This window comes from Macaca nemestrina, chromosome 3, assembly GCF_043159975.1.
Source record: "Macaca nemestrina isolate mMacNem1 chromosome 3, mMacNem.hap1, whole genome shotgun sequence".
Lineage (NCBI taxonomy): Eukaryota > Metazoa > Chordata > Mammalia > Primates > Cercopithecidae > Macaca > Macaca nemestrina.
In genome coordinates this window covers 2,219,513-2,291,601 of record NC_092127.1, presented here as the reverse complement: position 1 = coordinate 2,291,601, position 72,089 = coordinate 2,219,513, and the positions used below count along the sequence as shown (strand labels likewise).

General features: G+C 39.7%; 1 long non-coding RNA gene across 1 annotated transcript; it reads right to left on the bottom strand.

Moving 5' to 3' along the window:
- Positions 1-16,234: 16,234 nt before the first annotated feature.
- Positions 16,235-67,368, bottom strand: LOC105466536 (uncharacterized). Its single transcript, XR_978244.2, has 5 exons — positions 67,227-67,368; positions 30,110-30,209; positions 28,191-28,257; positions 24,461-24,519; positions 16,235-16,345 (listed from the first exon to the last, which is right to left on the bottom strand). It is a non-coding gene; the product is annotated as an uncharacterized lncRNA (long non-coding RNA).
- Between the last annotated feature and the right edge of the window lie 4,721 nt (positions 67,369-72,089).

Here is a 72,089-nt window from a genome sequence, read left to right as displayed (position 1 = left end):
GAGTGCAGTGGTGCAATCTCGGCTCACTGCAACCTCCGTCTCCTAAATTCAAGAGGTTCTGCTGCCTCAGCCTCCCGAGTAACTGGGATTACAGGCGCTTGCCACCATGCCCAGGTAATTTTTTGTATCTTTAGTAGAGACAGGGTTTCACCATGTTGGTCAGGCTGGTCTCAAACTCCTGACCTCGTGATCCGCCTGCCTAGGCATCCCAAAGTGCTGGGATTACAGGTGTGAGCCACCACATCTGGCCCACATTATTTTTTAAGTTGTCCCAGCTTAGTATCATTCTTTGGTTAACATTTTAGCTCTTGTGAAAGGGGTTATTGTATGTTACTATTCAACATTGACTAAAGTCTCTGTTCAAAGTAATGAAACAAGAAAACAATTAGAAAGGAAATACAGAATAGTGAGTTTTCTCTGCAGGAAGCAATTGGTATTAACTGTGAAGAGAGAAGAAGGAAACAAACTTCTGTAGTCTTGGAAACATTATTTGAATATGTGTTGAGGCTACATGGATATATAGAGTACACACACACACACACACACACACAGACACAAACACACATAAAATCATTGAGTTGCATGCTTAAGACTTGAGTATTTTGTTGCACATTTGCTCTTCTATAATTAAAAATAATAATAATAATAATGCCAGATTTCTTCCTAAACCTGCATCGTATGAGCCACTCAGGACCATATTTTATTGTGGAATCATAAACCATATTGAAATATTTATATCCCTATTTATTTTATTTTATTTTATTTGTTTTATTTTTTGAGACCACATCTTGCTCTGCCACCCAGGCTGGAGTGCAATGGAACGATCTCAGCTCACTGCAACCTCCTCCTTCTGGGTCCATGGGATTCTCGTGCTTCATCCTCCCAAGTAGGTGGTATTACAGGTGCACCCTCATGCCCGGCTAATTTTTGTGTTTTTATCAAAGACGGTGTTTTGCCATATTGGCCAGGCTGATCTCGAACTCCTGACATCAGTTGATCCACCTGCCTTGGCCTCCCAAAGTGCTGAGATTACAGGCATGAGCCACCGCACCAAGCCTATATCCCTATTGCTATCCATTTCATCTCCTGATGGGAAATCAGCCAAGAAGAGTATGAAAGTGTTGATCACTTTTATTGGCATTACTGACCTTTACCTCTCTGAGGAGGAGTCAGCTATGGATCAAACTGTCTTATCTCAGTGCATATTCTAAATAAAGAGCTCATGCAACATACATACTTTTATTACAACTGCAAGAACCTGAAGAAGTAGGAACAGGCAATTTAAATGTGGAATAATAAGCTTAATGCAAATTATGATTTTTAACCTACCTTTTAAAAAACATCTGAATTTTTTAAATTTTTTAATTTTTAATTTTTGTGGATACATAGTATATATTTACGGGGTAGATGAAATGTTTTGATAACAGGCATGGAATGTGAAATAATCACATCGTAGAGAATGGGGTGTCCATCCTCTCAAGCATCTATCCTTTGTTCTACAAAGAATCCAATTTTATTCTTGTAGTATTTACTTAATTTATTTATTTATTTTTTATTTTTTGAGATGGAGTTTCACTGTGTTACCCAGGCTGAAGCCCAATGGCACAATCTCGGCTCACTGCAACCTCCACCTCCTGGGCTCAAACAATTCTCCTGCCTCAGCCTCCCGAGTAGCTGTGATTACAGGCGCCCGCCACCATGCTCAACTAATTTTTTGTATCTTTAGTAGAGACAGTTTCACCATGTTGGCCGGCCTAGTCTCAAACTCCTGACCTCAGGTGATCCACCCGCCTCGGCCTCCAAAGTGCTGGGATGACAGACGTGAGCCACTGCACCCAGCCACTCTTGTAGTTACTTTTAAATGTACAATTAAATTATTGTTGACTATAGTTACCCTGTTGTGCTATCAAATAGTAGGTATTATTCATTCTATTATTTTTGTACCCATTACCCATCCCCACCTCCACCCTAGGAATTTATTTTATATGTGTTAAGTGATCAGTAGGATTAGTAAATATTACAATATTAGAGATATACATTCAATTTATTAGCAATAAAAAGAAAATTAAATTGTTTAACAATATAATTTACAGTCAATAATGAAAATATTATGACCAAAATCAAAATAAAAACATTTTTTCTAAGGCAAATAATTTTTAAAAACACAATTTATGAAAGAATACAAACTAGAAATAAATTTAACAAATTGTATGTACAACCTTCTAGGGGAGGTAATACCTTTTCTTCTGATCTTATGGCTGAAACCCCTATACCAAAAAACAGATTAACAAGAGAAAAGCTTGCAAATGTATTTAATGTAAGTTTTACATAACACAGATGCCTTCAGAAATGAAAGCCCAAAGAAACAGGGAAAACTGTTTTATGTGAGGCTGGATGAAAAAGTAGATCGTTGTGAAGAAGTACAATTGGCCGAAAGGGGTATGATCTAATGCTAATAAACTGAGGGGAATTTAGCAGGGTCTGTTTGTTCAGATTGTTCTCTGTGTCCTTGTGTCTTTAGAGATAAAGAAGTTCTTTCCTCCAGGTATAGAGAAGGTAGCAGGCTAAGCTTACGCTGTTCAAAACGTGGCCTGTGACCAGCCCCAGCAGCAGCAGCATCTGAGAGCGTGCTGGATTGTGACCTGGAGAACATCAGGACCCACCCAAGCCTACAAAACTAGAACCTATAATCTTAGCAAGACTGCAAGTGATTGACATACATTAATTTTATGAGAAGGGGAGGGGAGCAGAAGGAAGGGAAGAAAGAAGGGGAATGAGGGAAGGAAAAGGGGAGGGAGAAAAGGAGAGAGGAAGAAAGAAAAAGAGAAAGAAAAAGAAAATCATAAATATAATCCAGGCTGGACACAGTGACTCATGCCTGTAATCCCAGCACTTTGGGAAGTGAAGGCGGGAAGATCACTTGAGGCCAGGAGTTCGAAACCAGCCTGGGCAAAAGGAGAGAGACCTCATCTCTATAAAATTTGTTTAAAAATTTAGACGGGCGGCACAGTGGCTCATGCCTGTAATCCCAGCACTTTGGGAGGCAGAGGTGGGTGGATCATGAGGTCAAGAGATCGAGACCATCCTGGCTAACATGGTGAAACTCCATCTCTACTAAAAATACAAAAAATTAGCCAGGCGTGGTGGTGGGTGCCTGTAGTCCAAGCTACTCAGGAGGCTGAGGCAGGAGAATGGAGTGAACCTGGGAGGTGGAGGTTGCAGTGAGCCGAGATTGTACCACTCACTCCAGCCTGGGAGACAGAGTGAGACTCCGTCTCAAAAAAAAAAAAAAAAAAAAAAAAAAAAAAAAAAAAAAAAAATTTTAGATGGGCATGCCTGTACTCCCAGCTAATTGGAAAGCTAAGGCATCACTTGAGCCCGGGAGTTTGAGGCTGCAGTGAGCCAAGACTGCGCCACTGCACTCCAGCCTGGGCCACAGAGTGAGACTGTCTCTTTAAAAAAGTAAAAATAAAAATAGAAATAAATAAAAATAAAATCCGAAACTGCTTACTCTCCAAGGCCACAAGAGTCAGGAGAGAACTCTCTTGACTAGACCCCATGGAAATATCTGTATGGGCAAGCCTTCCTTACAATCTGAACTGTAGCTATAACCCATTCAGTACAGGAGGTAGGAGGGGGCTCCAGGCTTACTTCCATTGCCCTGAATCTGATAATCCAGGACAGGTACTCATTCACCAGGTTACCATCTATATAGTTTTGGTTAATGGAAATACATTGTGTATTTGGAATTACTAGGCTAACCAGCATTCCTGGTTATTTTTCAGATCACTGGAGAATCATTTCTAGGATGCTTCCATACTATAACTCCTTGGTGCACTGTTTGCATTTTATCAATGCAAATAAAATATCAGCCAATAACTGTATCCTTTGTATGCCTCGTCCCTTTCTGAGTGAAGAGACCCCTTGTACATGATGAGTGATGTGCCCTTATAAGCACCAAATCCTGTCCTGGGACTTCTTACTCACTTTACAGCAGATCTATTTCTTGAATACATTATCTGCTAAATTGAATGTATGAAATAAAAATTATGACATCAGAAAAAAATTTTACTGGAAAAGAGACTGTAAGATAAGAATTTACAAACACCTACTATCAAGAGAAAAATGTTAAGGTAGAATATTAATAAATTGATGACAGTTTATTTGTAAATTTTGTACTTCATTTTTACAAATAGATCTGGTAATAACCATTAGTATTTAATGTTTAGAGAAAATTAGTTCTCCACACTTGAAGATTTATGAAGTACAACTTTTTGTAAACGTGGAAAATTTTAAAATGTCATTGAAATTAACCTGTAGAATAATATGAATTAAATAAATGCTATTGCTGTACCTCAGACTTTAAAAAATCAAAAGCACTTTCTAGATTAATCTGAGTAATCACAGGCCACTTAAAGTAACCATGAATATAAAGTGGAACAACCAACCTCAGTTCCCTGCATCCGAAGGTTTAGACCTATTTTAGTTCATGTGCTGCTACAACGAAATTCCACAGACTAGGTAATTTATAATCAGCAGAAACTTATTTGGCTCAAAGTTTGGAGTCTGGAAAGTCCACAACTGAGAAAATGCATCTGCATCTGGTGAGGGACTTCTGTTGTGTCGTAACCTGGCAGAAAGCATCATGTGGGAGAGAGAAAAGGAGGCCACGCTCATCCTTTTACATGGAACTAACTCCAGAAACAGTGGCATCCATCCATTCATGAGAGGGAAGCCCTCATGACCTAAGCATCTCGTAGTGGTCCCACTTTTCCACACTAACGCACTGAAGATGTTTCTAACCCATGAACCTTGGATGACGAACTTAAACCCTAGCAACACCCTAGCTGATTCACAGATATTTATGCTAAAGCCTAGTTGATACAGTTTGATATTTGTTCCCTCAAAATCCCACGTTGCAATGTGATCCCCAGTGTTGGAGGTGGGGTCTAGTGGGAGGTATTTGGTTCGTGGGAGTGGATTCCTCAGAATGGCGTGATGCCTCCCTGTGGTAATGAGTTTACACAAGAGCTGGTTGCTCAAAACATCCTGACATCTCTCTTGCTTCCTCCCTCACCATGTGACACATCTGCTCCTCCTTCGCCTTCCACCATGAGCGGAAGCTTCCTGAAGCCTCACCAGAAGCTGAGCAGATGCTGGAGTCATGCTTGTACAGCCCACAGAACTGTGAGCCAAATAAACTTCCTTTCTTTAAAAATGACCCAGCCTCAGGTATTCCCGTGTAGGAATGCAAATGGACTAACACACTAGTTATTTTCAGATATTTGTAAGTATTATCATCCTTCATCCAAATACAATTTTTAAAATATTTTAAATGAAAATAATTTAAGAACTATGGAGCTGGATAGTAAAAGAGAAAAAATATTATCTTAATATAATTTTAGTGGGTTTATACATCAAACATTAAGTGGGCAAAGTCTTAAAGCACTTGCACAAAGCTGAAAACCAAGGAAAAAGGTTACCCAGTAGATCTCTAACAGACACGCAGAACTGATCTGTGCAGCAGTTAGTACAAAGTCAATCATACATGGAAAATCAGATAATACGATTTTGAAAGCTTTGGGACATTTCCAATTTGGAGTAACAGAATGTTAGCCAGCATGTGCCAATACAGCCTTGCCAGTTACTTATTGCTGACATTCGTTCTGATTAACCCATGATTAGCCTGAGCTGAACTGATTAGTATAGTTTACATCTCCCTGGGTTAACTACAGTCCATCCTCATTATTTGCAGATTCCAGATTTATGAATTTGCCTGCTCATTAAAATGTATTTGTAACCCTCAAAACAATACTCCCAAGTGCTTTCCCGGTCATTTATGGACATGCACAGAGAGGGCAATTTGTTTAATTATTTATTTATTTATTTCAGTAGGTTTTGGGGGAACAGCTGGTGTTTGGTTACACGAATAAGTTCTTTAATGATGATTTCTGAGATTTTGGTGCACCCATCAAGTGAGCAGTGTATACTGTACCCAACGTGTAATCTTTTATCCCTCACCCCTCTCCCACCGTTTCCCCAAGTCCCCAGAGTTCACTGTATCATTCTTATGTTTTTGCATCCTCATAGTTTAGCTGCCACTTATGAATGAGAACATACAATGTTTTGTTTTCCATTCCTCAGTTATTCACTTAGAATAATGGTCTCCAATTCCATGCAGATTCCTACGAATGCCATTATTTTGTTCCTTTCTATGGCTGAATAGTGTTCCATGGTATATATTTATACCACAATTTCTTTATCCACTTGTTAATTGATGGGCATTTGGGCTGGTTCCATATTTTTGCAATTGCGAATTGTGCTGCTATAAACATGCATGTGCAAGTATCTTTTTTCCTATAATGACTTATTTTCCTCTAGGTAGATACCCAGTAGTGGGACTGCTGGATCAAATGGTATTTCTACTTTTAGAAATCAGTTCTTTAAGGAATCTCCACACTGTTTTCCATAGTGGTTGTACTAGTTTACATTCCCACCAGCAGTGTAAAAGTGTTCCATTTTCACCACATCCATACCAACATCTGTTTGTTTTTTAATTTTTTGATTGTGGCCATTCTTGCCAGAGTGATTTTGATTTATATTGTGGTTTTGATTTGTATTTCCCTGATAATTAGTGATGTTGAACATTTTTTCATACGTTTGTTGGCCATTTGTGTATCGTCTTTTGAGAATTGTCTATTCATGTCCTTAGCCCACTTTTTCTTGCTGATTTGTTTGAGTTCCTTGTAGGTTCTGACTATTTGTGCTTTGTTGAACATATAAATGGCAAAGATTTTCTCCCACTCTGTGGGTTGTCTGTTTACTCTTTTGATTTTTTTTTTTTCCTCTGCAGAAGCTTTTTAGTTTAATTAGGTCCCATCTATTTATCTTTGTTTTTGTTGCGTTTGTTTTTGAGTTCTTGGTCATGAAATCTTTGCCTAAGTCAATATCTTGAAGGGTTTTTCTGATATTATCTCCTAGAATTTTTATAGTTTCAGGTCTTAGAGTTAAGTCTCTGATCCATCTTGAAATGATTTTTGTATAAGGTGAGAGATGAGGATCTAGTTTTACTCTTCTACATGTGGTTTGCCAATTATCCAAGCATCATTTGTTGAATAGGGGTCTTTTCCCCACTTTATGGTTTTGTTTGCTCTGTCAAAAATCAGCTGGCTGTGAGTATTTGGGATTACTTCTGGGTTCTCTATTCTGTTCCATTGGTCTATGTGCCTATTTTTATGTCAGTATCATGCTGTTTTGGTGACTATGGCTTTATAGTATGGTTTAGAAGTAGGGTAATGTGATGCTTCCAGATTTGTTCTTTCTGCATAGTCTTGCTTTGGCTATGCGGGCTATTTCTTTTGTTCTGTATGAATTTTAGGATTGTTTTTTCTTGTTGTGTGGAGAATAATGGTGGTATTTTGATGGGAATTGCATTGAATTTGTAGATTGCTTTTGGAAGTATGTTAATTTTCACAATACTGATTCTACCCATCCATGTGCATGGAATGTGTTTCCATTTGTTTGTGTTGTCTATGGTTTCTTTCAGCAGTATTTTGTAGTTTTCCTTGTAGAAGTCTTTCACCACCTTTTTAAAGTATGTTCCTAAGTATTTTATTTATTCTATTTTTTGCAGCTGTTGTAAAAGGGAATCAGCTCTTGATTTGATGTTCAACTTGTCACTGTTGGTGTATAGTAGAGCTACTGATTTGTGTACATTAATTGAGAGAGGAAAATTTTGAGTCCCCTTATGCACAGGTCCCCAGCCAAGGTCAACAGTCGGCCTGTGCTTTCTTGTTTTAGTTTCATTCGGAGCTGACCAGAGGATGGAGCTGGGTGGGGCAGTGCAGCCTAGTGCGAGAAGCTCCAGCCCTGTGCCTGTCTGACACGGGTCAGTGGAACTGCCTCAGGCAAATCACACTTCTGAACCTTGTTTTCTCTTTTCTAAAACAGAATTTTAGAAATTCTCGAAAATATGAAAAGAAAATAGAATCTAGTCATCTTTAGGATTTATGATCATGTCATCTGTGTCAAGATATGTGGATATGTGGATATATCTCTATCTGCATCTGTATCTATCAGCATTTCCCCGAGGAGCAATGACACCACGTTTGCTAATTCAGTATTGGCAGTAACTTTATAGAACATAACTACAGTAAATGACAAGAATCAACTGTATATAAATATATTTATTATATGTCCTCTCAATTTAATTTTGTAGTGTAATTACTTATATATTACATAGATTTATCTTACTTGATTTTAAATTTTTTCATATAAGCTACAGTCAAACTTCACTTAAGGATGGAGATTCATTCTAAGAAATGCATCATTAGGCAACTTCACAATTGTGCAAACATCATAGAGCATACTATGCAAACCTAGATGGAATAGCATACTACACACCTGGGCTATCTAGTACAAGCTATTGCTTCTAGGCTACAAACCTGTACAGCATGTGACTGTACTGAATACTGTAGACAATTGTAACGTAGTGGTATTTGTGTATCTAAACATATGTCAACATAGAAAAGGTGCAGTAAAAATATGGTATAAAAGATCAAAAATGGTCCACCTGCATAGGGCACTTACCATGAATGAAGCTTGTAAGACTGAAAGATGCTCTTGGTGAGTTGGTGACCAGTAAATGAATGTGAAGGCCTAAGATGTTATTGTGCACTACTGTAGACTTTATAAGCACTGTACACTTAGACTACACTAAATTTATTGTTAAAATTTCTTCCTTCAAAAATAGATTCACTTTAGTTTACTGTATCTTTTTTATTTATAAACTTGTTTTTTTTTTTGACTCTTCTGTAATAACACTTAGCTTAAAACACAAACATATTGTTCAGCTGTACAAAAATATTTTCTATCTTTATATCATTATTCTATAAGCTTTTGTCTGTGTTCAAACTTTTTTTTTACTTTTATAATTAAAAAAGAAAACTAAGACATATGCACACACATTAGCCTAGGCCTACATGAGGTCAGGATCATCAACATCACTGTCTTCCACATCCACATCTTGTCCCACTGGAAGGTCTTCAGGGGAAGTAACATGCATGAAGCTGTCATCTCCTATGGTAACAATGCCTTCTTCTGCATACCTCCTGAAGGACCTGCCTGAGGCTGTTTTACAGTTCACTCTTTTTAATATAAGTAGAAAGAGTACATTCTGAAATGACAATAAAAAGTTTAACACAGTAAAATACACAAACCAGTAACTTAGTCTTTTGTACATGTTTGTACATGCTAGTCTTTTATATGACTGGGAGCACAGTAGCTTTGTTTACATCACATCACTACAAACACAGGACTAATGCATCATGCTAAGCTTATGATGCCTGCGATGTCACTAGGCAACAGAAATTTTTCAGTGCCATTATAATCTTACAGAACCACCATTATATATGTGGTCCATTGATGATCAAAACACGTTACTGGCACATGGCTGTGCGTATAAGTACAAACTGGATAAAATATATGTAACTTTATTCTATCTAAAATTATTTCCTCAAATAATGCTAAGTATTTTAAAAATAATGCTCTTTCACATTAAAAGTCAATGAATTTTTTTGGTTTTTGTTTTTTGCTAATAATAATTTTTTTACATTTCTAACTTTTAAGTTCAGAGGTACACGTGCAGGATGGGCAGGTTTGTTACATAGGTAAACATGTGTCATTGTGGATTGTTGTAGAGATTATTTCCTCACCCAGATATTAAGCCTAGTACTCATTAGTTATTTTCCCTGATCCGCTCCCTCCTCCCACCATCTGCCCTCCAATAGGCCTCAGTGTGTGTTGGTCCCTCTTATGTATACATGTGTTCTAATCATTCAACTCCCACTTATAAGTGAGAACATGCAGTGTTTGGTTTTCTGTTCCTGTATTAATTTGCTAAGGATAATGGCCTCTAGCTCCATCCATGTCCCTGCAAATGACATGATCGCCTTCCTTTTTATGGCTGCATAATATTCCATGGTGTATATGTACATTTTTTTTATTCAGTATATCATTGATGGGCATTTAGGTTGATTCCATGTCTTTGCTATTGTGAATAGTGCTGCAATGAACATACACATGCATGTGTCTTTACAATAGAATGGTTTATATTCCTTTGGGTGTATATCCAGTAATGGGATTGCTTGGTCAAATAGTATTTCTCTCTCTAGGTCTTTGAGGAATCACCACAGGGTCTTCCACAATGGTTGAACTAATTTACACTCCCACCAACAGTGTAAAAGCGCTCCTTTTTCTCCACAACCTTGCCAGCATCTGTTGTTTTTTGACTTTTTAATAAAAGTCATTCTTACTGGCAAGAGAGGGTATCTCATTGTGGTTTTGATTTGCATTGCTCTAATGATCAGTGAATGCTGAGCTTTTTCTCATATGTCTGCTGGCCACATGTATGTCTTCTTTTGAGAGTTGTCTGTTCATCTCCTTTGCCCACTTTTTAATGGAGGGTTTTTTTCCTTATAAATTTGTTTAAGTTCCTTATAGATGCTGGATATTAGACCTTTGTCAGATGCGTAGATTGTGAAAAATTCCCCCCATTTTGTAGGTTGTCTGCTTACTCTGTTGATAGTTTCTTTTGCTGTGCAGAAGTTCTTTAGTTTAATTAGATTCCATTTGTCAATTTTTGCTTTTGTTGTAATTGCTTTTGGTGTCTTCATCATAAAATCTTTTCCCGTGCCTATGTCCTGTATGGTATTGCCTAGATTTTCTTCTAGGGTTTTTATTGTTTGGGGTTTTACATTTAAATCTTTAATCCATCTTGAGTTGACTTTTGTATATGGTGCCCAATTTCAATTTTCTGCATATGGCTAGCCAGTTCTCCCAACACCATTTATTAAACAGAGAATCCTTTCCCCATTGCTTGTTTTTGTCAGGCTTGTCAAAGACCAGATGGTTGTAGGTGTGACATCTTATTTCTGGGCTCTCTATACTGTTCCATTGGTCTATGTGTCTGTTTTTGCACCAGTGCCATGCCATTTGGGTTACTGTAGCACTGTAGTATAGTCAGGTAGCGTGATGCCTCCAGCTTTATTCTTTTTCCTTAGGATTGCCTTGGTTATTCAAGCTCTTCTTTGGTTCTATATTAATTTTAAAATACATTTTTCTAATTGTGTGAAGAATGTCAATGGTAGTTTAATAGAAATAGCATTGGAATTAGAAATAAAAATCTATAAATTGCTTTGGGTAGTTTGGCCATTTTCACAATATTGATTTTTTCCTATCCAAGCATGAAATGTTTTTCCATTTGTTTGTGTCCTCTCTTTTTTAGCAGGGGTTTGTCTCTTCTTTAGCAGGGGTTTGTAGTTCTCCTTGAAGAGGTTCTTCACTTCCCTTGTTAGCTGCATTCCTAGGTATTTTATTCTCTTTGTAGCAACTGTAAATGGAAGTTCATTCTTGATTTGGCTGTCTGCATGCCTGACATTGGTGTATAGCAATGCTAGTGATTTTTGCATATTGATTTTGTATCCTGAGACTTTGCCGAAGTTGCTTATCAGTTTAAGAAGCTTTGGGACTGAGACAATGGGGTTTTGTAGATACAGAATCATGTCATCTGCAAACAAAGATAATTTGACTTCCTCTCTTCCTATTTGAATACTCTTTATTTCTTTCTCTTGTCTGATTGTCCTGGCCAGAACTTCTAATACTATATCGAATAGGAGGGGTGAGAGCAGGCATCCTTGTCTTGTGCTGGTTTTCAAGGGGGATGCTTTCAGTTTTTGCCCCTCTGGTATGATACTGGCTGTGGGTTTGTCATTTATGGCTCTTACTATTTTGAGGTATGTTCCTTCCAATATCTAGTTTATTGAGAGTTTTTAACATGAAGGAATGTGGAATTTTATCAAAAGCATTCTCTACATCTACTGAGATAATCATGTGGTTTTTGTCTTTAGTTTTGTTTATGTGATGAATGACATTTATTCATTTGTGTATGTTGAACCAACCTCGCATCCCAGGGATGAAGCCTACCTGATTGTGATAGATAAACTTCTTACTGTGCTGCTAGATTCAGTTTGCCAATATTTTGTTGAGGATTTTTGCATTGATGTTCATCAGGATATTGATCTAAAGTTTTCTTTTTTTGTTGTATCTCTGCCAGGTTTTGGTGTCAAGATGATGCTGGCCTCATAGAATGAGTTAAGGAAGAGCTCCTCCTTTTCAATAATAATTTTTATTAGTTTAACTATTTCCACTTCCTCTTTTCCTCCCCCTGGTAACTTGTAGGCGTACACATTATCTTGACTTCTCAAGACACGATCTCAGAATTCTCCAGTCATCAGTCTGCAAGAACTCTGTGCAACAAAACCATTTAAAGTCTACCAGAGCCTAAGTCACTGGAGCATTTTGTTTGAAGTTGTTTATAACCAACTTCCAGAAACATTGAATGTCAATTGCACTATACTTTGAAAAGAAGTTATTTGTCCCTATAGATTTCTTACCAAATTTTGTTTGTTGCAACAGAAAGGCCTTTTATTTTAGGTGAAAAATGACTTCTGATTTGATTTAGTCAAAGTTTTAATTTAGGTTTTCTAGTTTCATTTTCTTTTTCCTCTTCTCTAATCTTATACAAAATATCCCAATACTGCAAAATGTGCCTGTTTGCTATAAACAAAAGCAGGCTCTAATAGAGTAAAAAGTTACAAACATACTAAGATGTCTAATTAAGATACTTATTGTAAAATTGGAAAAAATATTTATAAAAATAGACAATTTAAAAAAATCTAATTGCCCAGCATTTCTAAGTATTCACAATTCTACATTGCACAGGACATGTTTCACTGCTGTAACTAAATTTTAAACAAAAGAAATGAGCTTTTAATCTTGGGCACCTAGAAATAGTTATTAATATAAAAAAACACAAAGTTCTATAACACAGAACTAATATGATATATATGGTTATTGGTCTTATGTTAGATCTTAAGATAAAACTTTTTCAAATAGGTATTCAAACATTACAATACACTGAAAATTTTTCTAAAACCTTTTCTATTTACATAACATTTTATTTCTGAAAGCAAACGCACATTGCAAAAAGGGCTGAGTTTACCAAGGTTACAAAATGAATCAGCGGAAGAACAAGGAATATAATTTAAATCTCAGACCTTGTGGTAGCATCTAATAGACTCCTCATTTCCATCAATTTCCAAAAACACAGTATTGTTTTATGGAGAAAGCAAAAGCATTTCACATTTTTCTGCAGTAAGCTATTAGAGTGTAGTATCTTTGGAGATCAAGACTCTGCATTGCTCTTCGAGGTGCCTACATGAAAAATAACTGATTCCACTAAAGAGTAGAGAGGAAAAACAAAACTGGAATCAAGTAAATATGAGGACTTACAAACATACAAAAGGCTTATTTTTAAATTCACGAAGAACACTAAACATGTTTCTGATTCTCAATTTTAAATTCTCTTTTTGCTCCAACAATTCCAACTGGATTTTACACAATTGGATTTAACCCAAAATTCTATTTCCATGTAATAGCACTGAAACTGGACCCAATATTTGTCTAAAAGGAGACCTTGGCCTCCTTACATTACCCTTTCATTGATTCACAACCTTGCACTCAGAAGGTGTACACCACAAAATGGAGATATCCCAGCAGGAATAGAGAGAGAGAGAGAGGAAAAGGGTTGGGGAGCTGGTGTGTCCTGTCCCCTTGCTGCGACAGTGACTGTCATACAGAGAGGACTCAACTCTGTCCAGTTGTCTCTTTTCACCAACCTTTGCCTTCAAGGCCATTAAATTTCCTCTATTCACTTAGCTTCACCACCAGCAACTCGATGCCTATGTTAGTTATCTATTGCTGTGCAACAAATTACCACGCCTTGGTGGCTTCAGACAGCACACATTCATTATCTCAGGTTTCTATGGGTGGAAATCTGGACACCACTTAGCAGCCTCCTGTGCTTCGGCATATCTTACAAGGCTGCCATCACAGTGTTGATGGTGCTGGGTTCTCATCCGAGGGTCACCTCCAAGCTCACTGGGATTTTGGCAGGCTTCAGTTCCTCGCAGGCTATCAGACTGAGGACCTCAGGTCCTTGCTGGTGGCTGCCCAGCAGCTGCCATTGGCTCCTTGCTATGTGGGCTTCTTGAGATGGCAGCATTACTCTATCTGAGCCAGCATGGGAGAGCAGCAATAGGGAGAGTGGGACAGGAAGGCAAGAGTTAAAATCTTATGTGACATAATCACAGAAGTGACATGCTACCACCTTTGCTGTACTCTTTTGGTTAGAAACAAGTCACAGGTGCCACCCACAGCTATGGGAAGGCGATCACAGCAGTGTGAATACCAGGAGGCAGAAATCACTGGGGACGTCTTCGAGCCTGTCTACCAGGAGACTTGAGCTCAGGCCCAGGTCTATTTGTCCTAGACCAGCAATCCATTATTTCAGCCTTAAATCAGATGCTTAGAACTTCATTTTGGTGAGAAACTAGTTTATTGTCTTTTTTTTTTTTTTTTTTTTTTTTTTTGGCTTGATACCTGGTTCCAGCCTTGTTGTTGATAACTGACTACTTGCCTGCAAATGTTTCCCCTTATTTCCTGAATATATTGCTCTTCCATTTCTCCTCGCCATATGTTCTGTTTTGGACTCCGGAATGAATACACTGCTTCTCATGCACATTTGCTGACTGCCCACTGCTGAATCTCCAGCGAGGCTTTACAACTGGTTAGTTGAATACTCTCAAATGTAGAAGAGGTTAGTATCTTTGACTACTAGTGCTTTTACCACATCTCTGTGAACCCCATAGACTAGTATCTGCTTTTCAAACCTGATACGTATTTCTTTGTACAGATTTCCTAAATTAACAAGTCTTATTCACATATTGTGACACTTGCCGTTCTCCTGACTTTTAGGCCGGCCTGGTTTCCTGACCTTAACTCATTCTCTCTGACCCACCCTGACGATGCCTGAGCTGGGGCTCTGATACATGTTTAATTGCCAGCAAAACCCTTTATCTCTTATAAATCCCTCTCCAATTCCAGTTCCGTATCTAATCATAACATTCACAAGGATTTAAGAAAATACAATTACTTATTGAAGCACAAATCTGTAATGATGGAGGAAATAGGCTTTCAAAGAAAGTATATTTTTATAGTAAATATTTAAAACTGTCAAACTACTTATTCTTGAGGTTTCTTCTTTTTAGCAGATAGGTCAAGTAGAAGAAAAGGCGATTCTCTAGGGAACATTATTCCAAAAAGTGCATCTCTGTATAAACCATGTTTTTGCTCTTTCCTGTGCCTCAGATAACCTCCCGTATCATCCATTTTTACATGTCAAAAGCCCGTCTACACTTGAGGTCCACTTCACTGGATACTTCCTCCTTGGCGTTTTCTCTGATCACCCTAACCCAACACAGTGAGTCCCCTTTCTAAACCCCCAAACAACACTCATACTGGTCGTGGAGAATATCATACATGTCACTTTTTATATTCTCCTTTCACGATCCTGATGGGTTGTAAATGTCTGTATACCAAAAACAACGTATTTCTTACTTTTTTACCCATTGAGATAGATTCAGTGTCAACATATTTTTAGTACATTTATGTGAGTAACATAGTAATACTCAAAGTTTCATTATGAATAGATGATACCCACTTCAGGAGACAGAGTTGAAATCTTTAATATCCTATGTGATTTAATTAAAGACCAAAATAACTATTATCATATGAGATGTTAGTATGTATTAATTAAAGATTAGAAATAAATGGCAAAATTCATTTTTTGAAATATTTTCCCACAGTTTAACATATCAATAAATATATTTTCATTTTCTTCGCCTTATATCTTCCTATTTCTTAGTAATCCACCAGTTTAATTTGGGCATATCTGTATCCCTAAAATAAAAAGGGTTGCATTTTTGTACATGGATACATTAATTCAAGGTATAGCAGCACTTGAAATACCTTGAAGGTCTTAAAGCATCACAAAGCTGAACCTTAGAGTCAGTATCTGAACTCCATAAAGATGATCTCTCTGTGGCAGCAGCATCAGCTGCCAGCCTCACCATGGGGGCCTGCAGGAAATGTGGAGGGCAGTGGGGTGCCCCACCTGGGTCCTCCTTTCCGGGAGGCACTATCTCTCTGGTAGCTGGGAGTACTGAGAGAACAGGGCTCTCAGCTGTCAGTCCTCTTTGAGGATTGCTTCAGCTAAAGAATACTGCTTCACCCAAGCCCACAGCTACTGACTAACCACCATACTCACCCCGTGGGGCAACTATGAAAGGTCATTCCAGGTCCAGAGCTCTCAGTAGATTAGGCTAAGTCCTTCGTTGGATCTTCATTTCAGCTCAACGGTGGGCTAGTCGCTTTCTTCTCTTCCCTCCTGCAGGTGTTAATCCTAAAATTTATTTCCTAATAAACACCCTACTTAAACATTTTCATCTCAGAGTCTGTTTCCCAAATACTTTAACTTGCAGCAAACACTAGGATGCTCTTGGGAGGAGGGAGGATTCCCACAAAGAGATAAAATGATTATTCTTTGCTGTTTCTACCTAGAGAAGGTTTTTTCCAACCTTTGGTACTATTGATGTTATGAGCTGGATAATTATTTGCCATTAAGGGCTACCCTGTGCATTGTAGGATGTTGAGTCGCATCCCTGGCCTCTACCACTAGACGCTAGTAGCACACGTGCATATGTGAGCACACAAGCATGCACGCACACACACACAACCCATGTGACAAAAATGTCTCCAGATATTGTCAAATGTCCCCCAAAGAGCAAAATCCTCCATTGAGAATGACTGCCCTAGGGCTAATTCTGGCAATGGGAGAATAACAAGCAATGAAAGAAGCTGGTGTTGCCCAGACGCCAGGGGTAGCAGCTGACAGGACACAGGTAAGTGGAGGCCCAGCACAGGCAGTCAGGAACACCTTCCTCCCCCACCCAGCCCCTGACTGCACCCCCACACCACCTCACCACTGGGTTAGCTGTGAAGAGCTGAGATTCCATAATTTGGAACTAGAGGCCAATCGATCATTCTGGGGGGTGCACGATAACGTCTGGAACGTCTTTTATCTTGGTCAATGCATATGGTATTCACTATTTATAGGCTTCTGAAAGGTGTCAAATTCTCTTCAGTCTGATGAAAAGCAGGATTCTCCAATTCCACAGAGAAACTGTAGGTTTTAGTTGTTTTCTTTTTCTCTCCAAATTCTTGAAGTGTCAGGGTTCTTAAAGGCTTTCCGGATCTGCTTTAAATGTCCTGGGTATGCATTTAAGTAAGATAGACACTTCCTTCACATATAAGCTCTTCAATTGCAGGGAAGCTAGGGTATGGGAATTCTAGAGAATTTCCTTCACTCTTGAATTCCTCAATTTACATAGAAAAAGCCGGAGTTGGGGCAGAAGGAAGTATCAGAGGTACACAGGAACCGGCGTAAACAGAGTATCTGCAAGTTGGAACATATTCAAAATACTATCACTTAGTGCTCCAATTACCACTACTACTATTATTGTCACATGTCATTTCCATCCACATTTTTTTCCTTCTTTTTTCTGTTTTTTAATGGAAGTATGATTGACATACGAAAAAGCAGTATATATTTAATGAATATATCTTGATGAGTTTGGAGATAAGTATATATCTGAAATCACCAACAGAAGCACTGCCATAACCTTACCCATCACTCTCCAAGGTTCCTCCCTCCCTCCCTTTTTGTATATATAATACGAACATCTAACATAAAGTCTACCCTCTTCATAAATGTTTACATATATATATGGTGTGTTACCTACATGCACTATGCTGTGCCAATCTCTAGGCTTATTGACCCTGTGTAAGTCACCCTGGGGACCCTTAGATCAACATCTATCTGCTGCCCACTCCCCCCAGCCCTGGTACCCACCATTCGACTCTCTGTTTCTATGAATTTGATTATTTTAGATTCATGACATAAATGGGATCATGTACTATTTGTCGTTTTGTACCCAGCTTATTTCATTTAATGTCCTCCAAGTTCATCTATGTTACAACAAATGGCAGGATCTCTTTTCTTTTTTTTTTTTTTTCTTTTTTTTGAGACAGAGTTTCACTCTTGTTGCCCAGGCTGGAGTGCAATGGTGAGATCTTGGCTCACCACAACCTCCACATCCCGGTTCAAGTGATTCTCCTGCCTCAGCCTGCTAAGTAGCTGGGATTACTGGCATGCGCCATCACACTCGGCTAATTTTTGTATTTTTAATAGAAACGGGATTTCTCCATGTTGGTCAGGCTGGTCTCAAACTCCCAACCTCAGGTGATTTACTCACCTAGGCCTCCCAAAGTGCTGGGATTACAGACGTGAGCCATCACGCTTGGCCTGGCAGGGTCTCTTTTTAAGGCTGAAAAAATATTTCATATTTTGTATATACTACATTTTTTTTCTTTTTAATTTCAACTTTTATTTTAGATTCAGGGGTAAAGGTACAGGTTTGTAGCCTGATGCTGAAGTTTGGGGTATTAATGATCCATGAGCGTAGTAACCACTAGTTTTTCAGCCCTCACTCCCCTTCCTCCCTTTCTTTTTCTGGAGTCCCTGGTGTCTGTGTTTGTCATCTTTATGTTCACAAGTGTCCAGTGTTTAGCTCCTACTTATAACAGAGAACATGTGGTATTTGGTTTTCTGTTACTGCCTTTGTTCGCTTAGGATAATGGCACCCAGATGTATCCATGTTGCTGCAAAAGACATGATTTCATTCTTTTTTATGGCTGCATAGTGCTCTATGGTGTGTAGGCACCACATTTTCTTTGTCCAGTCCACTGTGGATGGGCACCTAGGTTGATTCCATGTCTTTGCTATTGTGAATAGTGCTGCAACAAACACACGTGGCATGTGTCTTTATGGTAGAATGATGTCTTTTCGTTTCGGTATACAGCCAGTAATGGGATTGCTGGGTTGAATGGTAGCTATGTTTTACGTTCTTTGAGAAACATCCAAACTGCTTTCCACAGTGGCTGAACTAATTTACATTCCCACCAGGAGTGTATAAGTGTTCCCTTTTCTCCAAGCCTCACCAGCATCTGTTATTTTTTGACTTTTTAGTAATAGCCATTTCGAATGGTGTGAGACAGTGTCTCATTGTGGTTTTGATTTGCATTTCTCTGACGATATGTAATGTTGAGCAGTTTTTCATGTTTGTTGGCTGTTTGTATGTCTTCTTTTGGGAAGTGTCTGTTCATGTTCTTTGCCCACTTTTTAGCGGGGTTGTTTTTTGCTTGTTGACTTGTTGAAGTTTCTTATGGATTCTGGATATTAGATCTTTATTGGATACAGTTTGTGAATATTTTCCCCCATATTGTAGGATGTATGTTAGCTCTGTTGATAATTTCTTTTGCTGTGCAGAAGCTCTTTAATTAGGTCCCACTTATCAATTTCTGTTTTTGTTGTAATTGCTTTTGGGATCTTAGCCATAAATTCCTTGCCAAGGCTGGTGTCCAAAATGGTGTTTCCTAGGTTTTCTTCCAGATTTTTTAAAAGTTTAAGGTCTTACATTTAAATCCTTGCTCCATCTTGAGTTAATTTTTGTATGCGCTGAAAGGTAGGAGTCCAGGTTTAATCTTAATCATTTGGTTAGCCAGTTATCCCAGCACCATTTACTGAACAGGGAGTCCTTTCCCCATTGCTTATTTTTGTCAACTTTGTCAAAGGTCAGATGGTTGTAGTTGTGCAGCTTTATTTCTGGGCCCTCTATTCTATTACAATTGGTCTATGTATCTGTTTTTTGTATCAGTACTATCCTGTTTTGATTCCTGTAGCCTTACAGTATAGTTTGAAATCAGATAATGTGATGTCTCCAGGTTTATTCTTTTTGTTTAGGATTGTTTTGGCTATTTTGGCTCTTTTTTGGTTCCATATGAGTTTTCGAATAATTTTTTTCTAATTCTGTAAAGAATGGCATTGGTAGTTTGATAGGAATAGCACTGAATCTGTAGACTGCTTTGGGCAGTAGGCCATTTTAATGGTATTAATTCTGCCAATCCATGAGCATGGAATGTTTTTCCATTTGTTTGTGTCATCTATGATTTCTTTGGTAGTGTTTTGTAGTTCTCCTTGTAGAAATCTTTCACTTCCTTAGTTAGAGGTATTCCAAAGTATTTTTTTTTTGTAGCTATTGTAAGTGGGACTGCATTCTTGATTTGACTCTCAGCTTGAATGTTATTGGTGTATACAAATACTATTTTTTTTTGTATATACTACATTTTCTTTATTCAGCTCTTCATGGACATTTAGATTGTTTCTATGTCTTTGCTGCTGTAAATAATGCTACAATCAATGTGAGAGTGCAGATATTTCTTCAAGATCCTGATTTCAATTTTGAGAGGTTTATACTCAAAATTGGGATTGCTGGATCATATGGTAGTTCTATATTTAATTTTTTAGGAACTTCCATGTTTTTTTCCATAGTGAATGTACTACTTTACATTTCCACAGTTAATGTACTAATTTACATTTCCACCAGTGTACAAGAGTGCCCCTTTCTCCGTACCCCTACCAGCACTTGTTGTTTTTTGTTTTTTTGTGAATAGCCACAATGACAGGTATGAGATGATGTCTGGTGGCTTTAATTTGCATTTCTATCCACATATTTTTTGAGGATAAATACAAAAAGGAGGTGCTTTTATATATGTGTGTGTGTCACAAAAGGATTATATGCAAACCAATTGCAAAATACAAATGCTGCATTTCAACACTGTCTTTAACCATTGTCTTAATTTTTGGATTTAAGATTTTAAAATAGCTATAATTTATTTTCTGTTAACCAACTTAATTTTTACATGCTTACTAATGCACCTTTGTATCACAGTGTTTAGCATTAGCAACACTGTGGGAGAAGAGGCAGAGAAAATACCCATGAAATACAGGTAATTTTTAATTTTATGAGACAGTTTCTTCCCATGAAGAATTTATAACTTTCTCAACTCTAATCAAATTCCCTGCCACAGGAGCACGTTCTAATTAGAGCCGTCTGCTCCTAGCAGGATATTCATCCCAGGCCAATGTATGGTGAAACATTCTAATCCATTTTAAGCATGTAATTTGTTTCTGCACTAAAATTCTAGGCAAAGAGCAGCTGGATGTCATTGGAGACTTTTCTTACACAATGAGGGCAAGGAAAGTTAAAACAGGAATTCACTGAGTGGAAACCACGGATCTGTAATTAAGAAATATTAATCTAGGACATGCAGCGATAAAAATCAATGACCAGCTGCTCATATCATGCTTATTGAAGTAGTTGACCCTAGAAAACCTACTAGCATCTCATTTGCTCATAGGCTTTCGCCTCTCCTTTTCTTGGATCAAGAGACATGGATTTATTCATCTATCCACTCATTTATTCATTCACACTACAGCCATTGACAATTTTTGAGCAAGGCACTGTGTTTTGTGCTGAAGACAATATGCCTACAGATGTAAGTCACTGATGTGGTTTTCAAAAGTTGGTAGACAGCGTGAAATAATGTCAAGAGTGTTTTAAAAGGTCATTTTAAAACTTCCCTTGGGGGCAGAAAAGGAATAATGTGTGCAATAGTCTGTTTTTATTCCTACCATACACATAGCAATTAAGTGTAAGTGTTATATTATTCCCTCCACAACTCGTATATTAGTACATAATTACAAGAATTGAGATATCTCAGATACTTTGTAAGGATGGCACATCTTTGACATAGTTGTTTGTATTCAAAAGCCACCATGAAACTCAGAGTGGATACAGGAGCTATAAAAGTAGAAAAAAAAGACTATTCAAATTTCCATTAATTGGAAATGATTTTAAAGGAAAATGTAAAATACTAATTCAGATGTCCATGAATGACTCCTAGGAGACAAGGTAACACACACACCCCCACACACACAGTCAGAAGCTACCTCCTGTTAGGGTCTTTTTTGTATTGGATTTTAAAATTTCTACTTCAAGTTCACAATTAAATGCAAATACTTAACAGAACTGTTCTTGAGCTCTTCACTGCTAATAACCTCTGCTGATTTTTCCCTCCTCTCCTCTACCCCTTTGCTTCAGCTCCAGTTTCCCAAATTTCTGTGACCGGGGAAGGAGCACATTGAGACAAAGAAAAACACCACGCCTCCTGAAGACAAAGGGATGCAATCACCTGACCCAGAGATTCGTTTTTTAAAAAACAAAAAGACACACACACACACACACACACACACAAAGCTTTGCATATTGAAGTGAACACCAACAGTTTCAGATTTCAAAATGGATGAACCCACGTGCACACGGGCACACAGGCACACATATGCACACACAAATACATATGACATGATTTATTTCAGCAGAGCATCAGAATGCAATAAAAAACAAAAAGATATCATATATTTTACAATTATTCTCTATTAAATGTGGAACCAAGATTAAGCTCCGGCGACAAAAAGAAAATCCTAGACCCAGGACCAGAGCAGCTGGTGGCTACAAGTAACGTCGCTGAAGTGGTTCGGCTGTGACAGAGCCTCAGGTGTAGACTGCTAAGCAGAAACATCCTTGTGGGTACAGACACGCTCCCACTGCTCCCCAGAGAAACACAACCCGCTCCCACTGCTCCCCAGAGAAACACAACCCGCTCCCACTGCTCCCCAGAGAAACACAACCCGCTCCCACTGCTCCCCAGAGAAACACAACCCGCTCCCACTGCTCCCCAGAGAAACACAACCCGCTCCCACTGCTCCCCAGAGAAACACAACCCGCTCCCACTGCTCCCCAGAGAAACACAACCCGCTCCCACTGCTCCCCAGAGAAACACAACCCGCTCCCACTGCTCCCCAGAGAAACACAACCCACCAATTTCAAATGCAAGTTCATCCCGGAAGCAAACCTCAGAACTATACTGATGACATATCGATGCCCATATGAAGAGTGGAGGCCCAGCGCTAAAGGAAAGCTGTCTCTAAACAAGTCATCACAGAAGCATATCCGTCATTATTGCCAGTAATACTTTGTCAGCCTTCATTCATCCTTTCTATCACAAGAGCTTATATGAAGAGACTTAGCCTGTAAACAGTTGACTCTGAGCTCATTTCAAATCAGCCACACATAGGCGAGAGTTATAAATAATGCACGCAGCGAGGCTGCAGAATGGTTTGAGTGCATGCAGAATGAATGACCACACTGCATACATCTTACCAAGTGTCGATTTACTTTTGTTCACAACTGGATAGTGGCTGAGCATAGACATCTGTATAAATATTGGCCAAGACGAGTCTTCCAACAAACCATACTAATTAGGATGCTGTAAAATAATCGCAAACCAAAAGACTGCTGAACAGTTTACAGGTAGAGCATATGTGGGCCCTGAGGACAATGTATATTCTACTTGGCATGTACATCATGGATTTAGAACTAATAGAGATCCTATCTTTTTAGTGCCTGAAGTGGCTAAAAAATATCTTCTTAAGTGGCCAAGCGTGGTGGCTCATGCCTGTAATCCCAGCACCATGAGAGGCCAAGGTGGGAGGATCCCCTGAGGCCAGGAGTTGGAGAGCAGCCTAGGCAACATAGCAAGACCCCGTCTCTACAAAACAAATAAGAAAATTATCCAGGCATGATGGTGCGTGCCTGTAGTCACAGCTGTTCAGGAAACTGATGCAGGAGGATCACTTCAGCCCAGAAGTTCAATGCTTCAGTGAGCTATGATCACATGTTTTATATATAAAATATGTCATATTTTATATTCAAGAACATATATATACGTGTGTGTGTGTGTGTGTGTATCTTTTAGTTACCTTGATGGAAATCAGTGGTTTATACTTCCCAAAACCCAATAAGATATTTAAGCATATTTTTTCATGCTGAAGTTATTTATTTACTGCCATATTGAGGAAAGTATGATGGAAAAGAAATAAAGAGAAGAGGAGAAATAACTATCTTTAAACTGCCTCCCAAGATTCACAAATAAGCTACACAAAAACTCTAAGCTCTGGCCTAGCAATGTTTTTGGTGTTTGGGGATCTTTTTTCACCAGCTCTACTTTAAGCTTCTATTAAGCTTGTCAAATTGATTTCAGATTTGTTATACGCCTGGCACAGCAGGCACTATTTAAAATGTATGTTCCTGGCAGCGGAGGTGGGGCAGTGCCATCCAGTCTCAAAGTCAGCCGGCTTCGTCTGGCACCTTCATCCCATGTACATGCTCATATTAATCTGCCGTCTAACAAAGATCTGGAAAAGCCTAGTATCTTCCCATATTAAAGCCAGATCATTAAAGAAATACCTCTTTAGATTGTATAGAAGGGCAAGAAGATAATACTTAATTTCTAAACCAAATTGGTTTCATAGAAATTCTGCCTTTGGCTGATCGCTTCACTTTAGTAGAACAAAACAATAAATTTTTATCCCTTTTCACTGAAATCCTTGGTTATCTCTGCATCAGGGAAGAAAATAATCTCTTCTATTAAGATTAATATTGTTACAGGAATATTATGATGATGATTATTATCATAAATTCACCTCTATCGTTGCTTTCTTGCTTGTTTGGTTTGCTTCTTTCTTCTTTGAACACACCATACCTGAGGAAGCAGAATCACAGGCTGATGATATCAAACTACTCTGTTTGGCTTAATGTAATTATGGACTAGTTGTGAATAAAAATATGTACTGACCTCTTATTATGTGACTAGCACTAGGTTAGGTAAATAATTTTTTTCTTTTACCCAATGGGTAAATGGTCTCTTCCCACAAAGAGTCCTATGACTAGGTTGGGTAGGAAAGCCGTAGCCATGAAACAATTAATGGATGGAAGGGTGCTCTAGTGCAGAGTCGTTTGTACTAAAAGCATCAGAGAGGCTTCACAGAAAGACTGGAACTTGAGGTGAGTCAGGACGTTTCATAAAAGATGGATAACTAGCAGAAGAAGGAGGAGCTGGCTTGGCACCAAGCCTAATGTATGAAAGAACATGGTTTGTAATATAGGAAAGCACAATCTATCTGTAATACACACATACTTAAATATTTAAAATTGACTCAACAAGTTAAAGACCAGGCTTTGCCAAAAGTAGACACTAATGTTCCTATGGTTTGGTCTTTCAAAGAGTAGATTCTTTGAAGTATTTCAAATTGTATTACCCACTGATGGAGTTTAAGAAGAAAGGGAAAGAAAACCAGTGCAAATCAATTCCTGCTGACAACAACACTTACACATCGCTCTTTGGGAGTAACTGTTTTCCAAGGTGTAATTAGGATCTTTTGTCCATTCTACATAAGATATGATAACATCACAAATACAAAAATGCAGTGGATTTTATATTTTAAAATATAAATAATGAATTAGATGTCGTGATGGCCAACTGCTTAGTTGATTTTACCACTCATGGCTACATGACAGGGCTCACAAGGGCAAGAGCCATTAACAAGGGTAATTCCCTCCTGTGCCTCTCTCCCCTTCCACAGACCCTGGCCTGTAATAGGTGCCATTCCAGGCCTAAGTGCTGAATGAATAAATAAATGAATGAATTGTAGATGTGGCTTCTGATAATAAGGAAATTCAAACTACTGCATGCTCTTTACCCAAAATGACTGTGTGGAAAGAAAAGAAATACTGCTTCTATTGAGATGTTCCTTCATCATAGGAGGTCATATGAGAAGTTTGGGAGAAGAAGGGAGAATGACAGTAACAACAGGGGATTGCTCTTCGTCTCTAATGCTAAGGATCAAAGACCTTTCTCCTGTTTGAGGCTGACTGCATTTGCATTGTACACTTTTAGATGATGAATAATTAGACGTTTTGTGTGTATTTATGATTGGGGGTTAAATTTTAGGCTGTGAATCCTGATATCAAAATTTAGAAGCACTGACCTCTACTTATTCATGTATTGGTAACAAAAAGAACTTTCCAAAGTTCTCCAAATTTGGTATCACCTTAGAAGAGATAATCTCATTTTACACTTGAATAACCCAGTATTTCATTAAGCACTTAGTATGTACGGAGTTCAGTTAGCTATTGTTCGATAATCCAATAGATGTTGATTTTTGGGACTTACCTTGGGGGAGATAATTCAGAGACAGGACAGGACAAGCAAATATTAAAGACTTAATTACTAGACAGTGTAACGCATATATAATGAGTACCATATAAGTCAATTAAATAGCATTGTAGGACTTAAGAAAAGTAAGAATCACTACTAATGGAATATTCTTGGATGACTTCATGGAGAAAAAAACAATTGTGCCTTCGACGAAGGGTGAGATTTAGAATGATGAAGAAATTCGAGTGCGTTTCAGGAATTCATTCATAGCATGAAGAGAATTACCAACGGCCACGACACGTTTCGAGAAAAATGCAGACTCACTTTGCTAAGGGTGGCTGTTCCTATGGGAGTGGGGAAGTTGATAGGGAAATTACAGTTTCATTCAGCATGTTGAGAGCCTTAAATGACAGCCTAGGCTTTTAAGACAATTCCGTAAGCTGTGATAGGTGATATGATAAAAGGAGTCATTTTAAGACCATTTATCTAATGTGTATACTAGTGTGCAAGGTACATTTAAGGTGGGACGTACTAGAGGCAGGAAACCAAGAAGCTAGGAGCCAAGCACAGGACATTAACAGCCACAGCTCCAGTGATAGCAACAGGACTGGAAAAGAAAGAATGGAAGAGTGACAGTTCAAAAGAGAGATCAGACCGGGCGCGGTGGCTCACGCCTGTAATCCCAGCACTTTGGGAGGCCGAGGCGGGGGGATCACTAGGTCAGGAGATCGAGACCACCTTGGCCAACATGGTGAAATCCCATCTCTACTAAAATGCAAAAAATTAGCCTGACGTGGTGGTGCGTGCCTATAATCCCAGCTACTTGGGAGGCTGAGGCAGGGGAATCGCTTGAACCCGGGAGGTGGAGGTTGCAGTGAGCTGAGATCTCACTAGTATACTCCAGCCTGGCTACAGAGCAAGACTCCATTGGAAAAAAAGAAAAAAAGAGTGACAGTTTAAAAGAGAGATCAGGCCATGCACGGTGGCTCATGCCTGTAATCCCAGCACTTTTGGGAGGCCAAGGCAGGTGGATCACTTGGGATCAAGAGTTCAAAACCAACCTGGTCAACATGGTGAAACCCTGTCTCTACTAAAATACAAAAATTAGCCAAGCATGGTGGCACACACCTGTAATCCCAGCTACTCAGGAGGCTGTGGCAAGAGAATCGTTTGAACCCAGGATGTGGAGGTTGCAGTGAGCCAAGATCACGCCACTGTACTCTAGCCTGGGCAACAGAGTGAGACTCAAAAAAAAACAAGAAAAGAAAAAGAAAATCACTAGCACTTTTTGACCAGTTGGACTTGAAGGGAGGTTCTAAAGGTCATTTAAACCAAAACAACTCCAAAAATGAGCCCAGAAATAAAGTCAATTCATGTACATCTCAAAGAGTTGTACCAGTTGACCACTAAGGCCTTGAACAAACTAAGTTCCACTCCCTGTGTCTGTACAAATTATGCTCCTCTGTCTCCCCTTTGCCTATCCAATTACGGCTGTGTATTAAGATCTATTTCAAATCTCTCCACTCCTTGGAAAACTGCATGATTTACTCCCTGTTATGTGCGAGATCCTCCTTGGGCTCCTGATACATTCACTTCTCTTCCACATAATCAGGTGTGTCATTGCATCCTCTTGTATGCTACAGTAATTCTTTTCCCTATCAATCCCTCCACCCTCACTACTTTCTACTCTATCTTACAAAAGCTAGCACTGAATTAAATATTAACTGGTAAAAAACACAAACCTATAGCTAGAGGTAACAAATCTTAATAAATGCATCTCTTTTACTAGACCACTAGAGATTTTAATACCCGAAGGATACAGGGAAGCCTATTGGCACTGAATATTCAAAACTTTAAATAAGCTCTTTTGAAACTTGAACCTAAAAGTCTTTCTAGATATTCAAGTATTATCTATGGAAATAAAACAAGAAGCCCTGGAAAAGTGTGGCAAGCACCTTCCATTGCTACATGAACAATTAAGAAGCCTATTCTAAGAGGCACAATGGAGCTCACCATTTCCTATGTCATACAAGGGGAAATAATTCAGTGATGTGTTTGTGCCGCTCAGAAAATCACACAAAGTCACTTTCTGCTTTTTAGTTTGCTCTTTGACCCTGTGTAAAAAGTTGCCACAGAAATTGCTTTGTGCTCAGCAAAAACCCAACCTGTTCAATTCCAGTGACTGGAATCATCGAAGGTCAAAATGTAAAACTCACCTGCTGGGCCACATTTTCACGATTCAGAGGGTTCTTCTGCACTCAGCATTTATATGTTGCTTTCTTTCTGTGGAAAGTGTATTCCATTTTCAAAAGACCTAGCCATGATTAACTTGTACTTGGTTAACAAACATGTATTCAAAGTCATTTGGGTTCTGAGCACAGTATTAAGGGATTTGGAAAAGAGAAGGTTAAAAAAAATTGTATACAGAGATGTCAACTTAAAATCCTGAAATAGCAACAAATATGCCAACCTTGACATTGTAGTTTATAAGCCCATTTTAGAAAAACAAACATATTGCACAGAGAAAAACAACAGAAATGATGATCCATAAAATAACATGTATTTTAAATTAAGCAAACTAGAACATCATGAAAATTTCATTGTATGGACTCTAATTTAAGAACAGGAATGCAATCAGTATTGAAAAAAGGTCAAAAGAAAATAGAAATCTAAAGGTTCATTGAAAGCATAGAGCAGAAAATTCTCTGAAAATGTTTTCTCTAAATCTAAAATTATAAATTTCATCAAATTTGAAATTTGGGTAATAAAAATGGACTATTCAATGATAACATTTTCAAAATACTTTATAATGCCTTATTTATATTAGATCTTTGTTCTTAAGTAACATGACAAATATTTTTTTAAATATACAGTTATAATAAATTAATGGCAAAAATAGGAATATTTTCATAGTTATGTCATAACTTATTGTCATAAGTTAAGTGGCCTCAGACTGCTGGGCCTTTTACATGTCAATTTCTAACATTTTGTCCACTCATAGTATTTTACATTTAATTTGCCATTCACTGTAGCCTACTGAGAACTAAATAGTGCAAAGGAAAATCATGTTGTTAAATCAATTACACGAACTTTTAAGACAAATTTGCAGTCAATAGGCTTTTTTCTGAGAGCCTGTGGGAGGTTCTGTGAGTCCTCTATAGTTTCTATCTGTCCATTACTATGTGTCCAATGCCTACCACATCATTGGCAACCAATTTAATTGATAACACAGTGATAAAGAAAGAAAGCATACATATTTGTGACTTTTTTCCTATATTATTTGAAATCTTCAATTTATGTTTAAGTCTATGTCTGCTTGGAATAGATTAAACTTCCAAAAGTTTGAATACCAAAGTAACTGAGGTGCTAGCTATCAGGTGCATTTTTGATATTTCACGTTAAAATTAAACAAATTTTCTTTGTACATGTCTTTTCATTGGAAAAAATATATTGTGGGATGACAAAGATGTTTTGTTCCGGTATCAAATTATCTTTCTTTGTCTTTATTTGAACTATAGATGTGTACAGCAAATTCAACTTTGAATAAAAAATGTGATGTTCTCTTTTGCCTCGCTAAGTATTAGTAGCAAATATTCACGTCAATAGCTAATATTTTCATGCATCAAACATAAATTAGAAAGAAATAGTGTTCAGTATAATCAACAGGTTCACAGACAAAAACAGAAAGAAAAGAATGGTAGTTGATTTTACCCATGTCTGGAAAGACAACAGCATGTTCTGGAAAGCTCTCTGATGGGAAGTGAGCGGGGCAGAAGTGCAGGAGAGCTGGGAAACGGGTTGCAATATACTGTGAGATCCTTTAGTTTGTGAAACACAAAGGCTCAGATTGCAGGGAAGATATTAAGCTTCACATATTTCATTTGAAGTGTTTTTACATTTACCGTGTGTGGTAAAATGGCCACAGCATTTCAGGGCAAATGTCCTTGACGTGAATGGGAGTCCCAGTGTTGGGTGCCACTCCACCTCCGACACACACTGTATTTGTTTCTGAAGAATCGTGCTTGTGAGGAGGTACAGGACACACAACCTAGCATGGCCCAGGGAAGCCGACTTTATCATATATATGTATGTGTATATATATATATATATATGAATAATATAAATGAATACTCACCTCCCCTAATGTGTTCTGTTATAAGCTAGAATTTTCATATGAAGCAAAATCTCATGGGATGTCACTTGAAAGGAAAACATGTTTTATGAAATCAAGATCTCTAGAAAAAAAGTAAATAGGTATCATTAAAATTGTTCCGGTGATTTTTTTTCAAAATGATCAGATATACCATTTCGTAACATCCCCAGAAGTTAAACTATTAGAGGATTTCCTGAAAAATGATTAAATGCTACCCACTTCACCAAGGATATACATATCTTACACTTTCAATCAATCTTACACGTTTTTATTAACAACTCATAATCATAATTCTTTCACTGCTTATGACTATCCCAACTTGATAAATAAAGAAATTGAATGTATCTGCCTTGCCCTGAGGTCAAAAATACCGGCGTGCACCTCCTCCCTTGTAAGATTGTTGAACCCACTTAATGACTCTGCGTTCTGGATGTGGGTCGTGGGAGGGACCCATCGTCATCACTGAATGGACGGTCAATGTGGCAAAAGCTTAAGACACTTTTAGAAGTCAATATTTCGATACTAAAACCAATGTTTAAAATTGAAATGTAATTTATATACCATAAAATTTACCCGTCGAAAGTGTACAATATAGTGGTTTTTAGTATATCCATAAGGCATTACAAACATCACCACTATCGAATTCCAGGACAGTTCCATCAACCCAGAAAGAAACATCCCAGGCCGGGCATGGTGGCTTACGTCTGTCATCCCAACACTTTGGGAGGCTGAGGCAGGCGGATCACTTGAGCTCAGGAGTTTGAGACCAGCCTCGCCAACATGATGAAATCCCATCTCTACTAAAAATACAAAAATTAACTGGGCGTGGTGGCAGGTGCCTGTAGCCCCAGCTACTCAGGAGACTGAGTCAGAAGAATCACTTGAACCTGGGAGGCAGAGGTTGCAGTGAGTCGAGATTGCACCACTGCAGCCTGGGCGACAGAGCAAGACCCTGTCAAAAAAGACAGAAGAAGAAATGAAAAGGAAGGAAGGAAGGGAGGGAGGGAGGGAGGGAGGGAGGAAGGGAGGGAGGGAGGGAGGGACAAAGGAAGGAATTAAAGGGAAAAGAAAGGAAAGGAAAGGAAGAAAAGAAGGAAGGAAGGAATGGAGGGAGGAAGGAAGGAAGGGAGGGAGGGAGGGACAAAGGAAGGAATTAAAGGGAAAAGAAAGGAAAGGAAGAAAAGGAAGGAATGGAGGGAGGGAGCGAGGGAGGGAAGGAAAGAAGGAAGGAATTAAAGGGAAAGGAAAGGAAAGAAACGGAAAGGAAAAGAAGGAAGGAAGGAAAGAAGGGAGGGAGGGAAGGAAAGAAGGAAGGAATTAAAGGGAAAGGAAAGGAAGGAAAGACGGACGGACGGACGGAAGGAAGGAAGGAAAAAGAAACATAATCCCCATTAGCAGTCACTCTGCACTGCCTCTCCCCCAGCCCTGGCAATTGCTAATCAACTTTATGTCTCTGTGGATTTGCCTATTCTGTACACCAACACCAATTTTGAAAGAGATTTTTTTCATTAGTTCACTCGGATATTTTGTGCTGCTCTATTTTCTTTCTTAAAAAACAAAAAACGGCCGGGCGCGGTGGCTCAAGCCTGTAATCCCAGCACTTTGGGAGGCCGAGGCGGGCGGATCACAAGGTCAGGAGATCGAGACCACGGTGAAACCCCCTTTCTACTAAAAATACAAAAAATTAGCCGGGCGCGGTGGCGGCGCCTGTAGTCCCAGCTACTCCGGAGGCTGAGGCAGGAGAATGGCGGGAACCCGGGGGCGGAGCTTGCAGTGAGCTGAGATCGCGCCACTGCACTCCAGCCTGGGCAACAGAGCGAGACTCCATCTCAAAAAAAAAAAAAAAAAAAAATCTAGAGGATAAGGAAAACAAAACTTTGCAGATTTTTGTCAAATACTATTCAGCAGAAGGATTATTTTCTTAAGGAAACATAAAATGAAACTTAGATTGCTGGGCTCAGTCTCTTGGAATTCATTATTTCAATTATTTTATTCATGCTACCAAAGAAACCTTCTGTTTTTTGGGGTTTTTTTGAGACAGAGTCTCGCTCTGTTACCCAGGCTGGAGTACAGTGACACAATATTGGCTCACTGCAACCTCTGCCTCCCAGATTCAAGTGATTCACCTGCCTCAGCCTCCCAAGTGGCTGGGATTAGAGGCGCACGCCACCATGCCCAGCTAATTTTTGTATTTTCCATAGAGACGAGGTTTCACTATGTTGGCCAGGCTGGTCTCGAACTCCTGACCTCAGGTGATCTGCCCACTTTGGCCTCCCAGAGTGCTGGGATTACAAGCGTGAGCCACTGTGCCCAGCTTCAAAGAAAACTTCTTGAAAAAATTATATTCTCATAGGAAGCACATTAGACTAATTATATTTTATAGTTAAAACAAATAACACTAAACATAGCTTACATTTAAAAATGTATTTGCTTAAGAATTAAATGAAATAATTCTCTGGAAAACATTCAACTGTTAGATATTTTAGCATAATTGCTCAATTTTGTGAAAGAGAATCAAATGCACATTTGTTCTTAATATGAAGAATGGAAATTCAGCTTCCTAAACTATCTATATTTTAATTAAAACAAATTTACTCTCTTTGTAATAAGATAATAATGCGGTATTAAAATAAAAGCATTCTCAATGATAAAATGTTTTTGTTGACTAGCTTTGCTAATAAAACTATGTTTTGAACAATCACTGGGTTAATCCTAGTGACAATGTGTGAAGTTTTCAAAACAGGAAACAGGAAATTAAGAGACTCTTGTCCCATAGTCTTGGTACAATGTTAAGAGCCTGGTTTAAGGGAGATGGGATAGAGAGAAAGAGACGGAAATAGGTGATTTTAATGAGGTAGAACCAACCAAACATGTTAAGTTTTACACAGGAGATGAGGAACACTTCAAGATGGCGCCGTAATTTCTTGCTTGAATGACTGGCTGTGGAAGACAGAATTTACCAACATTTCAGATGGGGAGGAATTAAAAGGCTGGTAAGAAAAGATTCTAAGTTTGGAGCATTTTGCCCTGTAGCTATTTAACTCTCAACCAGGTATTTGGATATACAAGTTTATTGTTCAGAGTAATAGAAGCTAGAGAAAAATATTTGGAAATGGTCAGTATAAAACTTGTGGTTAGGCCAGGCGCAGTGGCTCACGCCTGTAATCCCAGCACTTTGGGAGGCCGAGGCGGGCGGATCATGAGGTCAGGAGATCGAGACCATCCTGGCTAACACGGTGAAACCCTGTCTCTACTAAAAATACAAAAAAAAAAAAAAAAAAAATGAGCCAGGCGTGGTGGCGGCGCCTGTAGTCCCAGCTACTAGGGAGGCTGAGGCAGGAGAATGGCGTGAACCCAGGAGGCGGAGGTTGCAGTAAGCCAAGATCGTACCACTGCACTCCAGCCTGGGCGACAGAGTGAGACTCTATCTCAAAAAAAAAAAAAAAATTTGTGGTTAGTAGAAATTCTGGTTGAAATCACCCAAAGTGTTTAAAGAAAAAAGAAGGTGGCTAAGGACAAAACTCATAGAAAGAGAAGGAAGGAAGGAGAGGACAAATGGAGACCTGAAAGCTACTGAACAAAACAGAGAAATAGGAGAAAACCCAAAAGGCTGATGTGGCAAAAACCAAAGAACTCAAGTTTTAAAACAGAGGCACTGGTTAACAGAAATAAAGGAAGCAGAAATATTCAATATAAGCAGGACTGAGAAGTGAATATTAGAATTGCCTATCTGGACATCACTAGAAGAAAGGTTTCAGCAGCAAGGGAGATGCTAAGCCGGCAGTTAGACACTTGAGGCCAATGCTGCTAAGCTGAAAATATGCACTTAAAACTGATTAGTGTGTAGACAGTATTTGGAGCCCTTAAGTCAGTGTGAGATGACTTGGGGAGCGAGTGTGGGTAAAGAGAAGATAACCTAGAACTAAGGCCTTGGGGCTAGTCAACATTAAGAAAGAGGCAGAGGAGGAACCAGCAGAGAAAACTGAAAAGGAGAGGCCAGGGAGACGAGAGGGACACCAACATCTTGTGGGGCCCTGACAGGCTTTACGAACTTGTGTCAAAGAGGACCAGTGGTCAGCTGTGTGAAGTGCTGCCACCAGAAGAGAAGGGGAGTTCCACTGGAATTCGAATTGAGGAGGTTATTGGCCATGCTAGGGAAATGCCTAACAGGAGTCACTTAAAAGCATGTCAAAATCAACCAAGATAAAGAAAGCCTAAGAAATGGTTCCAGATTAAAGGCTACTAACAGGACATGATGATTATGGGTGACGTATGACCCTGGACTGCATTGAGATCACTGGTAAAATGTGAATGTAGACTACGTATTGGATAGTAATGTGGTATCAATGTTTAATTTTCTGATTTTGATAACTTTACTGCACTTATGAAAGAGAATATTCTTTTTCTTCGGAAATATACAATAATGTGCTTCAGAATAAGGGACATGGCATCTCCAACTCACTCTCAAATTACTCAGGAAGAACAAAGTCTGTGTGTGTGTGTGTGTGTGTGTGTGTAGGGACAGATGATAGAATAATAGAGCAAAACATAAACAAACCATGAGTCTGAATATAAGCTATACTGCAGTTTCTCGTACTATTATTTTAACTTTCATGTATAATGGAAAGTAGATCTTTGAAATTACAGAAAGAAAATGAGGAGAGAGAGAAAAAGGGGGAAAGCAATTGAAAAAAGCAAGTCTACCAACTCTCGTAAAATAAACCCCTGCACTCTATAGAAAAGTAAGGAAATAGAGTGGGAAATGGTGGGGAAGATAATATCAAAACAAGATTAGGGTTTTTTTCTCCTTATCTGACCAAAATTACAGCACATTGGCAAGCTGATGTCAATGTGGCAGTAGAAAGAGAAAAAAGGTTGATAAAAGAGAAAGGGGGGAAATTGCTGGCATGATTTTCTTCCATAAGGAGAAGAGGGTGAGTCTGCATACAAATGGAGAGATTGGCTCTCCTAGGAGCAGGAAACATTCATCTATGGTAATAAGCAGAAAAACAAAGCATGAGAATGCAATTACTGGAGGTAAGAAAAAGACAGGAAGAGTGCCTACCTCACTTTTTGCCCTGGGGGGACCTGGAAAGCACCTCCCTTGAATGGATTCATGGGAAGTAGTGTTTCCAAGGGACAACCAGGTTTCAGTCTGAGCAATAAGGTGAAAGAAAAGTTCAGAGAATATCCTAACAAATGGCAGAGCTTGCATTTAAGAAGCTGTCTACAGAGACACATGGAAAATCCAGCCATGTTAGTGGATATACAGATAGCACAAGGTTGAGGGCCTGCGTGATAATGGATGGCCTGTGTTTGAAATGCTTGTTCCTCGGTGCCATAAAGAACAACATAAATTTAATTTTCTCAGCAAGGCCATTTTTATACTTTCTGCAGAAAGGGTACACTTGCCAGCAGTTTTGCCACAAGACTACACTGAACAAAGGAGACAGGGTCATTTATAACCTAACTTGTCCACCCTACTGCTGTGTCCAGTTTCCAGTGGCTGGAACGGGACCTCACTTTCTGTATTTGTCCCGATTGGCTAGCAACTTAGAACTTTTTAAAAGAGGCAAAAGTAGAGGAGAACAAAGAAAGGAGGAAGTAACTTGTGGAATGCTGAGAAAGTAAACACACCTTCAAATAAGGAAGAGAAACAGGCTATGACCTAATGCTTGCTTGGACAAGTATAAGCATGCCAGGGCAAATATGTAGGCTAAACTGTGGGAGCTGAGAACATAAAGTACATTGATTTCTTTATTATGGCTAACAGATATTTAAGAATGTTAGCACAGGTCTTTGAATAAATTTTACTTGTAAGAGAAGTTACTATCTATTCCTAATTAGACGGGGAGGAAAGTCTTTGAAGAGGAACTTCTACTTTACGTTTTACACCCACCTGGGACCTGGTTTCTGGGTGAATGAGGGAATGAGGGATGTGAGCATAATGTGCTCAGTGCTGATTATTTCCTGAAGAGAAGTGGGCAACCAGTTCAAGACAGATGTTATGGGTCCACTGGCTGACCATGCTTTCCTGCAGATGCCAGCATTATGGCAACCAAGGAGAGAGAGACAGTCTCCCTAACAACTAAGCTTCCTGGAAGCTGAAGCACCAAATGGTTTGAGTGTTTCTTCTTAAAGGCAAGGCAGTGTGGCCCATATGAAAAGGGTGGCCCCTTGTGAAGCAGGCGGCTAGAAATGGGCTCTTTTTTGTGGGATGAAATGTACAGCAGCTGGTGTGGGAGCGGGAGCGTACGTGGCTTAGAGGCAGCCTCTTTTCTCCAGCAGCGGGCGGGATGGCTCTGGGATCACCTCAGTCAATGATGTCACCATCCAATTCAAAGGTAAGGATCGAAGCAGTTGCAAGTATGTTTGTACAGGCTTAATTTTCTCTGGAAAGTAGGAATGGGTCACCTGAGGATAAAAGGGGGAAGTGAATGAAGTCAGGGAACAGAACATTTGAGGTCTCAAAGGGGATTCATGAGATTTTGGATCAAGCCACTGAGGGCGCATCAAAGGTTCATGGACTAGGACGTGGAAGAATTATAGAACAGGGCCCAGGGCCCACCCAAGGTTGGAGTTTACAAATTAGTCACTACATATGTGGTCCTGGATCTGTTGAATAGTAGACTCTTCAAAACATACTGATAAATCCCTCCCTCTTAAAAGCTGAAGAATTGGCCCTCTCTGAAAACCACAGCACTGACTCACAATATAGGGATTACCCCAAAGTGCTCTGTGAAGCTCGTCTAATCTATGAGCAATTAGAAGGGCAGAAGAGTTTGTAAAAATAAAAAAAAGAAAACTGAGCTGTAGCCTTAGATTACAGTGTGACATTTAGTGAGTTCATTGTCTTTCTTTAGTGTAAGAATCAAGGAACAAATTTGTTTTATTGTTTGGCATATTATCTAACTCATTTGACAATACTGCTTAAGTTATACAACAACCCCAAATTCATATTTTTAACCTCATTTTTTAAAAAATTGAAATGCTGTCACCTTGGAGTGTTACTTTACATTTTGTAGCACACATTTGTACTTTGGGTTCTTTTTAGGCAGAAATCTGAACTCACAAGTACTTCTACTTTTTTCCCCAGATTCTTTACATTTCTACAGCTTTATTTCACCCCTTTCTAACATAATAAACCATTTCTCAGTAAACATTTAGATAAAATGTCACACACTTGGAGAAAGAAAATCTAGATTGCAGATCAAAAACAAGGCCATATTAAGCATGGGAAGTGGTAGTGGGAATGCAATTTTCAATGTTTTGATTTAATACCATAAAGAATGTCCACAGAATAGACTGCAGTTTGGAATTCGTGGGGACGTCTTCTTTAGTTTATGTAAACAATGCCATTCTTATTCAGTAAGATTTAATCAGGCTACTTGAGACTGAGATATAAGTGTAGAGAAGAGAAGATATTAACTTTCCTTCTCCATATACTCGGAATGTAAAGTTACTTAGGAAATTTTACATTGACACTACATGGTGAGGATATATATATATATTTATTTATTTATTTACATATATATATCTTAAATATATACATACATTTCTTTTTAAGATAAAATAAGCATGAGACCTCAAAAATATTTGGAATGCAAATACTATTTTAAAGTAATATTATTTCAACTAAATTGAAAAGTGCTTGAAGTATAAATTCTATTAAATTTTAGTGAAAAAATACATGAAAATACTCATCATATAATTAAAAACTTATTGTGTACAAATGGGTTCTGCTATTTCTAATATATTTTATTCTCAATGTATTATATTCTATTATATAACTTTATGATATTCAATTAATTTCAATTTAAGTACTAGATTTTGATATACTACTTTACTATATTTTAGTTTCTATTTCCTTTTATAGACAGATTCACTCCCTACCACTAAAAATGTTTAAATACTTAATTTAATCTGAGACAGCATCTGCAACAAAAAACAGATTTGCTGTTGTAAGTTTCTGATATTATATGTAAAATGGCATAACAATATAATTTTATTTGAAGGTAGACTATGTTAACTGAAATATAATATTATCAATCCCAGAGTAACCACTTTAAATATAAAGCAACATAGCTAATGAGCTAAAAGAAGACATCAAACAGAACACTAGAAGATAACCAATTGAAACTGAAGCAGAAAATAATAAGGGTGAACAAGGAGAAGGTGGCACACATAGAAAACAAACAGCAAGATGGTAGATTTATACCCAGCCACAACAATAATTACAATACATGTAAATCATCTAATAATTCGTTAAAAGTCAGAAATTGACTTCCGATGTCTAGTCCAGCATAAAAGGAACCTGAAAATCATCACTGTCTCCTAACAATAAGTAAAACACTGAAAAACTTGATAATCAACAACTCTTGTAGATCTGTCGGAGAAGTGAGCTCATAGGACAAACTGCCGCCCTCAAAACTGGAGAGAGACACCACTGGATACAGACAAGTCCCACTCACCAGAACAGAAGCCTCATGGGAACAAATACTAGGCTAGGAAACCCTCAACTGTAATCTACACATCGCTACGGGCTGGATTTGGACAGTTCCGAGAGTTAAAATCTTGGGGTGGGGCAGTAGTAGGGAGACCTCCAGACTTGTGAGTTTTACCTCCAGCAGCCTCACCAGAGTCTCATAGTGAATATTAGAGAAAAAGTCTATTTTAGTCTGTTTGGGCTATATAACAAAATACCTTGAACTGAGTGATTTATAAACAATAAAAGTTATTGTTCACTGGGAGGCTGGGAAGTGCAAGAACAACGTGTGGGCAGATCCAGTGTCTGAGGAGGGCTTGCTCTCTGCTTGGAAGATGGAGCCTTCTTTCTGCATCGCCACATGGTGGAAGGACAGAAGGACTCCCACAAATTGTATGAGGGTATTAATCCTATTTATGAAGACAAGCCCTCATGACCGTATTACCTCCCAAAGGCCCCAACTCAATACCATTAGTATTAGGTTTCAACACACAAATGTTGGGGGTTCAGAGATATTCAAACAATAGCAAAACTCCTCATGCTTCTGACAGAGAGAGTAGAAAAATAACTACTTTGAAATACGCCCAGAGCATTCTGCTGTTTTTAACAAGGCCTGCCCTAAAAAGGAAATATTTTACCAGAGCTAGCCCCATCTGGCTGTTGATATGGAGTGAAAAAATTACACAACTTCAGACTGCTCTGGCCATCCTGTCCCACCTATGTGGAAAGAAGAGAGAGACTCCAAAGCACTTGCTAAGGTCACACCACAGAAACACAAGCTCATTAAAAGACTGAAACCTAATCATCGAACTGCAGGACACTTCCCCTCCCACTCCACCTTCCCGTCACATCACTAATGACTGATCTGCTACAGTGCCTTCTACCTGCATGTTCAGCTTTCAACAAAAGTTACGATGCATATTCAAAAGTAGAAAGCAGGCCAGGCGCGGTGGCTCACACTTGTAATCCCAACACTTTAGGAGGCCGAGGTGGGCGTATCACAAGGTCAGGAGTTCGAGACCAGCCTGGCCAATGTGGTAAAACCCCGTCTCTACTGAAAATACAAAAAAAGTGACCTGGGTGTGGTGGTGGGCACCTGTAATCCCAGCTACTCAGGAGGCTGAGGCAGGAGAATTGCTTGAACCCGGGAGGCAGAAGTTGCAGTGAGCCGAGATTGTGCCACTGTACTCCAGCCTGGGGGACATAGTGAGAATCCATCTCAAAAAATAAATACATAAATAAAAAAGTAGAAAACACAATCTGAAGAGACAAAACAAGCACCAGAACCAGGTTCAGATACGGCAGGGATGTTGGAAAGTGTCAGACTGGATAAAAAACAAATCTTAACTCCATGCTGTGTGCAATAAACTAATTTTAAATAGAATGATACTTATAGGTTAAAAATAAAAAGAAAAAATATCATGCAAACACTAATCAAAAAAGGTGGAGTGGCTATAGTAGCATCAGAGTAAACTTTAAGACAAGAAATACTACTCGAGGTAAAAAGGAATATTTCATAATAAAGAAGTCAATTCATCAAGAAACTATAACAATCCTAAATGTGCATGCATCTAATAACAAAACTTCAAAATCATAAAGCAAAAACCAGAATTGAAGGGAAAAATAGACAAAAATCCATATTTACATTGGATACTTTAACACTCTTCTCTCTGCAACTGGTAGAACTAGTGAACTATATTCAGTAAGAATATAGAAAATATGAACATTACCAATCAACACATCTTGACTGATACTCTGCAAAATAGCACCTAACAACAGCGTATTGCACATTATTCACATGTGCCGTGGAATATTCACAAAGACAGATCATTTGCTGGTCCATGAAATAAGTCTTGAGAGATTTAAAAGAATTGAAATCACTTCAGAATAGGTTTAATTCACAAATGAATTAAACTAGAAATCAATAATTAAAAAAATATGGGAAATCCCAAAGTATCTGGAAATTAAGCAATATAGTCACAAATAACCAAGCATCAAAGAAGAAATTACCAGAGAAGTCAGAAAATATGTTAACCAATGTAGTAATGAAAACTTAACATACTGAAATATATGGATGTTGGTTAAGCAATGCAATGTTGAGTGGGAAGCTTGATCACCATATGGTTGTATTAAGCACTGTGAAAACAAATAACTATAACATACTAAAACAGTATTTATTGGTTTTGTTTGTTTGTTTGTTTTTGGAGACAAGAGTCTCATTCTGTCACCCGGGCTGGAATGCACTTGGTGTGATCTCAGCTCACTGCAATCTCTGCCTCCCAAGTTCAAGCGAATCTCCTGCCTCAGCCTCCCAAGTAGCTGGGATTACAGATGTTCACCACCACAGTCGGCTAATTTTTGTATTTTTAGTAGAGATGGGGTTTCGCCACGTTGGCCAGTCTGGTCTCAAACTCCTGATCTCAGATGATTCACCCTCCTCGGCCTCCCAAAGTGCTGGGATTACAGGCGTGAACCACCGCACCCAGCCTAAAACAGTGTTTTTTGTTAATGAGGGACCATTTAAACCTTCTTTACTTGGAAGAGGCAGGGAATGAAGGACAGGTGTGAGGCACAACACAGTACAACCTAGGGACAGGGGTGATATTTAGGCTGGACTTTGAAAAATGAGGCCAGATGAGGAATTTCTGGGAGGCAGGAGCATGAGGAAAGGCATGGTGTGCCGCCCCTGAAATGCTGTGGATAGAAGAGCTGGCATTCCAGTGTGGCTGCAGGGTAAGATGTCTGGAGGAAAGTGAGTGGGGCCGAGAACATCAAGCCGAGCGTGCAGCAGATTGTGAAGGGCCTCGTATGCTCTACGTGTACACAGAAGTAAACGTATGAGTCAGAATTGCGTCTGTGAACATATGCAACAATATTCTCTTTTTGCTTCTCTAAAGGAAAAATAACTGACTAATGCAACAGTCAGCTCAATATGAATCACAACTATTGGAAAAGAGAAGGAAGTTTGATGAGTGCCAAATTTAACAGAGGCTTTTCCATATGTATCCTCTGGGTAGCTCGTCAGAGGGAAGAATCATCACAGCTACTTGGCAAGTCTTCCTAAGCTAGCCACAGTCACACCTCTCCACAAAATCCAGCTGGCATGCAAAGTGTGAGAAAACAGCCCGGCTAAAACACATTACTGAAAAGTCTTGAATTTACAAACAAAGGATTGCTGTTAAATAAAGAAAATAGAAAACAAAACACAGCACTGTGTTGTGAATTTTGAGGAATCGTTTTGCACCAGAAGATGTAAAATGTGATTAAACAGGCGTTGATTGATTTGGGTTCAGTGGGTAAAGGCCTCTCCCTGGATTTGAACATTTCAGAGTCCAGACTGACTGACTGTATAATATCAAAACTCTGTATAAAATGCTTCGATTTGTAACCGAATTTCACATTGTCAGAAATCATACGGCACTTTGATTTTTCCTAATTCATAAGTTATAATAGCAGCAAGCTGACGTTACTCAGTCACAGAGCCAGAAGATTTGATGAGGTGTACAATTTTCCCTCAAGGATAAAAATGTAATTATGAAAAAGTCCTGAACTGAAAAACAGTATTGTCAGCTATTTCCAAGAAAGATAAAAGATTTAAAGGTAAATAAATTACAGATAAAAGGAATACAAAATTAAGTTGAACCACCAGGGTAGCGAGAACAAGTTCTAAACAAGAACCAAACATTAAAACATTTTATTATAACGAGAAAATATGGCTTTCATTTTTCTAAAAGGACAGCACTAAATTTTTAAATTCGTATTTCTGATTAGTTCACCCAGATGTTTAAAAATGAATAGATATCAATTGATGATTGTACTTTCAATGGTGCTGAAGAAACGAGCCCTGAATTTGCCTCAGTCTGTCAAACTGGCAGTCAGAGGGAGGCCCTCGTCAGAGGAGGCCTATTCTACACTCAGCAACCAGGGGACTCCTTTTCATAAGTTCATGTAAGTAAACTGCAAGGGGTACTTAATAGTTTTGTTTTCATTTCTTACCCCAAAACCTATCTCCCACTAAGCCCTCTCTACGAAATGAAAAAATTAATATCTGCTTTAACAGGATTGCTGGGAAGATCAAGTAAGAGAAAATGAATAATATATGTAAAAGAACTTTATACACTGCATAGCCCTACACAGAAAGCATTATTACAAAGTATTTTACATTTATAAAGTGCTTTTCAAAGCACTCTTCACTTAAAATTCAATTCACAATCACCAGCTGAGGCTGAAGACTCAGACGCAGACTCCCCGCCTGCATGAAGCTCATGGTCTGTACTCCAGAGGAATCGGGTAATCCTGTCTATACCTGCGGAAAATGCTGTGAAAATATAGGAGGTTGCTACAAAGAAGTTGGCATCCAAGTTAGAGAAGTGAGTGCATCACTCCTGTTCTCAGGACTCTGGATTTCTGCAACCTTCCTGACATATTTAATGAATATTTGAAACTATCTCATTTCACCTGTTATCAATCCTCTGATAGTAACCAAGAGAGATATATGTTATTTCTTATATGAGAAAAGTGAGGCTTCAAAAAGATAAACAACCTCATTGTGATTCAATGACTTGACGTTCAGCTCACAGTCTAGAAAATGGCTAAGTGGCAAAACTGGTCTTCAGACTCAAGAAATGTTCAGTGTTACACAATAGAGTTCATTTGGTGTTTGCAGTCATGGAAATGGAACGTGGGGTCTTACTGGAAATAAACTACTCCATACCAGACACATATTTTAAAAGAAGAAATCATGATTCTTAGAAAATTGGATGTCACCACTATACATTTAAAATTCTGTCAAAATAATTAAAGTAAACAGCCACTGTGCATGCAAATGCCTTACATGAATAGACTATCCAGTCTCAAATCCAATAGCTGTTCTGGGAGGAAAAGTCTCAATTTGTATGCCGTGAGAATATCAAACTGATATTTATATAACAGTTAGCATGGCCACAATGCTCCAAAGAGAGTGCAAAGATCCTGCACACTGGGTGGCCAATATGGGTTTAAAAAAGAAGGAATTTTTATTGCCCTCTCCCCAACAATACTGTGCATGCGCGTGCACACACATACACACACAATGCAGCCGCAGCAACAGGCACAGGGAGAGGTTCCAGCAACCCTTTCTCTGCTCCTCAGGGAGGCTCTGACAGGGCTGATGGAGAAGCATTTCTTCGTCAATAAACAGAGGTCAAGGAATGCCTCTTTACCGTGGAGTCCGGCCAGAGCTACGTGTCCCACTTGTGAACAGGAACGGAGGTAGGCGATGGACACCTATCGAAAACAAACTAAATTCCAGAAAATAATCTTAGAGTTCAACAAGAAAGAAATGTTTTCAATACATTTCTGTTCATTTACAAGACTGGAAAAATGTTTGAAGTAGACTATAAAATTGGTGATAATTTACTTAAATATGCATTTATTGAAAGTTGGTGTTTTATGTATTTTTATAAATTTTATATATAATATGAAAATTCATATTACGTATTTAAATATTAAATAATATATATTTAAAGTTCATACTATATATTTTAAACTTAAATATTAAAATTTATTATTTAAATCTAAATATTAAAATATGTTAAAATTGGCACTGAATGTATTATATATGTCATGTATATTATACATTTAAGATTATATATTATATATTTATAAAAATTTTTATATTTTTTATTTTTTATAATTTGAAAATCCATATTATATATTTAAATATTAAATCTATTAAAATTGACATTGAATTTATTATAAATGTCCGGAAAATAATGTCAAAGAAATACAGCAATGTCAGCAATCAGGTTTTTTTCTCATACTTTTAACTTTTATTTTGGGTTCAGGGGTACATGTGCAGTTTTGTTATATAGGTAAACTGGTGTCACAGGGGTTTGTTGTACAGATTATTTAGACACCCAGGTACTAAGCCTAGTACCCAAATAGTTATTTTTTCTGCTCCTCTCCCTCCTCCCAACCTCCACCCTCAAGGAGGCCCTGGTGCGTGTGTTGTTCCCCTCTTTGTGTTCATGTGTTCTCATCATTTAGTTCCCACTTACAAGTGAAAACACACAGCATTTGGTTTTCTGTTCCTGCATTAGTTTACTAAGTAATGGCCTCCAGCTCCATCCGTGTTCCTGCAAAAATGGACATGATCTCATCCTTTTTAATGGCTGCAAGCAATCAGTTTTAAGCACGGTCCAGTATTAACCACAATGAATATTTTTTCTATGTTAATCATAAAAAATGTAAAATAAAAAATAATTTCCCTATTAAAGACAAAAAATTGGAAATACGTAATAACTTTCCTTTCAAGTCTCAATAAAAATAACAATAAAAATAACAGAAAGCATTCTGTTTTATTTTAAGTTGTAAACCCCTAAGAGCAGAAATATCAAGAGAGGAAACAGTAACAACAAAATAATGGGAGTGGAAAGCAAATGAACGAGCAGTCATGGACTGAGACCAGTTCAAGCATAAATCAAGGCTGGCAATGGGAAAGCACAGAAGCAACATGGTTTACAGCAGAAAACCCACAGAGCCTCAGAAATGAGCGGCAACAGAACAACAGGCTGTTAAGGAAGCAGGTCAACAGCTCCCCTACCGTGGTCCTCATTTCCACACCATCCTGCACGCCATGGAACTATCCGTCCTCCACCCTGGAGAAGCTTGGAGCTTATTCTGTGGAATGGGAGAAACGGAGAGTCCTCTGTAATGGAGATACCAAGGAGAGGTGGGTCATATACTGGAAACAAGAGAACCAAAGTTTATGTAAGGAATATTGAGCCTACTCGGCCTTTCCTTCTGTGGCTCCTAAGATGCAGGTGGCAGAGTTATACCTTCCATGCAGGAAATAAGCAGCTTTTTCTAGGGAATGGAGAGATCTCCGAATAGCCTGGCCTATTTAAACGAGAGTGAAGCCCAAGCTGATGGGAAGCTCGTGCCGAGAATTTCCAATCAACCTTCTAGGGCCTCACTCTTACATACAAGCGGACAGCTAAGGATCACCATACTTGGAGAGGATTAAGAATGAGCAGACACTGGAAACAGACTGAAATACAGCCAGCTCTCTAAAACAGAAGATACAGAATATAACAAAAGACCGAAATGGATATATGCAGAGATTACACAGGGAAGGTAGTGCAATTGGCAACTCTGGCAGCGATGCTGCTGAGGACAGGATGAATCTGAAAATTGCTTGAAGTTCAACAATAAGGAGAAAGGAGTTGCCAAAAAGACCAGGAGAGGCAAGAACAAGTCCTGTCCTAAGGTTATAGTGCATGAATGGCTTATCAGATAAGAATTAATTCGGCAGAACATAATTGAAAATACAATTTAAAGGAGTATGAATAATATTTGTATTTTCTCTATAACAAGGCAGGTTAGTTCAAATGCATCACGATGTCTTCAGGAACCCACACTTGTCTCTCTCTACTGAACCCACACTCTTCTCTATTGATCCCACACTCTTCTCTCTGTCTCTTTTCTGTTTTGTTTTTGTTTTTTGAGACAGAGTCTCCCTCTGTCATCCAGGCTGGAGTGTGGTGGCACGATCTCGGCTCACTACAATCTCTGCCTCCCGGGTTCAAGCAATTCTCCTGCCTCAGCCTCTCAAGTATCTGGAATTACAGGCACCCCACGCCACACCCGGCTAAGTTTTGTATTTTTGGTAGAGACAGGGTTTCACCATGTTGACCAGGCTGGTCTCGAACTCCTGACCTCAGGTGATCTGCCCACCTTGGCCTCCCAAAATGCTGAGATTACAAGCGTGGGCCACTGTGCCCAGCCTCTTCTCTCTCTATTGAACCCACAATCTTCTCTCTCTATTGAACACACGCTCTTCTCTCTCTCCTGAATCCACACTCTTCTGTTTCTATTGAACCCACACTCTTCTCTCTCTATTGCATCAGGCTTTTCCTGCACCTTTTTCTCTCATGACTTTTTACCTCATTGTTGAACAGTGTCTGCTTTACCTTCAAGTTCTGGGTAGGATGAAGAGCAAAGAGAAAAAGGCAAGAAGCAGGTGCCAGTGTCCGTATCTCTGTTAAGAGCTCTCCTAGAAGCCCTACCCAGTGACTTCTGATTACAGAATAGTTTCACGGAGTATGTAGGATTTGGGGGTTGTTTGTTTTAAGCTGGACTCATTACCACTGTGAAAAAAAATCACACTGTATGTGTAAGAAAGAAAGAGCAAATGAGAACTACATAGAGAACTAGCAGCATACGTAGCTGATTATTTTTGAAAATTAAAATGTTTTAGTAATGGGCTTGAAATTCAATTCCAGTCATCAATAAATTAAATGTATAAATGAAGAAGACTTGTAATTTAACAGTCATTCTGGGTTGCTTAGTGGGTGTGTGATAATGACCTTTAAAGAGGGGAACAGGCCAGGTGGGGTGGCTCATGCCTGTAATCCCAGAACTTTCGGAGGCCGCGGCGAGCAGATTGTTTGAGATCAGGAGTTCAATACCAGCTTGGCTAACATGGTGAAACTCCATGTCTACTAAAAATACAAAAAGTTAGCCTGGCATGGCAGTGCCCACCTGTAGTTCCAGCTAATCCTGCTGAGGCAGGAGAATCACTTGAACCCAGGAGGCGGAGGTTGCAGTGAGCTGCAAATGCGTCACTGTGCTCCAGCCTGGGCAACAGAGTGAGTGAGATTCCATCTCAAAAAAATTTTTTAAAAAAAAAGAAGGGAACAAACAAAGGAAATTTTGGGGAGACAGAAAAATGGAAAATGAGTAGCTGTCTCCTTTCTTCTTTCAGGTAACTGCTTTCAGGTCCTCCAGAATTTTTATTAATATAAAAGAACATTTGCATTATCCTATCAATATTGTAGTTTGTGACAGTAAGTCAAAATATACTTTTCACTGGGCAAAGGACATAAACAGACACTTTTCAAAAGAAGACATTTATGCGGCCAACAAACATATGAAAAAAAGCTCAACATCACTGGTCATTAGAGAAATGCAAATCAAAACCACAATGAGATACCATCTCATGAGAGTCAAAATGATGATTATTAAAAAGTCATGAAATAACAGATGCTGGCAAGGCTGTGGAGAAATAGGAACACTTTTACACTGTTGGTGGGAGTATAAATTAGTTCAAGCATTGTGGAAGACAGTGTGGTGATTCCTCAAAGACCTAGAACCAGAAATACCATTTGACCCAGCAATCCCATTACTGGCTATATATCCAAAGGAATATAAACCATTTGATTACAAAGATACACGCATGTGTATGTTCACTGCAGCACTATTCACTATAGCATATGCATGGAATTAACCCAAGTGCCCATCAGTGATAGACTGGATAAAGAAAATGTGGTACATATACACCATGGAATTCTATGCAGACATAAAAAGGAATGAGATTATGTCCTTTGCAGGAACATGGGTGAAACTGGAAGCCATTACCCTCAGTAAACTAGCACAGGAACAGAAAAACAAAGACTGCATTTTCACAGTTATAAGTGGGAGCTGAACAATGAGAACACATGGACACACTGGGGCCTGTTGGGGGCGCAAGGGGAGGGAGAGCGTCAGGATAAACAGCGAATGAATCCAGGACTTAATACACAGGTATTGAGTTGATAGGTGCTGCAAACCACCATGGCACATGTTTACCAGTGTAACAAACCTGCACATCCTGCACATGTATACCGGAATTTAAAATAAAATAAAATAAAATTTTAAAAAGTACTTGGTGTATCTGGGAAATATATAAAAGTATATTTCTTGGTGTATCTGGGAAATATACAAAAGTTTATTGTTTTTTACTTGGTGTATCTGGGAAATATAAAAAAGTTTAACAACAAACTACTCAAGAATCAATAAAAACTAAAAGTTAAATATAAAAATTGCCTTTCCATTGCATAAAAATGTAATTTCACCAGCCCAATATATATATCACTTGAAAAAATGTTGTTGCAAAATGCAGTCTCTTTTGTGCTTTATCCTGTTGACTTTAAAATTTAAAGTCAGGAGAGCAAAGCACATATAAATTGGTTCCTTCTTTTATTTCTCAAGAAGTCACTCTTTCTTTTTCATTACCATCTGCTCTGACTACTATTACAATTTTTATCCCAAAAGGTGATGCTGACGGTGTAAAGGTGGTATAATTAACAAAATTCTTCTCTCATGACATTTCTCACAGAAAACTGGAAGCATGAAAAATAATTGCACCAGCAGATATGTTTCAAAACAAAGATCTTATGAAAAATAAGAACTCTTAAATGCAAGCACTAGAGATTGCCTAGATGAAGACAATATCCATGAACTGAATAGGTTTTTCAGAAAATAAATTGATAGAATGCAATACATATCTCCATTTCTTAAGAGGGAAAATTTTGTATCAACATGCAGATGCACAGCATGGTCTGACATTGGGATTGAATTATTTCTCAGTTAATAAATAGCACGCATGTGAAGTAGTCATTCTCAGACTCGGCTGCTCCCTGGCACGACCTGGACGACTTTTCCCTTTACAGATGCCTTGACCCACTCCCAGGGGTTTGGATTCACTAGGGTTTGGGTTGCTCTGGGACCTATAGATCTTTAAAGCTGTCTTGATAACTGATGAACACCAAGAAGACTGACAAAAATCTGTAGTAGTCGAAGCATTTACCGCAAGTAAAACTCTGCGCTTAAACTTAGGGGAAAGGAGTTTATCCTTACGTAGCTCATTATCTAGCACAGTGGTTCTCAGCTGAGAATATATTTGCCTCCTGGGGGACATTTGGCAATGTCTGGGGACATTTTAGGTTGTCACGATTGTGGGGTGGAGGGCAGGGTTGGGGAGGCAGTGTTACTGGTATCTAATGGTAGAGACCAGGGATGCTGCTGAACATACTACAATGCACAGGGCAGTCCTTCACAACCAAGAATTACCTGGCTCAAAATGTCAATACCGGCCGGGCGCGGTGGCTCAAGCCTGTAATCCCAGCACTTTGGGAGGCCGAGACGGGCGGATCACGAGGTCAGCAGATCGAGACCATCCTGGCTAACATGGTGAAACCCCGTCTCTACTAAAAAATACAAAAAACTAGCCGGGCGAGGTGGCGGGCGCCTGTAGTCCCAGCTACTCGGGAGGCTGAGGCAGGAGAATGGTCTAAACCCGGGAGGCAGAGCTTGCAGTGAGCTGAGATCCGGCCACTGCACCCCAGCCTGGGCGACAGAGCAAGACTCTGTCTCAAAAAAAAAAAGGTCAATACCAGCAAAAGAAACCCTGATCCCAATAGGAGGAATAAGAAAATACATTAAACTGTATAGTGAATGGTGTAGAGATTTAAAAGTTATTGCAAAGATACAGATAGGCACTACAACAATTCGGAGCAGGGTGAGTTAGGGCCAGCAGAGAAAGGATCTGAGGCTCTAGAACAGTCTGTGCCTTTTCCTACAGCTTTACTACTTACAGCTTTACTACTTAAGCATTTACTACTTAAGTGTTCAACACTAGCTGAACACTTGCAGTTTCGAGCATTTGGTATGGTAATTATGGTAATTAAGCTAAATAAAGTTCCTGTTCTCCTTGAAGGTCACATTCTAGTTGGGAGAATCAGACAGAACATCCAAAGTTTAAAAAATGGAAAAAAAACAAGTGTTGGCAAGCATGCGGAGGAAGTAAATGGAACACTTATCTATTTCTAGTGAGAGTGACACTGGTTCAACCACTTTGGGAAACTGGCTAGCAGTATCCACCAAAGCTGATCTACATGCCCTATGATTCAACACTCCCACCACTCGATGTTCGTTTAACAGAAGTGCATGTGTATCTGCGCCTAAGACATGTACAAGAATGCTCATAGTAGCAGTATATGTCCAAAGCTAGTCCAAAACCAGGTACAACTGAAACATCTATTAGGCCAGGCATGGTGGCTTACGCCTGGAATCCCAACATTTTGGGAGGCTGAGGCAGGTGGATCACGAGGTCAGGATTTTGAGACCAGTCTGGCCAACATAGTGAAACCCCATCTCTACGAAAAATACAAAAAAAATTAGCCAAGTGTGGTGGTGGGCACCTGTAATCCTAGCTACTTGGGAGGCTGAGGCAGGAGAATCACGTGAACCTGGGAGGCAGAGGTTGCAGTGAGCTGAGATCACACCACTGTACTCCAGCCCAGGTGACAGTGTGAGACTCTGTCTCAAAAAAAAAAAAAAAAGTCTATTAAAAAACCAGATTTTTAAAACCAGGGTGTATTTTTATGTGTACAATAGAATAATATAGGCAATTAAGCTGAATGTAGTACTGCTGCACAAAAATATGTAGATTATCTCACAAATGTAACACTGAGTGAAAGATGTCAGATATAAAAATTACATATAGTATGATCCCATTTATATAAAGGTTACATAGAGATAAAATTAATGTATAGTATTATGAATCAAAACAGTTGTATTGGGGGAAGATTATGAGTGGGGTCTTTCTGGAAGCCATCTGGGTGCTGTAATATTTCATTTCTTGATCTGAGTAGCAGATCTGGTAATCCATATCATCTTTGTATTTTTCTGAGTACCACATTTCGATAAAAACATTTACTTATAGCACAATGACAAGTGCTATGAAGAACATTAAAGCTGGGTAAGGGACTTAAGAGAGTGGCAGATTGGTGTAATAGGTATTATTTATAGCAGAGGTCTACAAGCTTCTTCTGTAAAGGGCCAGATAGTAAATATTCTAGGCTTTATGAGCCTACAATGTGTTTCACAGTTATTCAACTCTGCAGTTGTACTGCAAAAGCAGAAAGAGACAATAAGTAAATGAATGAATGTGACTATGTTCCAATGAAATTTTATTTGTGGACATTGAAAATTGAATTTCCTAATTTTTGTGTGCTGCAAACTACTATTTTGCTTTCAATTTTTTCCCAGTCATTTGAAATTATAAAAACTATCCTTAGTCAAAAAAAAAAAAAAAACAGGCATTGGGTGAATTTGACCTGTGGGCCATAGCTTGCCGCCTCTGAGGTATAGGCCAGTGGGAGAAAGCCTGCCCAGGGAGGTAACTTTGCACAGTCCTAAGCAAATTGAGATAGCAAGTCATGTATCGATCCAGGGAAGGCGTTTTCTCTGGGGAGGGAAGAGGAAGTAGGAAGGCCATATGGCGGAAGCTTGCTGAGTGTGTTCCAGGAACAGCTTCTGTGGCTAGAAAAAATGAGTCAATGGTGACACTGGCAGCAACAAGCCATGGCCCGAGAGGCTCAGGGAGAGACGCCCTGAAAGGGAGACCTGGTGGCGATGAGGAAGGTGAAACAGAGGGAAGAAATACTGGGGCAAGGATGCAAGCCAGAAGTCTGACTCTCTCCGAGAAGACCAGAGACAGAACTGGCATGTGGAATGGGGTGGAGAGGGGGAGGAGGTAGGGAGGCATTCAAGTGCCTTTCCGTGCCCAAGCTGCACACCACCAGCACTGCACAGACACGCATCAGGGTTACTTAGTTCAAGCACTGTAAGACTGGATAAAGGTGTATTTCTGTCTCTTTCTTTTTTTCTTTCCTTTTTTCTTTACTTTCTTTCCTCCCTTTTTTCTTTTTTTACCAGAGAATTCACATCAAACAGCATTATTGATAATGATGATGTCCTTCTAGGTAAACTCAGATTTTCCAAGTAAAAGAGAATGGTAACCGATAGTGGTAGTGAATTTTTTAATGTGACTTGTTGGCCGGGTGCAGTGGCTCACACCTGTAATCCCAGCACTTTGGGAGACCGAGGCTGGCAGATCACCAGAGGTCGGGAGTTCGAGACCAGCCTGACCAACATGGTGAAAATCTGTCTCTACTGAAAATACAAAATTAGCTGGGCGTGGTGGTGGGCACCTTTAATCCCAGCTACTCGGGAGACTGAGGCAGGAGAATCACTTCAATCCGGGAAGCAGAGGTTGCGGTGAGCCGACATTGCGTCACTGCACTCCAGCCTGGGTGACAAGAGCGAACTCCGCCTCAAAAAAAAAAAAAAGTGACATGTCTTCAGGCTCACTGATGTCTCTGCCCCTGGCTGGAAGATTTCTCAAAGCTCCAACATGAAGTAGGACCTAATGTCTGGCATTGCAGTTGAAGGAATGATTTGCCTACTGGGTGTTTTACTTAGCAACAGCTCAGCTTTTTATGGAATTCCAGCTCTCCAGTGTTTGTTCTCTGATGTATTGTTGCCTCTTTTATAACAGTCATTAAATACTGAAAATGTCTGATGCGGCAAAACTTAATGGACACTTACTGGTTATAATGGAATGAAGAGTGAGGTGGAAAAAAAAGATGATTACCGAAAGCTTTCATAAAATTTATTGTTATCTTTTCACATCTTTTATGCAGATGATTTATCTTGGGTAATAGGCTATGCCCTTTTGATTTACAGACTAGAAACACAAGAATTTTAAGAGCATAAATTTGTATCAGGTATGCCAAATACAGTATTTTACCTAATTTCTTGTATTACTTTGCTTCATAGGTCAGGGAAAAGAAAACACATTTAGAGCAATCGTTAAGATAAGAGGACAGATGCAAGTTTAAAATAGTTGAATGTAGGTAAACAAAATTAATTAAACCCTTAATTTCATTAGTATTTACAGAGTGCCTGCCGTGTGTCAAAAGACACTGCTTAGATTCTAAATGACTAAATGCATAAATGAGTCTATATGGATAAACGAGGCAGTCTCTATTCTGCGAAAGCTTGCCATCTTCCAGGAGAAATGTAAAAATAAATAACTGTAAGAGTTTGAAAATGAAAGGAGCACATGTAGGAATAATTAAATCTGAGCATTGATAAATATTGATATGCCAACTTATATATGAATAATAAAGCTTCAACAGGTAAATGATAGATTCAAATTTGGGTGCAAAGCCAATCCTAGTGCCTTTTTCTCTATATAAAATTGAATCTTTTTTTGTTCCCATCATACATTCAGCAAATATTTATGTAATATCTACCATGAGCAAGGCACTATGATATTAGACTAACAGTGTAAGCATATTTCATTTAGTCACCCCTTCAAACAGGCGTAGCCTAGTGTTTAAGCTTACTGACTTTATATTAAGACTGTCTGATTTCAAATTTCAGCATTTCTATATATACAGCCCAGAGCAAAGTTAATGTGACCGCTCCGTGGTCATCAAATGCAGCATGGAAGTCCCTGTCACATACAGTGGTTGAGAAAAACAAATGAAATTATACAGTGCCTATCTCATAGTAAGTGCTTAATAAATGTCAGCAACAAATATTGTTATAAAACTGCTATAGGATCTTCACATGTGGTATGATTATGTTAACTACATGTATGAAAATAAGTCATTAATACAATGGCAACTGTCCCAGGGGTAGCATCTCAGAATGATGATAAGCATCTGTGACAAGCCAAAAAGTGGTTAATCACCCCAAAAGGCACTCTATGATGTTGGCTAAATAAATAACAACAAAAGGCATTTCTCAAATTAGTTCTAGATAAGTTGCATGTCACCTGATTCTACGACTATCAGTCCCATTGGTATTCTAATTTCTTTTTTCAAGGACCTTTCCTAAAAAATGTTATTGATGCCATCATTTTGACAAAAGCTTGTTAAAGTATTATTAAAATTGGCATAATTGCAATTTATTCCTGTGATTAAGGCTGAAAATTAAAAAGGCACGAAATAGTAGCAAATATAACTTGTTCTCATTATATTGTTTATGGTAATAAGTACCCTAGTTAAGCTTACACATGGTTTTCTCTTCTGTTTTCACTTCCTTGTAAAAGATTATTCTTTGAAGCTGACATTTCTTGTCTCTTACCTACAAACGAATGTCAATATGTATATTAACATGTAGAGAAAACATTCATATTTTCTCCTGAATTAAAGTTTTTTTAAAAAGTTCAAGTTTTATATAAATGTTTGGAAATGAATTATAGGTAGCCACAGGCAAGACATATTGTCAAATAAATACCTTCAGATAAATGTCGAAAAGGCTGTTTCCAATGTGAATTTTTAAATATGCTTGGAACATAATTGGTTAGACACTGATCAGAAGGAAAAATCTAATTAGCAGCAAAGGGAGGAGTCTATCCACAAAAGTGTAAGAAATATTTTAAACTTAGGAATCAAAACCTTCTGGAGTTTTTTAGTCAGACTTCCTACTGTTCAACTTAAATATGCAGAAAGTCATTTTATCTATCTAAATGAGACGTGGACCAAGATTGAAAGAGTATTAGATACTAAATATTTCTTCCTTTTATCTTTCATTAAGTTAAATAAAAGTAAGATGTGCTTACGGATGCCAAGAGAAAAATACAATACAACAGAGATTCCTCCTGCGGCTGCATCAGAACGTCATCACATTAGGCCCATGTCAGTCTCCACTTAACTTTCACACATTCTGATGGACAACATTCATAAGTTTGCAAAATGACTGTTTACAAAACATACTCTGATCTACTTTTCTCGATTTAATGGTGCATTGATCTCCCTGGGCGTTTTCTTTTTTTCCTCTGTGTGTGTATACGTGTGTGTGTATACGTGTGTGTATACGTGTGTGTATACGTGTGTGTATATGTGTGTGTACGTGTGTGTGTACGTGTGTGTGTACGTGTGTGTGTGTATACGTGTGTGTGTATACGTGTGTGTGTTGACAGTGAGCAGAACACAGCCAGGAGCAGCGAACAATTTTTGGAGAGGAACTCATTTTTAATTTAAATGTGGGCTTTATAGACAAGAATAAGAAGCTCTGATTGCAGCTAATTTCAGCAAATTAAACAGAGCCTCCAGGGAAAACTGACTGGTAATGATGAAATGCAATCAAGGGAGCAATAGTATTGATCTTCAAACACAAAGCTGAATAATCAAATACAGTTTGGAAAAAGCCATTCATTTTTATTATGAGGATATAGCAGATGCTGGTTTAAGTACTAGAATAAAATAAAAAGCCTATTGATTATTACAGCTTGTACTGACAACATGGTGTATACATAGCTCGCATCGTTTGTAATAGTTTGCTCATGTCCTCAGGCAGGGTACTAACCCAGAACTGGCACCCAGCCACTTTCTTCTGAACAGAATCTCATGCATTAAATATTTATGTTTCAGTGAGTAAGGAAAAGAAAAGCAAATCAAACAGATTCCTCCTGTGTGTGCATGGAACTGTTGTCGAACTATAAACACAGCACGAGCACAAACCCCTCCACTACGCCCTTCAATACTTCCCTTGTCTCCGTTTGATTGACAAAATGTCTCCTAAGCAAGGAGTTTCTGAATTAGGCCAAAACAATGACTTGAAATAAATGTTATCTTAACTCTTAAACTGAAATATTATTTTTAGGATTACTTCTTACAGCAGAGCAGAAGCTTGTTTAGTAGAGAAAAGGATGCTGTCGGATTCTCGGGGTTTAGACGCCGGACTTTAGACAGAAGGTAGAACTATTTAGACAGAGGAAGTATAAAGGGTTCTAAAATGAATAAGAATGAGGCAGGGTGATTTCCAGAAAAAAATACTGAACTTATTCCTTCTAGAGAATATAAGCATTTTCATTCCTTCCTTCCTTTACTCGTTCATTCAAAAAATTGTATAGATTCCCAGTCGAGGCATAACCCAACTGGAACCTTCAAAGTTACAAGTCCGGCAGGACTGGGTCATTGGTGCTGAGAGACCACTCTTCTATCTTCTTGACGTGTTCCTGGCCTTGTTTCTACACTGTTTCCTCTTACAACCTTTCATCAAAGTCTTTTTTTTAATTTTTTATTACCATAGGTCATTGGAAAACAAGTGGTGCTTGGCTGCATGAGTAAGTTCTTTAGTGGTGATCTGTGAGATTTTGGTGCACCCATTACCCTGCACAAAATTTGTTGTCTTTAATCCCCTGTCCCCTTCCCACACTTTCCCTCTGAATCCCCAAAGTCCACTGTGTCATTCTTAAGCTTTTGCACCCTCATAGTTTAGCTCCCACTTATGAGTGAGAACATACGATGTTTGGTTTTCCATTCCTGAATTACTTCACTTAGAATAATTGTCTCTAATCTTATTCAGGTCTCTGTGAATGCCATTAATTCATTACTTTTTATGGCTCAGTAGTATTCCATTGCATATATATACCACAGTTTCCTTATCTACTCGTTGATTGATGGGCATTTGGGTTGGTTCCACATTTTTGCACTTGCAAATTGTGCTGCTATAAACATGCATGTCCAAGTATCTTTTTTCATACAATGACTTCGTTTCCTCTGGGTAGACACCAACAAATTAAATTGTTGGGTCAATTGGCAGTTCTACTTTTAGTTCTTTAAGGAATACATACTGTTTTGCATAGTGATTGTACTAGTTTACATTCCCACCAGCAGTGCAGAAGTGTTCCCTGTTCACCACATCCATGCCAGCATCATTTTTTTTTGTTGTTTTTTGATTATGGCCATTCTTGCAGGAGGAAGGTGGTATCACATTGTGGTTTTGATTTGCATTGCCCTGATCATTAGTACATTTTTTCATGTGTTTATTGGCCATTTGTATATCTTCTTTTGAGAATTGTCTGTTCATGTCCTCAGCCCACTTTTTGATGGGACTGTTTTTTTTTTTTTTTTTTTTTCGCTAATTTGAGTTCATTGTAGATTCTGGATATTAGTCAGATATATAGATTGTGAAGATTTTCTCCCATTCTTTGGGTTGTCTGTCTGTTCTGCTGACTGTTCCTTTTGCAAAAGCTCTTCAGTTCTATTAAGTCCCAGCTATTTATAATTGTTTTTATTACATTTGCTTTTAGGTTCTTGGTCATGAAATCCTTGCCTAAGCCAATGTCTAGAAGGGTTTCTCCAATGTTATCTTCTATAATTTTTATAGTTTCAGGGCATAGATTTAAGTTCTTGATCCATGTTGAGTTGATTTTTGTACAAGCCACTACCGTGGCTAGCCAATTATCCCAGCACCATTTGTTGAATACGGTGTCCTTTCCTCACTTTTTGTTTGCTTTGTCAAAGATCAGTTGGCTGTAAGTATTTGGGTTTATTTCTGGGTTCTCTATTCTGTTCCATTGGTCTATGTGCCTATTTGTATACAAGTACCATACTGTTTCAGTGACTTTGGCCTTATAGTAGTTTGAAATCAGGTAGTGCGATGCCTCCAGGTTTGTTCTTTTTGCTTAGTCTTGCTTGGACTATGTGGGCTCTTTTTTTGGTTCCATATGAATTTTAGGATTTTGTTTTTCTAGTTCTGTGAAGAATGATGATGGTATTTTAATGGGAATTGCCTTGAATTTGTAGACTGCTTTTGGCAGTATGGTTGTTTTCACAATATTGATTCTACCCATCCATGAGCATGGGATGTGTTTCCATTTGTTTGTGTCATCTATGATTTCTTCCAGCAGTATTTTGTAGTTTTCCTCGTAGAAGTCCATTAACTCCTTGGTTTGGTATATTCCTAAGTATTTTATTGTTTTTTGCAGCTATTGTAAAAAGGGTTGAGTTCTTGATTTGAACTTCTGCTTGGTCATTGTCGGTGTATAGAAAAGCTACTGATTTACATACATTAACCTTGTATCTGGAAACTTTGCTAAATTATTTTATCAGTTCTAGGAGCTTTCTGGATAAGTCTTTAGGGTTTTCTAGGTAAACAATCATATCATCAGCAAACAGTGACAGTTTGACCTCCTCTTGACTAATTTGGATGTCCTTTATTTCTTTCTCTTGTCTGATTGCTCTGGCTAGGACTTCTAGTACTGTGTTGAAGAGGAGTGGTGAGGTGGGCATCCCTGCTTGTTCCAGTTCTCAGATGGAATGCTTTCAACTTTTCCCCATTCAGTATTATGTTGACTGTGGGTTTGTCATAGATGGCTTTTATTACATTGAGGTATACCCCTTGTGTGCCAATTTTGCTGACAATTTTAATCATAAAGGGATACTGGATTTTGTCAAATGCTTTTTCTGCATCTGTGGAGATAATCATGTGATTTTGGTTTTTCATTCTGTTTATGTGGTGTATCACATGTATTGACTTGCATATGTTAAACCATCCCTGCATCCTGGTATGAAACACACTTGATCATCATGGGTTATCTTTCTGACACGTTGTTGGATTCAGTTGGCTAGTCTTTTGTTAAGGAATTTTACATATGTGTTCATCAAGGATATTGGTCTGTAATTTTCTTTTTTGGTTAGGTCCTTTCCTGGTTTTGGTATTAGGGTGATACTGACTTCACAGAATGATTTAGGGAGGATTCTCTCTTTCTCTATATTGTGGAATAGTGTCAATAGGATTGGTACCAATTCTTCTTTGAATGTCTGGTAGAATTCTATGTGAATCTGTCTTGTCCTGGACTTCTTTTTGTTGGCATTTTTTATTTTTTTTGAGACACAGTCTCACTCTGTCACCCAGGCTGTTGTACAGTGGCATGATCTTGGCTCACTGCAACCTCCGCCTCCTGGGTTCAAGCGATTCTTCTGCCTCAGCCTCCTGAGTAGCTGGGACTACAGGCACGTGCCACCACACCCAGCTAATTTTTTGTATTTTTAGTAGAGATGGGGTTTCACTGTGTTAGCCTCGATCTCCTGACCTCGTGATCACCCACCTCGGCTTTCCAAAGTGTGGGATTAGAGGCGTGAGTCACCGTGCCCAGCCTGGTAATTTTTTTTATTGCCATTTCAATCTTGCTGCTTCTTATTGGTCTGTTCAGGGCATCTAATTCTTCCTGATTTAAGCTAGGCGGGTTGTATCTTTTCAGGAATTTGTCCATCTCCTCTAGGTTTTCTGGTTTATGTGCCTAAAAATGTTCATCGTAGCCTTGAATGATCTTTTGTATTTCAGTAGTGTCAGTTGCAGTATCTCCTTTTTCATTTTTTAGTGAAGTTATTTGGATTTTCTCTCTTCTTTTCTTGGTTAATCTTGCTAATGGTCTATCAATTTTATTTATCTTTTCAAAGAAACAGCTTTTTGTTTCATTTATCTTTTGTATTTGTTTGTTTGTTTGTTTGTTTCAACTTCATTTAGTGCTGCTCTGATCTTGGTTATTTCCTTTCTTCTGCTGGGTTTGAGTTTGGTTTGTTCTTGTTTCTCTAGCTGCTTGAGGTTTGACTTTAGAATGTCCGTTTGTGCTCTTTCAGACTTTTTGATGTAGGTATTTAGGGCTATAAACTTTCCTCTTCGTACTGCCTTTGCTATAGCCCAGAGATTTGGATAGGTTGTGTCACTATTGTCATTCAATTTGAAGAATTTTTTAATTTCCATCTTGATTTCATTTTTGACCCAATGCTCGTGCAGAAGAAGGTTATTTAATTTCCATGTATTTACATAGTTTTGAAGGTTCCTTCTGAAGTTAATTTCCAGTTTTATTCCACTGTAGTCTGAGAGAGTGCTTGATTTATTTTTCTTAATTTTATTGAGGCTCATTTTGTGGCCTATCATATGGTCTACCTTGGAGAATGTTCCATGTGTTGATGAAGAGAATGCATATTCTATGGTTGTTGGGTAGAATGTTCTGTAAATATCTGTTAATATCCATTTGTTCCAAGGTACAGCTTAAATCCATTGTTTCCGTGTTGACTTTCTTTTTTTTTTTTTTTTTTTTTTAAGATGGAGCCTTGCTCTGCCACCCAGGCTGGAGCGCAGTGATGTGATCTTGGCTCACAGCAACCTCCACCTCCCAGGTTCAAGTGATTCTCCTGCCTCAGCCTCCCAAGTAGCTGGGATCACAGGCACGCACCACCACACCTGGCTAATTTTTGCATTTTTAGTAGAGACAGTGTTTCACCATGGTGGTCAGGCTGGTCTTCAACTCCTGACCTCAGGTGATCCTCCCATCTTGGCCTCCCAAAATGCTGGGATTACAGGCATGAGTCACCGTGCCTGACCTGACTTTCAATCTTAATGACTTGTCTACTGATGTCAGTGGAGTACTGAAGTCCCCACTATTATTGTGTTGCTGTCTTTATTATTCCTTAGGTCTATTAGTAATTGTTTTATAAACTTAGGAGCACCAGTGTTAGGTGCATATATATTTAGGATTGTGACATTTTCCTGTTGGACAAGGCCTTTCAGCATTATATAATGTCCTTCTTTGTCTTTTTTAATTGCTGTTGCTTTAAAGTTTATTTTGTCTGATATAATAGCTACTCCTGCTCACTTTTGGTGTCCATTTGCATGGAATGTCTTTTTCCACCCAATTACCTTAAGTTTATGTGAGTCCTTATCTGTTAGGTGAGTCTCTTGAAGGCAGCAGATAGTTGGTTGGTGAATTATTATGGATTCTGAAATTCTGCCTCTTTTAAGTGCAGCACTTAGGCCATTTACATTAAATGTTAGTATTGAGATCTGAGGTACCATTCCATTCATTATGCTACTTGCTGCCTGTATACCATGGTTCTTTTTTTTTTTTTTAATTGTATTTTTGTTTTATAGGTCCCGTGAGATTTATGCTTTAAAGAGGTTCTGTTTTGATGTGTTTCCAGGATTTGTTTCAAGATTTAGAGCTCCTTTTTGCAGTTCTTATAGTGCTGGCGTGGTAGTGGTGAATTCTCTCCCACTTAGTTGTCTGAAAAAGATTTTATCTTTCCTTCGTTTATGAAGTTTAGTTTCACTAGATACAAAATCCTTGGCTGATAATTGTTTTTGCTTAAGGAGGCTGAAGATAGGGCCACAATCTCTTCTAGCTTGTAGGGTTTCTGCTGAGAAATCTGCTGCTAATCTAATAGGTTTTCCTTTCTAAGTTACCTGGTGCTTTGCCTCACTGCTCTTACAATTCTTTCCTCCATCTTAATTTAGATAATCTAATGACAACATGGGTAGGCGATGATCTTTTTGTGATTAATTTCCCAGGTGTTCTTTGTGCTTATTGTATTTGGATGTCCAGGTTTCTAGCAAGGCTGAGGAAGTTTTCCTTGATTATTCCCCCAAATATGTTTTCCAAATTTTTAGATTTCTCTTCTTCCTCAGGAAGGCCAATTATTCTTAGGTTTGGTCATTTTACATAATCCCAGACTTCTTGGAGGCCTTGTTCATATTTTCTTCTTCTCTTTTCTTTGTCTTTGTAGGATTGGGTTAATTTGAAAGCCTTGTCTTCAAGCTCTGAAGTTCTTTCTTCTGCTTGTTCATGTCTATTGCTAAGATGTTCCAGAGCGTTTTGCATTTCTATAAGTGTGTCCATTGTTTCCTGAAGTTTCCATTCTTTTTTATTTATGCTATTTCCTTGAAAATTTTTCCCCTCATTTCTTGTGTCATTTCTTTGACTTCCTTAAATTAGGCCTCACCTTTCTCTGGTGCCTCCTTGATTAGCCTAATAACTAATCTTCTGAATTCTTTTTCAGGTAAATCAGGGATTTCTATTTTTATTTATTTTTTTTTTTTGAGACGGAGTCTCGCTCTGTCGCCCAGGCTGGAGTGCAGTGGCCGGATCTCAGCTCACTGCAAGCTCCGCCTCCCGGGTTCACGCCATTCTCCTGCCTCAGCCTCCTGAGTAGCTGGGACTACAGGCGCCCGCCACCGCGCCCGGCTAGTTTTTTGTATTTTTTAGTAGAGACGGGGTTTCACCGTGTTAGCCAGGATGGTCTCGATCTCCTGACCTCGTGATCCGCCCGTCTCGGCCTCCCAAAGTGCTGGGATTACAGGCGTGAGCCACCACGCCCGGCCTTAAATCAGGGATTTCTTCTCAGTTTGGATCCATTGCTGGTGAGCTAGTGTGATTTTGGGTGGTGTTGAAGAACCTCGTTTTGTCATATTACCAGGGTTGGTTTTCTGGTTCCTTCTCGTTTGTGAAGGCTCTGTCAGAGGGACGGTCTAGCCCTGAAGGCTGTTGCTCAGAGTCTTTTGTCCCATGCGTGTTCCCTTGATGTAGCACCCTCCCCCTCTTCCTAGGGATGTGGCTTCCTGGGAGCCGAGCTGTAGTGATTATTCTCTCTCTTCTGGGTCTAGTCACTCAGCAAGTCTACCTGGCTCCGGTTGTCTACACAGTCCTGTGATATGAACCAACTGTAAGTCTCTCAGCCATGCATACCAGCATCTTCTCTGGTGGAAGTGGCAGGAGGGTGAAATGGACTCTGTGAGGGTCCTTAGCTTTGGCTGTTTAATGCACTATTTTTGTGCTGTTTGGGCTCCTGCCAGGAGGCGGCGCTTTCAAGAGAGCATCAGCTGCGGTACTATAGGGAGGAACACGTGGTGGTCAGGGCCCTAGAACTCCCAAGAGGATATGCCCTTTGTCTTCAGCTACCTGGGTGGGTAGGGAGGACCGTTAGGTGGGGGCAGGCTAGGTATGTCTGAGCTCAGACTCTCCTTGGGTGGGTCTTGCTGTGGCTGCTGTGGGAGATGGGGGTGAGATTCCCAGATTAATAGAGTTACGTTACTAGGAGTATTATGGCTGCCTCTACTGTGTCATGCAGCATATCAGAGAAGTGGAGGAAAGCCACAGTCACAGGGCTCATCCAGCTCCCATGCAACAGAAAGGGCCAGTCTCACTCCCACCATCCCCCACCACAACAGCACCAAGTCTGTTTCCAAGCAGTGGGCGAGCAGGGCTAAGAACTTGCCCCAGGCTCCCCACCTCCCAGGCATGGGGCGAGCGGGGCTTAGAACTCGCCCACCTCCCAGGCGTGGGCGAGCTGGGTTAAGAACTCGCCCCAGGCTCCCCACCTCCCAGTGGGTGAGCAGGGCTAAGAACTTGCCCCAGGCTCCACCGTTCCCAGGCAGTGGGTGAGCAAGGCTGAGAACTCGCCCCAGGCTCCTCTGCTCCCAGCCGTAAAAGCAAGCAGGGCTTGGGTGCACCCCCTACTGTAGAGGCTGACTCACACCCACCCCCGAGTTCTGGCCAGGAGACTTCTCCATCAGCTCAAATTGTTACAAAGTTCAGCTGGAAGTTTCCTTCTCCCTGTGGCCTTTTCCCAGTGCCTCTGACAGCCCTCCCTAAGGACCCCCGTGAGGCAGGGCAGACATGCTTGCTATGGGACCCATGGAGGGAGCCCCAGGGCTCTTCCTGCTGCTTCTTCTATCCCCATGTTTCACTTGGCTCTCTAAACTGACTCAGCTCCAGGTAAAGTCAGAATCTTCTCCCGTGATCTAGACCTTCAGGTTTCCCAGTGAAGGTGTGTATTTGGTATTTGGGGGTGGACAATCCCCCTTCCCACTTCCGCAGTTTGGGCACTCACAGTATTCGGGGTGACTCCCAGGTCCTGCAGGAGCAATCCGCTTCCTTCAGAGGGCCTATGGGTTCTCGCGGCTTTCCTGATTTATTCCTGCAGTCGTTCTGGAGCAAATGTTCACAGCGCAAGGCTCCACATGCTGCTCTGTCGATCCAAGTGTAAGCTGCTATCTAGTCCTGCCTCCAGCCAAGATCCTCCCTCTTTCATCAAAGTCTTAAAACATGCCGCGTGCCTGTAGTCACAACTACTCAGGAGACTGAGGCAGGAGAATCACTTGAACTCGGGAGGTGGAGGTTGCAATAAGCCAAGATCACACCACTGCACTACAGGCTGGGTGACAGAGCGAGACTCTGTCTCAAAAAGAAAAAAAAATAAGAAAGTCTTAAATATCACGTCAGCAAAATACCTTACTTTTGTGGAGTAGGTGAGCCTTTTGGAAAATGTGCTCCCCCATCTAATTACATTCCCAATGCTAGCTGTCACAGTGCCACCATTACACTGGGGAAAGACAGAGAATTTTAAAAAAAAAAAAAAAAAAAGGTTTTTAAAATGTGATCATTTCTGACACTGCAGCTGCTATAAAACCAATAAAAAATGCCATAGAAAGAGAGTGGGTTTGGCATGAAGGGCTATCTTAGTTGTCACAGATGCCCTCCCAGATGATGAGCAGAGGGGTTGCCCTGTCCGAGATCTGAGCATACAGCTTTCTACATAAAGGAAACAGTGGGTGCAAGGCCCTGAGGCCGGAACAACCTTGGCATATTTGAGGAACCGCAAGAAGACTCGGGTAGTTGGAGAATAGGAAGCTATGAGAGAGTGGAAGGACTGTGACAGGAGATGAGGTTGAGGAGAGACAAGAACTAGAAAGGGAGAACTCACAAGTCATAGCCTGGAGTTTAGATTTGATGCTAAGTGCCATGGGGAGTCACTGAAAGTCAGGGATGCATAAGTAACTAATTGGGAATTTTTTAAGTGAACATATTGTCCTCAAAAAGTTTGTGAAACAGCTTATATCCACTATTCACTTTTTACATAAATAAAGCCACGCCTTTTTTTTTTTTTTGAGATGGAGTCTCACTCTTGTTACCCCGGCTGGAGTGCAATGGTGCAATCTCAGCTCACTGCAACCTCCGCCTCCCAGGTTCAAGCAATTCTCCTGTCTCAGCCTCTTGAGTAGCTGGGATTACAGTGGTGCACCATCATGCCTGGCTAATTTTTGTATTTTTAGTAGAGACGGAGTTTCACCACATTGGCCAGGCTGGTCTCGAACTCCTGACCTCAGGTGATCTGCCCGCCTAGACCTCCCAAAGGGCTGAAATTACAGGCGTGAGCCACTGCACCCGGCCTAATTCACACCTATTAATGTATTTTTCCCAAATGCAAATAGCCGTGGTTTTCATTTTCTTATAAAATACCTGAGCTTCTTTCACAGTGAATCCTCCCAAGTACCTATGTTTTTATAATACCCTATGTTTCTTTACCACATCAATTATAGTTACAGCTATAAACAAATTAATAATTTGAATAATTATCATTTTTGTCTTATGGACTGTAAGCTCATGTGTGCAGACTGAGTGCTTGAACACTCAGCACATAACTGAGATGCCAGAAAATACTTTCATTAAATAAATTGCTATAATCATATAAGCTTTATTCACTTACTATAATATGAATATTTCTCATATCACTAAAGTTTTGTGTTCTACACTTTTGTATAGTTGCAATATCCTATTGCTGACTAATGCAGTTCCTCCAAGTTTCAAGAACGAATTTTTATTCTACATAAAAATGTTCCTATTTGCTTAAACCTTTAACTGACAAGGATTTCTTCGGACCCTGGGCTGCTGTCTTGTCTCAGTGCAAATAATACTGAACTGGAGTTTTTTAAAGTGTCTCCTAATATGTTATGGGTTGATTTATGTCCCTGAAAAAAAGGTATGTTGAAGTCTTAACCCCCGATACCTAGAATGTGACCTTATTTGGAAACAGGGTCATTGCAGATGTAGTTAGTTAAGATGAGTTCATACTGGTGTAGGGGAGGGCCCTTAATCCAATGTCGTAACTTGCATCCTTATTTAGAAAGAGAAGGCATGCGAAGAGACAGACACATAAACAGAGACTCCCTGCAAGGACTGCAGTTATGCGGCCTCCAGCCAAGGCGCTACTGGAGGCCAGCAGAGAGGCTTGGAAGAGATCCTACCCCAGGATTCTCAGAGGGAACATGGCCCTGCTGACACCTTGATCTGGGGCTTCTGGTGCCTCCATAACTGTGAGATAATAAATTGCTGTTGCTCTAAGCCACCTACTTTGTGATACTTTGTGACAATGGTCCTAGGAAAATAACCCACCAGGGGAGACTGCTCAATGCTAAACTACACTTTGCTTACCTGGGCAAAAGTTACACAGATCTGTCCTACTCATACCCCAAAGCCATTGCTGTGATGCCCACAAAGCTGGATCTCAAGTCACAGGGACAAGAGATAAAGGGATAATTTACAAAATTAAACACAGCCTGCCCAGTTAAATTTGGATTTTAGGAAATCATATTACATAATGCTGGAACATACTTATACTTTAAAAAGAAAAAGTGTTGTTCAAGGTCAGGAGTTCGAGACCATCCTGACTAACACGGTGAAACCCTGTCTCTACTAAAAATACAAAAATTAGCTGGGCATGGTGGCAGGTGCCTGTAGTCCCAGCTACTCGGGAGGCTGAGGCAGAAGAATGGTGTGAACCCGGGAGGCGGAGCTTGCAGTGAGCCGAGATGGTGCCACTGCACTCCAGCCTGGGCAACAGAGCAAAACTCCGTCTCAAAAAATAAATAAATAAATTGAAGAGTGTTAAACAAATTACAGCAAAATGTCCTGGCATTAATATAAGAGCAGATGAAGATGTCCACTCTCATTTGATGTTTGTGATAGAGAGGACGATGGAAGGGCCCAAATTTAGATAAATTCAAGAAGCCTGCAAAAGAACATGCACTTCTGGATGTTCAAACAAATGGATCTGGCAGACAGAAAGCCCAGAGGCTGCAAGATGAACTAGCTTGAGGATAATGAAGAGAAAATGCAAACTACCCCCAAAAAGAATGACACAAGGAAAATGACTTTCCTAAGGAGGAAAGGGGCCAAAAACAGGAAAGCGGGAAGTAGGTAAGTTTGATAATGATGTTGAAAAGGCTTAAGCAGGATTTCGACTCAACAGATAGAATTACTTTCCTAAATTGCAGGGTTCAGCATCCAGAATTCAATTGTCAAGGTTGAATTCGAATTTGGGTTAGGATTATCCCAAACAAAAATGATAAGGAACACTCCTGCATTATTGTGGGAATAAATCCAAGGGAATTTACTTAGACTGGAGAAAGCATGTTTAAAACTCAGGAGCTCCCATTTCAATGGCAAAGACACGGGAATTTTCCTAAAACAAGAGGCCTGCTGTGCGTTTTCTAGTAAGAACCTACGAAACTGAAGCTGGTGAATAAATCATTTAAATCAAGGAAAGAAGATACCCTGCAATGCATAAAGCATCCTAGAGGAGAGTGACTGTCAAAAGTACCTTTGATTACCTGACGTGTTTAAGACTGGAACTCTCACGAAGGATCCATCTGACCACTGTACGCTGTAAGTGTGAGGAGAGTGTGAAGGGCAGTGATCTTGTCTCAGACTGTGCCACTGGAGACAAGGAGTTGCATCAGGAAACACCAAAGGAAGAGCAAAAGGAGAAGCTGAAAACACGAGAAAACCAAATGCATTCATTAAAAAAAGGAGAAACATCAAGCTGCCTTCTTCAGATCTAGGAGACTGTGCACTGAATGTGCAAAGAAGCTTCCAGCGTGATGGACGCAACCTGGTTGTCATCCAACCAGGAAAAAGAAAGAGCAACATTAGATGACGCCAGGGCCTTTTCCTTGCAGTAATAACACAAATGGCAAGGATATCCTGAATATGGCACGTAAATATATTCTTTCTGCTTCTTGCTAGCAGGAGATAGAAACAGCCTCTTCCACATGTTTTCATGTTCATGTTTATTCAAGTCACAGACATAAAATATTAAGGTTCTAAAGAATGAAAATGTCGATGTTGGTATAAAAGTATGAACACCTTGCACAGGTTATTTTAGGAGGAAAATTTGATCATGGCACCGTATATTGTAATATATATTTGAGGATTATCCACCGCCATAAATGACATTTATCAGACAACTGAAAATAGATCATGGACACATCAGTCATTTGTTCACCGAGGATGCACAGCCAGGTGCTGTGGAGGAAACAAACTGGAAAACACACACAAATGTGGGGCCCGCCTGCCTTCAAGCTCCAAGAGCCAGACTCTCTAATGAGCCATTAAGCATGATCAGAACACAAAATGGAAACAAAACCACACCGTAATTTAAGATAAAAAGTGATTAAGTGTCATTAGAGAAGCAGAGGTAAACTGTACCCAGAGTTCTGAGAAGAGTGTCCAGGGACAAGCTGAGAGGCCGTCGGCATTGCACGAAGCCTTGCTGCCTGCTTCAAGGACATCTGGTGTGCCGGCATCTGAGGGAAGAGGCCGAACAAAGCATTTCCTTAGCACAAACAGAAAACTAAATCCTTTGGCTTATGTAGGATATTGACATTGGCGTTCATGTACTTAGTAGGTCTCACACTATGTTGCTGTGATAAACCCAGGGGTGAAGGAAAGCAAATGCATATCGCTAGGCAGTGTGGGTGACGGCCCAAGCATCCTGTCTCAAACAAAAAATGTTTTTGCTGTCTCTTGTTGTTGTTGTTTTTGAGACACAGTCCCCCAGGCTGGAGTACAGCGGTGTTATCATAGTTCATTGCACCTCAAATTCCTGGATTCAAGCAAGCCTCCTGCCTCAGTCTCTCAAGTAGCTAGGACTACAGGCATGCACCACCAGTCTGGCTAATTTTTTCATTTTTTAGTAGAGATGGGAGTCTTGTTATGTTGCACAGGCTGGTCCTGAACTCCTGGCCTCAAGTGATCCTTCCACCTCCCTCTCCCAAAGTGCTGGGATTACAGGTGTGAGCCCCCATGCTGAGTGGATGTTTCATATTTAACCTCAAAAATTCATGTAAATTGTTCATTATACTGCATATCATATCCTAGTTCAGTTAAATTGAAATGGGATCATTAGTTATCAGGAAAATAAAAATAAAAACCATAATGAGATACCACTTTATATCCACCAGGATAGCTATAATAAAAAAGACAGATAATAACAAGTGTTGACAAGGATGTGGGGAAGTTGGACTCCTCTCATACATTGCAGGTGGGAATGTGAAATTCTGCTGCTGCTTTGAAAAACAGTCTAGCAACTCCCCAAATGGTGAAATACAGACTTACCATATGACCCAGAAATTCCACTCCTAGGTATCTACCCAAGAAAAATGAAAACCCATGTCCACACAAAAACTTGTATACAAATGCTCATCGCAACATTATTATAATAGCCAAAAGCAGAAACAACCCAAATGTCTATCAATTGACTAATGGATAAACGAAATGTGATGCATTCACATGATGGAATATGATTTGGCCATGAAAAGGAATGCTTCAACCTGGATGAACCTTGGAAACACAAGAGAAATAAGTCAGTCACAAAGGACTATATGTTGTATGATTCCATTCACGTGAAATGTCCAGAATAGGCAAATCTATAGACAGAGAGTAGATGAGTGGTTGCCTAGAGCCAGGAAGAGCAGGGAGACACAGAGGTGATGAACAAAGAGAATAGGTTTCTTTTTGGGGTGATGAAAATGCTCTAAAATTGAATGTAGTGGTGGTTGCACTGCTCTAAATAGACGAAAAATCATTGAATTGTACACTTTATATGGGTGAATTGTATGATGTGTGAATTCTATTTAAATAAAGTTGTTACAAAAAAAGAAATTTATATTTTTAAAATTTTGTTTTTAGAGACAGGGTCTCCAATCTGTCACCTAGATTGGAGTGGAGTGGCGATCATGACACTGCAGCCCGGAACTCCTGGCCCCAAGTGATCCTCCCCCTCAGCCTCTCAAAGTGTTGTGACTACAGGCATTAGCTACCTTGCCTGGCCTAAAATGGAATTTTTAAATCTTATGCTAAAGAAAAAAAAATTAAGTAGTACATGCTCAGCTTGACAAAGGCAACTAATAGAAAAGTTTCTGAAGGAAAACAGACAAGTCTGCCATATCCCCTTCCCCAAGGTTATTAAAAGTTAGCAGTTTGGAACTCGTTTGCCAGCCTTTTTCCATGCTTTAACTACTAAATGTGCACTTAGACATTTATGTACGTGCATTTATGCAACCTCGTTTCTAAGAATATTGAATAATTTGCTGCCAGTATACTAATACCCTCCCCATTCTTTCTGCAAAGTGGCTGCTTCCTATAGCACTGGAACAAAAGTCGTGTGCATAACCCAACGCAACGTGAGAAGCGCGCGAATTAGTTCAGAGTTCTCCACCCTCCGCGGTTCGCAGTTGTCATCTCCCAGCCCCTGGGGATGAAGGACTGGGACAAGCAGAGGCGGAGCCCCTGCGGGGAAGCAGAGAACGCGAGGGTGGCAGCGTCATTCCTGCCTCTCCACTTGCCCACGCCAGCGTTCTCAGGGCAGCCCCCACGCCACACACCCCCGCACCACCTGTCCCGGCGCCACACCCTTCTGTGACACATGTCCCTACATCACAAGCCCCCGTGCCATACCCTCCTGTGCCACACGCCCCCGCGCCACACGTCCCGTGCCACATACCCTTGTGCCACACGCCCCCGTGCAACACCCCTGTGCCACACTGCCACCATGGGCCACACATCCCCATGCCACATACCCCCGCACCACACGGCCACCACTCACCACATGCCCCCGTGCCACACGGCCACCACGTGCCACATGGCCACCATGTGCCACATACCCCACACCACACCCCCCTTTGCCACACGGCCACCACAGGCCACACGCCCCCGAGCCACACGCCCCCCTGCCACAGCCACCAGCACCACCAGCCCCCACACCACCAACCCCCGTGCCACCAGCCCCCATGCCACACATATCCACACCACACAGCCACCATGCACCTGCTGCTGCTTGCTGCGCTGGAACGTTTCCTTCGCTCTCTTCTCTCTGTGCTGCCCTCTGCCACAGAGTGCTGCCACTGACCCAGAACCGAAACCTCATCTGCCCCTGGGATGTCCGTGGCTGTTCTGAGTCCCACACAGTCATCTCCCTCCAGTCCTGGAGGCCTCTAGGACTGCGGTAGGGAGGGGAAAGCCCCGGTGAGTGGGCCAGCTTGTCAGTCACCAAACCCCCCGCATTAGGACGAGTTCCTACCTCATATGACTCGTTTGGTTTTGCTTTTAGAGATGGAGTCTCGCTCTGTTGTCCACACTGCAATGCAGTGGTGTCATTGCAGCTCACTGTAGCCTTGAACTTCTGGACTCAAGCGATCCTCTTCCCTCGGCCTCCCCACTAGCTAGGACTACAGGCACGTACCACCACGCCTGGCTAAGATTTTATTTTATTTTTTGTAGGGACGGTCCCACTATGCTGCCCAGACTGTGTGGTCCAAACTCCTGGCCTTAAGTAATCCTCCCACCTCAGCCTTTCAAGGTGCTGGGATTCCAGGCACGAGCCACTGCAGCTTGCCTGTTTTGAGGATTAATCGCATACACAAAGAGGCATGCAGAACTTCAGCACAGTGATTTTTATTTTCAAGATCACAGAGCTAATCAATGTCAGAATCTGGATTGTAACACAGATCCCTTCCTCCATGTTTAATATACTTTCCACTCTACTTCTGATATGCATTAAACAGTATTCCAAAATGATTGTTAAAGAGGACATCTTGAATATATTTCAGTAAAATAATTGTATTACAGGAAGCAAATAAGGAGGCATGATTCTGTCATTCTCAGCCATTTTTTTAAAAATAGTTCATTTCCTTTTAGCATTTCCATTGTGTAAGCAGAGTCTATAATAACGTGCTCAGTCTGCAACATTGCTTCATATTTTTCATTTCATGTGAGTTCATTTTTTGCAGGTATAAGAAACTATCTTCAGGTTTCAGATAAAATTGCAACTGAACTTTTAAAACCTAAGTTTTTGTTGAGTCCAGGCCATAAAAATCTATCAGAAGGATGGAGAACCCAGCCATTTGATCACCCAGATTATCAGCACTTCTATAAAAAGCTTTTAAATGGCAAGAAGATAAAATGTTAAGTGAGGATAGTAATTACTTGCCTTTATCTCTTGTGCCAGGTTTCAAACCTCACCATATGAGTGTTTGTGCAAGATTAAATAGCTATTCAAGTGTGTAATGAAGTATAGATACTAAACTGAACCAAAAGATAGCATGGAATAGGTCAGAGAAGATCCATTCTGCAGAAATGGACTATGAAAGAGTTGGTTGATAGATATTCAAGATTCCAATCCTACATGTACTTTG